A 72,089-nucleotide genomic window follows, 5' to 3' on the forward strand; every position below is an offset into this window, starting at 1 on the left:
TTCAGTTGCCTCCCCCATCCTCAATTCGGCAACTTCAAAGTCTTCAAGGGAAGGCTAATTTCCTAAGATGGTTTATAGCGAATTATGCCGAGATCACTAAAGGGTTTATGCGTTTGCTACACAAAGGAGTTCCATTCGTGTGGGATGACTTTGCGCAACGGTCGTTCGATGCTTTGAAAAAGGCATTAGTCTCTGCCCCGCTTTTGAGTCCACCGGATTATGGTAGGGACTTCCTTTCATATCTCGCTACAGCAAAATCAACCATTGGTATGGTTCTCGTTCAGGAAGACGATGCTCTCACTGAGCATGTGATTTATTATTTGAGCCGAGGCTTGATAGGTCCTGAACTTTGCTATTCTCTGGTTGAGAAGTTAGCTTTGGCAGCTATCCATGCTATCCAGTGGCTCCGTAATTATATCTTGCTACGCAAAAATTTTGTCTTAGCGGCGGTCAATCCATTTAAATTTGTCCTCAGTAGGTGAGTGATTGGGGGCAAATATAATCGATGGATAGTCATTTTACAAGAATTTGATCTCGAGTTCTTGTCCGCCAAGTCTAAGAAATCCATGGTTTTTGCCGAGCTAATTTCTGAGCTGCCTTGTGGAGAAGATACTATTTATGAGGAAAGTTTTCCCAATGAACATTTATTCCTCATCTCTTCACTCGACCCTTGGTATGGAGATATCATTGTCTATCTCCAGACTTCGAAGTTTCCCTCTACTTTCTCTAAGGATGAATGCCGAAAGTTACGTCACCTGGCTAAAAATTATGTTATCATTGGTGATACATTATATCGTCGAGGGGTTGATTCAATCCTTCGACACTGTTTAACCTTTGAGGAAGCAGAGTTAGTGCTCAATGACTGCCACAGTGGAGCTTGTGGTGGTCATCTATCAGGGCTTGCTACAACCCAGCGTATCTTGCGTGCCAGCTATTTTTGGCCTTCACTCTTCAAAGACTGTGTTGAAGCAGTCAAATGCTTTCACCTTTGTACAATCTATACTCGAAATATGTGCGCACATCCAGCTCCTCTTTTTCCCGTTGTCACTGTTGGTCCTTTTACTAAGTGGGGTATTGATTTTACAACTTGTAATTCGCCTTCAGTGGCGAATCACAAGTACATTATCGTGGCTGTAGACTACTTTACGAAGTGGGCCGAGGCCATGCCCACTTATAAAAATGATAGTGAAACGGCAACATTGTTCCTTTTTAATCAGATTATCTCAAGATTCGGTATCCCGAGAGAGATTGTCACTGACCATGGTAGTCATTTCTAGAATCAACTAATGTCTGAATTGGCTCTCAAATTGGGCTTCCGCCAGGAACATTCATCTCCTTATTATCCTCAGGCCAATGGACAGGTCGAGGCAGTAAAAAAAACTCTTAAGACGATCCTGCAATGGATAATCGACAAAAATCGGTCCAATTGGCATCTTATGTTGTATCCGGCTCTTTGGGCATATCGAACCTCCGTGAAGACTGCTACTGGTTTTACACCTTTTCAGTTAGTTTATGGGATGGAATCTATCTTTCCTATCGAATGTGAAATCCCATCTCTTAAGTTAGTTGTTGAGCTCCTTCCAAATACTTCTAGTCTCGAAGAGCGCCTCCTTCATTTGGAACATCTCGATGAGCAGCGTCGAGATGCCGCCACAATCAATGAGGCTCATAAGAAAAGGGTTAAAATGCAGTATGATAAAGCTGTCTGTCCTCGAGTCTTTTCTGAAGGTGACCTCGTCTTGGTCTACGACCAAGACAAGGACACCTTGGGGGTAGGCAAGTTCAAGCCTATGTGGTATGGTCCCTTCATAATTAAACGAGTTTTAGAAAAAGGGTCGTATGAGTTAATCGATTTTGAAGGAAACAAGTTGGCGGAGCCCCGAAACGGGCTCTACCTCAAGAAGTACTTTGCTTAAGTAGCAGCTAGGCAATGGCTTCTTTGTACATTGTGTATATTTGTACATATCTCATCGAGAGTTTTTGATATCAACACTTTTTGGTCTGCTGTGGTAGGTGTTGATGGATGACTTGGTCTATTTTGGATTCGCCGATGGTGCTAGTCGGCACACTTGGAACCTCGCTTCCGCAGCTTGGGTACTCTACTATCCAACTGGTCAGTTGATGGTATCAAGGGGAGTATGCATTGGCCCTGCTTCAAATAATATGGCTGATTTTACTGCCGTCATTAATTTACTATCCGAGGCAATTTCTCACGAAATCGACTCGTTGGTAGTTTATCTTGATTCACAATTGATAGTGTCACAATTGAATAACATTTATCGGGTAAGGGATCCATGTTTATATCGCCAGTATTTAAGGGTGAGGTTGTTGCAAATATCATTTACTTATATTAATTATTTTCACATTCCAAGATCTCATAATTGGTTAGCTGATTCTATTGCTAATCAAGCATTAGACTGGCACATCAATCATTCATCACAATAAAATCAAGCATCAAAAAGTTGAACTGTATATATATATCATAAAACATCTCGAGTGTACATAAGTCTGTCCAAAAATAATATACAAAATTGGGACTCAAATGCCCATAATCATGTCTAGTACATCTAATGCCCCAGCTCAGGATGAGCGACTAAGTAGGCAACTACTGCATTGCCCACACGCCTAAGAGTGCGGACCCAGTCTCGTGGCATGCCAACCACATGACGCTGCATATCTACTGGAAGATCCTCTACGACTGCCATCGGTACTCCGTGAGTCAGTCTCACCAAGTGCCGCTGAACTGTGTGAAGTAGTCGCTCTGTGTCTGCAGCTGCCTCTTCGGCCCCTCGGCCGTGACGTTTGTGCCGTGGGAACTCATCTGGTCGTACCGGCCCAATATCTGGAACATGATCATCATATTAGTCATTTGAATCCTATCAAAAACATTTTTCAAAATTCATTATTATATTTGAAAAATCACAAAAAATCATAAAATCAAAAAACACTTACCAATGTCGCCCCATGCTGTGGTCGGTGGTAATACTAGATCGGGATCTCCTCGGAAATCCAACCCAGCATAAGGGTAGTCATCTATGGCGATGATCTGCTGATCCCACTAGGAAAAGAAGTCATCATCAAATGCAGTCCGTGGGATGTCCCCACCTCCTAGACGTTTCATCAGGTCATCCCACTTGCCCATTCGTGGATCTTGTGGGGTGCTGATTGAAACCGATACTCTAGGACGAAGTGCAGGGACCCTCTCAAAAAAGAAAGAACACAAAATAGTCTCGTATTCAAAGTTTTTGGTATGCCCTCTCTTGATGGAAGTGAGCTGGCTTTTCAGGCTGGCCAAAAGAGGAGTACACCAGTCGAATACAGTGGTGAGACAGTCTACCGCCAAGCTCATGGCTAGCCGTGATGCCTGGTGCAGAGAAGCTGATCCGTTCACTCTAGCTATGGTGAACAGGATTATCCTCAGCGATAAACTCTCCACATGTGCGATTGAAATTTGACTTCCAACCTTTTTTGGATGTCTCAGGCAATATATATGTACGTAGTCCTCGATCGAGAGACTTCCTTGTGTCCTGCCCCTGGAATGTACTACCTCTCCCCTTTGGGAAAGGCTTGTGATGAAATAAATATCTTCCACTTCTATCCTGAGTGGCATCTGGTCAATCATAAATGCATCGTCCTCAATACTCCAGTAATCAATGAGCATCTCAAGCAGACGTGTGTTTGCTTTCAAATTTGGAAATTTGAAGAATTTTAGTAAACCACATCCCCGTAAGGCATCCAAAGCATTAGGATCGTTCATGACCTCGTCATCCACTGAGGTATGCTCTCTTTCTCACCAAGTGACTGGCATCCTGAAGAGAAAATGATTTTAGACCGTTAGTTTTTTTGTTTGAAATGTTCGCGGGTCCATTTACACACAGTCACGTGTAGGGCCCGCGTGTACGCAAGTTTCATATTTCCAACCCGCGTATACGCTGTGGTGAAATTTTTGACAAAAAATTCAACGGTAAAACATAAATTAAAAATTCTAAAACTAGTCACAATTGATTACAAGACAAGTATAAGAGTTACCTGGGGATTTTGGAAGAATTTGAATGGTTGAATTTGGCGTATGGAAAAGTTTGCTCCTTTTGCTCCACTTCTCTGCTCTCAAACTCAAATGGTGAAAATGGTGAGTCCGAAAACTCTTTTATAGGCTTTGAAAGTGCAAATTTTTTTCAAAACTTAATTTTGTTTGGTCTCATGTAACTTTTAACTTGGGAGCTTGGTATGTCGAGAATGGTTTGAATTTCAGGAAATTTTGGACGTTTTTTCGACAATTTCGAGACGGTTCCACGACTGTGTTGGAAAGACTGAGGGGGGGGGGTGAATCAGTTTTTCTTACAATTTATTTTTTAATTGTTCTAGTGATTGCCAACAACCTATATAGATATGTATATGTATACATAGAACACATAAATCAACAACTGAATTTAATGCTTTTATTAAAACTCAAGACACTGCAAAGAAATAAATACAATATAAGTATAAATCTGATTGTGAATAGTTGCCAAGCTCCAACTTGGACTTCAGTGAGGCTCCAACCTTCAGAGCACCAACTCTGTTTTGTAGTGGTTCTGCACTTAGGAGCACCTACCCCAATGAATTCAATCCTATTCAGTTCTGAGGCTCCAACCTCTTGGGCTCCAACCAAACCTTGGTATAAACAGGTATGCTGTTGCACTCTATTCAGCTGAGGTTGTCTCAATCCTGCTCTCCTACCTCTGCTGCTTCTGCTACCTCTACAACCTCTGCTGCTTTTTTTTTGCCTCTTTTTCCTTTTTTGCTTCTACTATCTCACCCTTGGGTTCTTCACCACCATCACCACCCCAATAGTTCTCTGTTTCTACTATTTTATACATTCCCATGCCTTTGTCCATTCGTTTCTGCTTACACCGTCTCTTAGGCTTCCTCTTCAGTCATTGTCATTTCCTCTGACTCGCTTAATCTTTTAGCTTCCCTCCTCGATTGCCATGACCTCCTTTGATTACCAGAACCCCACCTTGGACCACATTCGCTTTTCACACGGAAACAAAGATTCATTTCTACTAGATATTGAAGTCGAACAGGTAGAAGAAGTTGTAGGCATGTACATATTAAACAGAGTGCAAGCCATTTTCCACAGAACCAAGCCGGACCTTTAAATTGTACAAGTCTAAAGAAACCAGAAAAACCCGTCGCAAACGTTTACCTCTAAGATGTAAGTATTACCTCACAATCAAATGTAATGAGCTACAATTTCCTTTTGTTTCTGTTTTATTCCAAAAAAAACACGTAATCACACCCATATTAGCCTTTGCCGCATTCGCAATCGCAGCCATTGATCACCCTCATCCAACGGTTCCCTTGTCGCTACGGCCTTTTGCTTGCACATTAAACCTCATGCAACTCCTCACCGTTGATTACACTCAGCGCTTGATCTAACGGTGATCGCACCTCCTGCCTTCATTAAGTGCTCACATGTTAACGCGCGATCGCGGCAGTTTCATGCCCGTCACTTTAGCCACGTGTCGCGCATTAACTGGATCGCGCGGCGATATACGGAAACCACCTTGGGCCCAAAGGCGGTGCGGGGAATACCGCCCCCCCATGAAACTGCCTGTCCCCCGGCCGTTAACCTCTGCGCGACTTTCATGCGCGATAGCCATTGGATTTGCCACGTGGAGATCTAACGGCTCACAACCTCTGCACATCTTTATCACCCGGTAGCCATCGGATCCACCCATTGTGTTGTATCTACCGTCCATCTCTACGTCCTCAAATGTCCAGCGATTGATAATCTTCACTTCGGGTTGTGGTAAAATGACCACCATGGTTTCTCCTCCTCCTTTGCACACCATAGCTTCTGCGAGAGTAAAAAACCATGCAACACAACCTTACCACGATAACAAAACCTCTGCAATAATAAAACCTCTATGACAGATGCTCTCGATTTGCTCCGATGGCTCTGTTCTGCTGTTCCTCTTGACTCCGTCTGCTCCTCGAATATTGCCCTATTGACATCAATGACAATCTGTGTCCAACAGACTGTTGACCCGTCATGGCAGGTATCGTTTTCTCACAGGCATATAGGTTAGGGAATCCATTTTTCCATTGCATTATGCATACTAGCCTCCATTTGTCGATACATTTTCCATAGGGTCAATCCCATCGTGTTATGGTTCGTAAACCATTTTCACTCACCGATTTTTTAAATCATGACATGATGGTAGAAGCCATCCTTGTCATGGGCATCGTAGTTAGCACCTCACTGACATTTGTTGCCCATGCTGCTCCGATCTGAGTAGGATCGGGAGTCCTCTGTAGTCCCGCCATGACTTATGTGATGAAGACTCATTCCCCTTTGCTTCTCCACTTCATTTTGGCCTTATACCCTAGAGGCTCCTTTGTGTTGAGTTGTACTACTGCATTGCATTTTGACCATTTTCACCTTTTGGGCTTGAGCCGGCTTCACTTGGACTCATGTTTAAGCCAAATTTTGACCATGACGACTGCAAAATCAAACTTGCATACCTTTCACTTCTGCAACTTGACACACCTTGACCCGTGGAAGGAACACACCTTTGAGTGTCATTAACCAATTTTCACCTCCCTGCATTGAGCATAGGAACGTTCCAATCCCAGGAACTAGATCATTTGTTTCACCGACACTCATTCTTTCCACTGTATTATAGCATTCTTTTATTCTTTTTCTAGCTTAAAAGAAAAAGGCAAAAAATTATATATTCCAAAAAAGAATGGGAACGGGACAATATTTCCATTTATTGTTGGCAGCTAGAGTCAGTCGTGTCCCCCTTGAACAAAGCACTCAGAAAGCAAAGTCTCCTCCATTTGGGCGGGATTTAGTTTGACTTAGGTACGCCTTAACCTTGTTATTGAGTTAGTTCTCCCCCGATTGGTTATCTCTTCCAATCATATGGAGGGTTCGTTCGTGCCTCCTACATGACGAACTTATACAGAGTCATCATATGCTGCCACATAGTCACATTGAGTCGTGCTTTTGTTCAAGGGAAGTTAGCTTGAGTCGGCCTCTCTGCGGTGTCTCTTGACTCATTTTTCAGTTGGCCATCCCTGGTTGTCAGTATGATGTCTATCATCACATCAGCTATATTGGTCCTTTACTCGTGTCGGTTTGAGAAGGTATCCATTGACTTCTTGTTGGTGGGTCTTGTCCTTATCGACGATGACATCTTGCTTTGAGGACAGGCCTAGAGCTGCACCCTTGTCATCACAAACATTGATCGTGATCACACATGTTTTCTCTAAGTATTCTTGTTCCTTTGGGATAAAAGCAAAGTGTCGTCTCCTAACATGGGAAAGGGTTGCACAATGCGTAAATGCAGTTTTGGGTTGTTTCAAGGGATGGTATTCATGTTAATGGGTTGTTTGTACCATGTAAACATGTATCAAACTCATTCTCAAAGTTTTAAGTATTGTTGCACAAGTGTTGTCACTATCGTCGCAAAGTGTATCTTTGGTGTCGCACTTAGTTTAGGCAGTTGCAAAGTTGTTGCATTGAGGAAAAGTATGTTGTTCATGTGTTCTAAGTGTTGCTTAATTGTATCATCAAGTAATCTAAGTGTGTGAACATGTTCAAGCCTTGCTTTTGTTCAACCCCATCTCACTGATATAACACTGAGTCAAAATTGGGGAAAGTCCTCGACCGGGCCACTCAACCTCTTTCAACCATCATGAGATGCACAATACGCAATCCTAGTCCTCAAGCAACAACCTTGCCTCTTGACATTACACAATGCATAGTTTTTTCCTCCAAGAACCATGCATTGCACAATCTCATTGCTTAATCCTAGCCCCTGAACTCTAGAACTGCACAATCTTTATCTCCAACCTAGCTTGACTATGCATTGCACAATCTTAGTCCTCAAGCCTCGGTCTTGAGCTCTTGAACTATGAAAATTCATATTCACTTGGACTGATCTCCTTCTAGAACTGTGCAGTGGGAAAAATCAGTGCTTAATCCCTCAACCTGCCTCCTTGAGTCCGTCAAATGTGTAGATGACATGATCAACCCAACCTAAATTGCACAGAGTGTAGTCTCAAGGCTTAGTTCTTGACCTTGACATCTTGAGCTATGCAATTGTGCAATCCTTGAGCCTGAACCCTAGCCTATCTCCTAGTTCCAGCTCAACTAATGGTTTGTTATACATCATGTTATTCTAAGGGTTTTCCAGACTGATGTCATCTTATCATGAGTGTATTTTAGTTGTAGGTGTTCAATCATGCTACGACAAGATGATGATAAAGAGGATAAAGAAGGAGACCTTGCTAGAAGACACTTTCAAATCTACAAGAATAAGTTAAACAAACAAGAGAAGACAAAGGAACATAAGTTGCGACAATAGTTGGAGATCAAATATCACATTGAAGACTCCTTATCCTAAAGCCATACAGAGGAAGAGGAAGACCATGTTCCATCTATCATGAAGAGACAAAGAAAGAAACAACAAAGAGTTGCTTGACATTTCCATGCCATCTTGTAGTCCATGTCAATAGTGTCATGTTTTGTCATGTCATGAGTCACTATGTGCCACATCATTTTGTGGACTATGTAAATTCTATATTGAAAAATATAATTGTAAAGTGGAAGTCAATGGTCCATCTATGTAATATGAAAAGTCATGTAATAAGTCAAAAGGTCATAAGAAGTCAAATAGTCATGAGGGTAGTCCAAGAGTCACATGAGAGGTGATGCATTGCCATTTGTTATTTATACACCCTCATTTTTCATTTAAAGTACTTTTCACCTTGGCTCCTCATACCAGACATTAGAGAGGAAGATAGTTCTTTTTGAGGAGCAAGTGGTTGCTCTAATGCTCCACTACTGGGGCTAGTGGTGTTCACTCTCTTGATGTATCAACTTTGAACTTATATTTAATTCAGAAGCTCATTGAGCCAACACACTTTTAATGCATATGTTGTAAATATTGTAAGACTAATGTTGAGAACATCACTAGTGCTTTATGAAATACAATGGTCTAACCTCTAACCTCCAACCTTGGAAAGGGGTGGCCAGTTGGCTAGTCGAAAGTAGGGAAATTCTTTATACAATGTATATTGTAGCGGATAATGGGAGCCCAATGTGGAGCATAGTCGGATTAAGAGGGAGGTTGGGAGGTCAAGAAAATAGGCAAGTTGGGAGGTCGAGACATACCATTGTTGTTTCATTCTGTTGCGGTATGTGGCTCGACCCTGGTTAAGATGGGAGTCGAAAGGTTGGGAACATATGTACTATTGTATGAAATAGAAAGGTCCACCCTTTGACCTTTGATATTTGATCTTTGACTTACATGTATTTTTTAATAATAATAATAATAATAATAATAATAATAAAAGTAATATTTTAATTTATGTTTTAAATTATTGTTTTATATGTTGCATTTTTTCTCTTATTTATGTTGCAATTTTTTTTTTCAAGTTTAGAGGATTTACTTTTTATTTGGGAAAAAAATTATATTTTTTTAGAAGTTCAAAGGATTTATTTTTTATTTTGGGAATTTCTTATATTTTTAGAAGTTGAGAATTTAAAAAACAACTTCTTGCGGTTTTGAATAATAATGATAATAATCATGACTATTATAATAAATATATTTGTATAAATAATGATGAAAATAATAATGATAAATATAAAAATAAATTGGTTACAAATGCATTTCAAATGTAAATTTTATTATTAAATTTAAATTTATTTATTACTATTATTATTAAAGTTAAATTTAATTAAAATATTGATAATAAATCTAATTTTCACTAAATAATAATAAAAATATTTATCATTTTAGTATTAATTAAATTTATAATAATAAAATGTATATTTAATAATAATAATAATAATAATAATAATAATAATAATAAAATGTAAATCTCGATGTTAAGTAAATAATAATAATAAAATTTAAATCTTGATTTTAAGTAAATAATAATAATAATAATAATAATAATAGTAATAGTAATAATAATAATAATAATAATAATAATAATAATAATAATAATAATAATAATAATAATAATAATAATAATAATAATATGTAGTAATGCCCATTGCTAAATTTCAACCACATTTACGAATGTGGTTGTGGATGTGATTGATTGATATATGCCTATCGACGTATATCAACTACTTTTACTAAATAAATGTGGTTGTGCTAGTTTAAGACTATTCTTTGAATGTTTGTAATGTATGTTGTTTCATATGTACTAAGGATATTGAACTATTTTGGTAGCTTTGGTACTTATCTTGTTGAAGGTGTGTTGTATGTGTTAACAATCATTGCTGCTAAGTGAACTATTTCACTGGTTGTCCAATGATTCATTCATATGTTATGCTCATGTCTCTTTCCTAGATTAGTACCATTACTTGTCTTTGAAAGGCTCACTTTTATTCCCCCCTTTGGTAGAGGAATCTTGATACGTTCCAAAACTGAACAACCAGAAGGCATACTCACTCACTAATATGAAATTACCTATGCATTACTCTCTCATGCTGAACTTTGAAGCCAAGGCAGATCTTTAAGAATATGACAACCAAGCCTTTATTCTGGAAGGGCTTCCACGCTAATTGGTGTGGAGTATAATTGGGAATTTTCATCAGGGAGACCCCCTTGCATGTTAGTGGTATCCAACACTGCCAATATTCTTGCTCTAGAAGGAGGGAAACCAACTTTTTATGACTGAAAATTCTCCGCATCTTAATAAACAAAAATTTGCTCAAGGCAACAACATTATAATTTCCACTCCTATTTGTATTCTTGAAAACAAAGAAATTATCCATTCTAGCCTTGGACAAGCTTTTGAGGTTATTTATGACCAACTACAGACTATATGACCCTTCACTTGTCAGTTTGTGAAAGCTCTTGGTTTTCTCCCTGTCACTACGATTCGGCCTCATAAGCTTGTAAGAAAATAAGTAACTACCAGTGGTGATATTGTCTCTTCAGTGGAATATTTAGTTATCACAACCCTCAACGAGTTGGTTGGGCATATGAATAAAGAAGTAGAGCTTCCACCAATTGAGGAGAATCTAGACAGTGAAGGAGAATATTTTTCAGTTTTCTGACGAGGAACACCCCGATCACAATGCAGATACTAACGATAAGGGAGAAGAATCTTTGGATTCATAAGAAGAGGAGGAGGAAAAAGACATAGACATGGTTGATGCAGATTTGGATTGGATAGCGCAAGGGCCACTTGGTCTTCCGACTACTCTACACAAGATGCCCAGACATTCGGAAAAGTTTTTGACAAAGTTCGATCCAAAAAAGAAGACTAAAGCTGAAGATCATATATACGAGTTCTACATGTATCTACGGATGCTAAAGGTACGTTTGGAAGATGTCGCTTGCAGAATTTTTCAATATACCTTAAAAGGTACAATGTTTGTATGGTATAATAGTCTTCTTGCCAATTCAATCCAAAACTAGAGGGAGTTTAAAAAAATGTTTCTTGAGAAATTTATTGACAACAAGACTCCTAGCATGCTATTGAAAGAACCATTAGGGAAATTTTGAGGTCTAAAATGGGTCTCCTAACAAAAATTTACAACCAAAATAAACTTTATAAGAACCAATAGGATTCAAGATGATGATGTCAACCATGGGGGATGATTCACCATTTTTGGGGTAAAAAAGTAAAAAGATTAAAAAATAATAAACTAATAAAACTACTTTTTCAACTTGTATTTTCAACTTATCTCCCTAAGGTTTTACTCAAAGTTCAAGCAAGTGTAATCGTTGGATGAAAAATTTAAATCCTCATCCAAGGAGTACCCATGCTGCATACTTTCGATGGACCCTACTAAATGAAAAATGAGAAATACATGAAAAACCGTAATTACAATCATGTTTTTCATGTATTTCTCATTTTTAATGTAGAAGGGTCTATCGAAAGTATGCAACATGGGTACTCCTTGGATGAGGAATCAAATTATGTATCCGACAATTGTTCCCGCTCGAAATTTGAGTAAACCAATAGGGAGATAAGTTGAAAATACGAGTTGAAAAAATAGTTGTTTCTTTATTCCCTCTAAAATTTGATGATGTAATGTAATCTTATTTTATTATTTCCACTACTATTTTATAATTTCCTTAGGAGGCCCATTTTATACCTCAAAATTCCTCTAATGTTGGGAATATGAAAGTTAGGGAAAATGAACGAATCAAATATTTTAATCAAATATTTGTGCGATTACTAAACAAGTTCCCAAAGGATGTGAAACCCCATGATGATATCACTAGAGATTATTACACATCTACCTTGCCAACTAAATTTTATGTTTTCATAAAGAGAGTTGCGAAAGAAACATTAGCCTTGAACTTTGAAGAAGCTCTCAATGTAGAAAAATATTTGGGATCCATTGGAGTTATCATAGATGATGGTGATTCCAAAGACTCCAAGGAAGCTGGTAAGAAGAACTAGACCTCTTCTAGCAGCACAAAGGACAAAGATTCTTTTGATATGGAGAGATTTACCAAGTCTCTGAATTTATCACAAACAAAGTTTCAGAATTGAAGAGGCGGTCAAGCTAGGCATGAACAACCATAAGCAAATCTTCTAGGCCACTTTTCTTTAAGAGAAACAACAACTCACAACATGTCAAATTTGTTCAGAGTTCCTACATAGTTTTCAACATTGAAAGTTTGGGCATGGATAAATTTTTCACTTTCCATCAAGAGAAACATTATGAGAAGACATGCCCGTAGTGGAATCACAATATCACTACTATGGAAAACCTTATTGATACTCTTTTGACAGAGGAACAATATGAGAAGAATGAAGAGACAAGCGAGCCTACTACAACTGAAGACAACACACATGCTAGAAATTCAGTTAACATGTTCAGTGTTATATATAACACTAACAAACAAAGTATTGATCAATCGACAATGAGTGAAGCTATACCCAAGAAATCAATTGAACCATATAATTTAAGGAGAAAGGGACTTGTTTCTGAGGAGGAGATTAAGAAACAATTGTTACGCAAAATTTTGTCTCCTTCAAATCCCACTCAGAATTCACAAATTTTTTTTGGAGGTGCTCTTGCTTCAAAGAACACTTCCCATGACAATAAAAACAAGTCCAATACTCTTTCCACTACGGAAAAATCTCCACCCCCTGACTGATTAGCATAACCCGTTGTGATGGTTAGCACAAATTATAACATTGTGGAAGACAAGGAAAGATCTCATGCAAACATTTCACTTTTTGAGCTCATAAGAATAACAGGCGAGTGTGACCTAATCCTCCAAGTGCTCTCATCGCACACTCTAGTAGGTAAAGAGGGCTATGCATCACAGGTCATTTTTGGTAACTCTCGTGATATCCTTGAATCTATTGCAAATGCTGTAAATTTAAATTCTAACACACTCTGCCCAAATTTCTTGTCAAATTTTGAAAAATTCAATTATAACATTCACAATTGTTTAGCCGATTCCGGTGCATCTACGAAAGTGATGCCACTGTCAGTTGCTAAGAAAATAAATGCACAATGGGATAAGACCGATGCATAGATTATACAATTGGGTAGGTCATTTGTCCAGGCAATAGGTGAACTTAGGAATGTTCTCATCTGCATTTCATCTAATCACCAAGTTCATCAGTGTATCAATATTATAGGTGTGGACATTCCATACGCATATGGTTTGTTGTTAAGAAGAGATTGGTCCAACAAACTTCAAGGATACTTTGCGACGAAATGGTCTCACTTATGGCCTCCTTACAAGGGAAAAAATAATTATATTCGAGTTGATAGTGATACATACATGAAGCACATCATGACACAACTTGAAGAGATAAATGAATCAATGGGCTTCGCATAATTAATTTTCGGAAAATAAATAAATTTGGAGGTCGATCATGGATGTTATCTATCTTAGCCTTCACCAGTCACACCAAATGAAAAATTGGAACTCCTTACTAGAAATCCAGTTGGTGATAATTATTTTTGTACAATAGATGTAGGTAATACTAGTGTAGGACATAACTCTATTTTTTTTCTAATTTTTGGATTTTATATTTAGACGGTTAGAAAAAACAGGGGGGCTCTAAAGTTGGTTGTGTTTTAGTAGACATGCAATAGAGAAAGCATCTGATCTCTTTCCACTTAGAATTTGAGAGCACCAACAACGTTGTAGAATATGAAGCATTAATTTTGGGCCTAAATAAAGCCATCGACCTCAACGTTGAGGTACTTAAAGTGGTAGGTGACTCTGATATTGTCTTACAATAGGTACAAAATACAATACACTATGTGTCATCTAATCTTATAGGTTATCAACAAGAGGTATGCGAGTTACTTTCACAATTACAAGCTTTTAATATTATTTTTGTTCCTATGATTCATAATGCCACTTTCTGCTTCTAGGTTGTCAACACTAAGGGATGGATTTTTCTATGATTCATAATATTATTGGGAAATTCTACTTCCAGGTTGTCAATAATGAGGGATGTATTTTCTATTGAAACTATCTATAATCCATCCATTCCAGATAATATAACTGACTTTCGCATTTTCAATGATGATCAACAAATATTGGACTTTATGGCGAATGTTTATGTATTTAAATATGCATCCATTGATGAGGACGAGCACAATAGAGAATTGCAGGATGCAGCGCAACCAAGCAAAGAAAACCCCATGCCTAAGGGTGTGGTGTCACTTGAAAAGTTATATGACTTGTAAAATCACTTCAAGGGACTGGTCAACGTGAAAACTCAAATTTCAACTCTATTTCATGAGAAAATGAATCTTGGTACAAAGCAAGATCCGAAGTATTTCAATCTCGATACTTGTTGTTCACCCCATAAGCGGAAATCTTTCATTCTACTTTTTAAGCATTACCAAGACATTTTTATGTGGACATACTGTTATGCAAGATTTATGTCTGTGGACAAAAATATCTCCCCTAGGTCTGGCAGCTAACCTAGAACAACATAATGACAAAGGACCAAATGCTTTCCTTAAAGTAAGTAGATGAGGGGAAGAAACCTACTTGGAATCTATTTTATGTTTCACTCCTTCTTTGGCTTGAATGCTCCAATCCTAGCTCTAACTACCAAAATTAGAACTTTCACAAATAGACAACACAATCCATGAAACTACGAGATCTATGTAGCATAATCTATCTACTTTATTCAACATATCAACATGGTATTGAAATATATGAAATAATATCACATGAAAACAAGATAACTCTTTGTATTGATATAAATGTAGTGAGTTAAAACCATATATAGGTGTTGCTATTGTAGAAGAGTTCCTCCAAGTTGTTGACTTGTCCTTCCTTTGTCACAAAGTGTACCTCCAATCAACCCAAATGCATCAAAACCTATCTCTCTTCACAACAACATAAGGGCAAAATCACTCTCCAAAAGCCAACCTCTTGCATATGGAAGGATGTAAATATATAGAGGAGTGGGGTAAGTTGTGAGTTCTTATCCTTTTACCAATCTTGGGATTAAGATCCACCCTTGATGGGAGGATGATATCTAAGGTTAAGGGATGGAAACTCCAAGGTAGGATAATATAGGATTCGAGAGTTTAATCTGAGGTAAATGGTTACAAAATATCTTGGAAGCTTCTAGAGATTGAGGCTTTAGGATTTTGTCTCTTTTTCTTGAATTTATAGAATAAACATAGGTGCAAGGAAGGAAAAATTTAGGTGATTAATGCAAGTCATAGTGGAGAAACCTGCAGGTGAACACTATCCAACAAGAAGCTAGGGTGCATTGGTCCTAAAAATGGCTCAGATGATGCAATTCAGGGCAGAAAATGTGGTGAGTGAGAGAGTCATGCATAGGGATTTTTGCAATGATAATGTAAAGGGAGAATAGGATGTGACTGATCCCATTAGGAGGCTGATGAGACAAAATAGCCTATGAAAAAGTGCCCCCTAAAGCAAAAAGTCAAAGATGATGGATGATGACTAAGGTGCTTTACCTTGTGACAAGTCAGGATAAAGAACAACCAACGAGCTTCATATTCTGTTACAATACATTTACATCATGACAACTTTTTGCTGAGGGAGGCATACCCATACTTAGCACACAAGCTAACATTACATGTATAATGATCAAAAGACATGTCCACTGATGAATAATGGTGAACCCATGACTAGATAAATTTCAGTATGATCATAGCCATCATACATAGTGATGTCTATATACTAAAATCATAGCTTGGATTGAAGAAACTAGATTCAGGGTCTTCTATCTCTTTCACACGACCAACCAATGTACAGGTCTGACCATGTGAATCAATGAGATGGAGTCAAACATGGTGGAAACCATCTTGTTATTGACCAATGATGTAAGCCATTAACGAATACGAGAGAAACCACTGATGCTGTTAATGACTCTCAAGGTACTATAGTACAATCCATATGGTGTGAATAAATGAGTTGATGTTGAACACCACACACAATATTTCAGTCGAAGGCCAATGATGTATACCTGTTGTTGAGAGCGAGGAAAATTTCCCTTGATGTATGCAAGCACCAAGGTACCAATGGATGTTTCTATGTCAAATTCTTGGATAATGTGCTGATGTCGACAGGAAGTGAACCGTCGCAGGAGGGTTTGATGCATCCCCCATTGACGACATGAAACAAGTATGATGATTAAGACATAATGATTAGAATGATTGATCCGAATGGAAAATGGCATCAACCCATGGTACTCATCCACCCATATTATTTGTCGACCCATGGAATTTACCCATGGTATTGTAAGTGGCATCCACCCATGGTATTGTAAGTGACATCCACCCATGGTGATGAGCCCCAAAAATGGACAATTATTTGGGCTCATTCAACCTCCTAATTTGACTTAATCCACCATTCTCATTAGTTTATTGCATGTTTTTGATTATATTTATGGTAATAGAGTGAATTTGGTTAGTCATTATGCCAACAAGTCTAATGGGTGCTTTGTGTAGCCTTTTTGGTCAACTTGGAGACAAAATTGAAGGTCTTAATGAGCACTTGGCAACCAAATTCGTGGGAGAACAAGCTAGAGGATTTGTAGGAAGGTGTCCCCTCATTTATGGGCCCTTACCTCGAATTCTCCACCATCAGCTCGGAGTTCAAAGGCCACCAAATCAATGAGCACAAGGGAAGCCAAGCAAGTCAAGTAGGACTGCTGTTAACTGCAAGTCTTGGGCAGCCAAGTCCCTAAATTTTAGGAGGACTGTTGGGTCCTCAAATTGTATAAATAAGAGGGCTTAAGACCTCATTTCAGTTAGTCAATTTGGTTAGCTAGTTAGCCAGTAGATAGTAGCTAGTAATTAGTCATTTCATAGCTTTGTTGTAGTCATTTTGTAATTCGATTTGTGTGCAATAGACTAGCTTTGCTTTCAGCTCATTCTCAAGCTCTCCTTGTGGACAGTTTTGATGTAACTCTTCATTCTTGATTAATAAAGATGAATCTAGCTTTGCACCAGCTCTAAATCTCTCTTGGGAGGCTATAGCTCTTGGGGTTGGGCCCATCTCAAGCGCTCAGTACCTCCCTTGTTTATCTTTATGTGTTTGCTGCGTTCTTAAAATGAAATCTGCTCTTAGATCTTGCTTTGTTATTTTGGTTGTTTGTGATGGTTAAAGTAGCTTTTTATGGTTAGAATCGATTGGTAGGAGTTTTTCATGCATTTAGATCTTTTTGAATGTTCTTACTCACGTGATGTACATGGTTCTCTTTCCAAACAATGCTGCTGTTTATTCATTTCATTGACAGTTGGATTAAGTTAGCTAGGACTTGGTTTGTTTGCAAGGATTCATTGATTCGTTTGAATGAACATTGTGCAGGGCATCCCTATGACCTTCATCACCTCCTCGTTCATCTGAGCCTCGTCCAGATCAGCTCCTCCATCACCAAGTTTGTTTCCTCATCTCCCATCTGCTCTTTTGCCACGTAACCCTACCTTCTTGCTTTGCCATTGCCTACACCTTCGTTGATGCAAGTCAGCCTTCCACATCATCTCACCACTCCATCCATCAGTTCCTGGGTCACTTCAGACCCCCATCCTACCTCCATAACCATCCATGCATCTTCCATCAACCATCCATCCTCAACCATCCCATTTCGAAACATCCTGTAGAAGAATTGCAGAACATCCTGTAGAAACCCCTGCAGACTTCCTGTAGAAGTTCATAAACACGGTTTCATGTCATCCAGACTTTGTGAAACTCTCAGAAAGAATGTTAGGGATCCCTTAGACCCTCTCTGTACCATCCCAACCTTTCCCAAAGCATTTCATCCCTTGATCCATCCCTGCACAGTGGAAAACTAGTTAGAAGCACATGCATGATAATTTCAACAACTTAAGCAAAAATCCAAAAATATGTTTTCTTCAGATAGTAATAACTTAGACACATGCATTTTACCTTCTTAGAAGTAATGGCATCTCTTTTAGTAGTTTGCATGCTCTCCTTTGCATCAGTAGGACTAGCTGGTAGAATTAGGGTTTGCTAGGGTTTGTGTTTCTTTTTGGCTTTCAGTTTCTTTCCGCAAGTAGATTAGCTTCCTTTGAGTTAGCTTTCATCCATCAGTTAAAAAGCTTCTTCTAAGAGCTCATAGAAGTTGGCTTGAGGCCCTAGCGGACTTGTGCCAGCTGACCAAGTGACAGCTGCGGCAAGAGCTAGTACTTGTGCATACAACACCGTCGCTTCCAAGTTTGTTACGAACTACCGGGTTGATAAAATTAAAGAAGGGAGTTCCCAGGAGTTGTAGCATTATTGCTATAATACTGGAGCCCACCACATGGTATTCATTCACCCATGGTAATTGCTCATGGTATTGTGACATCCACCCATGGTATTCATTCACCCATGGAATTGACCCGTGGTATTGTGACAGACCCATGGTATTCATTCACCCATGAAATTGACCCGTGGTATTGTAACTGGAAAAATACTATAAGTAACAAGTCACATTTTGTAAAAGGACAGATTGTTCGACACAATGTAACTTTTACAGTTATTATCAGTTTTAATAAAAAGTTTCTTTGTGGTTTTGTTTATTGGGCATTCTCCTCTTTTTCTTCTAGCAATTCAAATTTTCAGATCTAGGTAGGAGCTAAAACCTTTTTCTTTCTTTTAGTGGTTCCATTCTATGATTTCAGGATTTTTTTTTGAACTTTTGACGGCCTTGGGGTTACAAACTTTTGCCCTAGGACCAACGTAGGCCCAAAGTGTCGAAAAGTGCATTGCACCCAGGCAGTCATGTATTGCAGGCATAGGTGCAATGCTCTAGTTTAATCTCCTAGGGTACGATTGGCGCAAACAAAAAACTTGTTTATCAGTTTTCCCTCAAAATTTGACAATTTTTTTGCATGAAAAGGATCCTAATGATTCTCTTGTTGATGTTTCAGGGGTTCATCAACACAAAATGGATTTCATATGAAGAGAAAGAGAATGTGAGGAATAAGATTTAAATGCAGAAAATGATCTTGCTACCCTCTAGTCATTAAAGAACAATGGATTGCTAAAATTCTTCTGGCTTGATGGTATGAGGCAACAGATGGAGCTGTTGAAATACCTTTTTTGTTCATGGGATGTTCAGGCACAAGCGTTCAATTTTTGGGAACATCTATTTGAGATAAAGGTAGAGGATATACTTTATGATAGGACTGTCCATGAGGGGTGCGCCCATATCTCTCCTAGGTGGGAGAAGTGGTGGGGAGACAGTGGAAGATTATATTTCCACCTATTATAGACCCGAGCCCAAATAAAAAAGGATGGAAAGATCAGTATAAAAGATGTGATCGGTTACCTTTGAGAATAATCCTATTCATTATTTTATGATTGGAAGGTAGCTCCACATTGCATGTGGCAAGCAAATCATATATGCAATATGGATAGGAGTGTCTGGAGCCAACACTCTTTAACTGGAGCGAGGGAGTTTTGGTCAACATGAAAGAACAATTGACTAAGGAAAAATAAGGAAAACTAAAGAACTTCAGATATGGTGTGATCTTAGTTTATTTTTCATTAGAATAGGTTCAATTACATCAGCCACAACATATCATACTCGAGCCTATCGATCCAAGGGTGCCACATATGAGGATGTGGATAGATCACATGTCCCGATATGAAGGGCTGTCGGTGATCAGCTTCTCACCAGCCTTCTGTAGATGGCTACGCTAAAATTTATCATAATCACGCATGCATGTATTTCCATGATGAATCTAAGCTCGTGCTTCTAGAGGGCGAGGAATGGGGTGCTTTAGGTAAGAAGTTTCCACCTTTTAAGTTTTGAAAGTTTTACAATTTTTTTTTTGTTGTGTTTTTTGTGTTTTTTGATGTTTCCAAGACTAAAATATTGATGTTTCACACAGATGTGGGACTAGTTGAACCTATTAGTGCTTCAAATCTCCATCATGTAGAGGAACGAAAACATGAGGTGGTAGTAGAACTAGCATATGTCGTTGCGGTAGGATGGTATATGCTATGAGATATAGATGTAGTAGAGGTTCTATTAGAGGCAGAGTGCCACATGGAAGGGTCGACTCATGGAATTGATGATACTGCGGTCAACCAACTTCCATTGCGATTTCAGCGATACACCATAGGGGTGTTTAGTTGTATCGGTCGACTACTGCGCAAGATGGCTCATTCAATGTCATTTTATCATGAGAACCATTGATTACTTATACTTAGATCTTGCATGTAGTTTTTTATATGGGCGATGTATGCCATATGTGTCTCGAACACAAATTTTGTAAAACCCAACTTATATATATATATCTATATATATATATAGATATATATATATGTATGTATGTATATATTCAGTGTTTTTGGGTTTCTTTTGTATTTTCAATATGATGTGATGTGAATTGAAAATAAATTACATTCGTTGAAAATGTCTATCTAAAACATGATTAGCTAGGGCAACAATCAATTTATTTATATTTCTAGAAATGTGTTCATATTGTATGAAATCAATTTTTTTTTCTAGAAGGTGTACTCTTAAAACCATGCATAAGATTGTGGGACTTCTAACTGAATAGACATTGGCAAGTTGTAGTACTATGAGTTGTGAGTCAAGTCGGACGAATAAACGACAGATACAACTCTGTCAAGATCTACTAACTTATAGGCCCCTTTTGCAAGGACTTGCTTGACAATGTATGGACCTAACCACATGGGTTGAAACTTCCCTGGACCTAATTTATTAACCTCCTGGTTATGTATTAGGACAAGGTCTCCTTTCAATAAGGCACGAGGCTTAACACTCTTATCATACTGCACCTTGATGCATCTTTTATGATCTTTGTTAGCTATAACAACATCGTGTTTGGTTTCATCTAAATGAGTCAGATGTAAAAGACGCTCCTCCTCTATGGAAGTGGCAGAAATAAGTTCGATAACTAGTTTCAATGATGGAATTTCACATTTAATGGAGAGGAACCATACACTAATTGAAAAGGTGTGAATCTATTAACTATCCTGACTGAGGTTTGGTATGCCCACAAAGTAGCTTAAATAAGCAAATACCAGTCCAATTTATGGACCCCTACCATGCATTGAAGGATCATCTTAGGAACTTTGTTGATGGCCTCAACCTATCAATTAGCCTGCGGATAGTAGAGAGTGAAAATTTCATGGGAAAATCCCAACTTAGTTGTTAGTTTGGTCATCACATGATTCTGGAAATGTTTTCCATGATCCATAACTATTTCTTGGGGAACACCAAACCCTGTGATGATGTGGTTGAAAAATAAGTATGCAATCGTTTTGCTGGTGTTGTTAAATGCAGGCATCACCTCAGCCCACTTAGTAAAGTAGTCAACAAAAACAATAATATAACCCTGCCCCCGACCAAGTGAGGGTTACATGTCATGAAGTCGATACCCCATTTCGCAAAGGGACCAACAACGATCACAAGATGCAATGGAGTAGGCTGAGCATGGGTCTTACAATCATATATCTGGCACGCATGACACTTTTGGACTATGCGGATACATCACTGAGGCCAGAAGTAACCAACATGTAAAAGTTTCTGGGTGGTAGAATAACCAAATAAATGTCTGCCACATGCCCCTAAGTGGTGTTCGTTTAAGAATTTCTCAACTTCCTCCAGTGTGAGACACCTTTGTAAGATCATATCAATACTGCGACGATAAAGGGTGTCTCAGATAATAACATAATTTTGGGATTGGTAACGAATACGTCATTGCTCCGAGCAAGAGGTATTAGACTAGAAATTCTGGGCCTAGAGATAAATCAGGAAAGATCCATACCATGGGTCAGATGAGGAGATCAGAAACAATGACTCGTTGAGAATAAACTCTTCAGATGTAGATTATGAATTAGTGGAAGGGAGATGGCAAATTAGTTCCGTGAAATCTAGGGATTTCTTTGACTTGGATTTGATGAACTCTAGGCTGAATTCTTGTAAGATGAAAATCCATTTCGAGTACTTTCCCCCCAACAATTGATGTGACGAAATGTATGTCGTAGGGTTGCAACCTGAAAAGACCATAGTTTTCCTGAAGCAATATGTAATGGAGAAATATTTGGACTGCTTGAACGACCGCCAAAGTAATCTTTTCTACATGGGAATATCGGATCTCAATATCATTGAGATTCTAAATCATATAGTAAATGGGATGTTCATTCCATAAATCATCTTGTTGGATCAATACCATTTCTATAGTAGAAATGGCAGCAACAAGATAGAGGAAGTAATCACGTTGATAGTCAAGGGTATAGAGAAGAGATGCTCGGACCAGTACATCTTTCAAGGCATCAAATGCTTTTTGAGTTGCGTCATCCCAATGGAAGGGAACCCATTTTTTTAGTAAGTCAGTGAATCCTTTGGTCAATTCAGTGTAGTTAGGGATGAACCTTCGTAAGAAGTTAGCTTTCCCTTGAAGTCGTTGAAGTTGAACTAATGAAGAAGGTGCAGGAAAATCAACAATTGCTTGTACTTTCAATGGATCTATACGAATTCTTTGTTTCGAAATAATGAAACCTAATAGTTGACCATAACTGACACAAAGCACACATTTGTGTGGGTTAAGGTGAATATTATAATTTCTACAACGGAGGAAAATGGCCCGAAGATGAATCGGGTGATCAATCTGATGTTTTGGGTGAGCAGGGAGGTCATCCAAATATTCTTGAATAATGTGTTTGATATCATAAAAGGAGTAATCCATGGCACGTTGAAATGTGACCCAAACATTATTCAAACCAAATGGGAGTTTTCTATAAGCGAAAGTTCCCCAGTGACAAATAAAAATAGTTTTAGGTTGGCCTACCGGGAGAATGTTGATTTGATTATAACACGAAAATCCATCCATAAATGAATAAATTTTGTAGCCAGCACAGTCATAAAAAATTTGGTCAATAAACGAGGTGGGATAATTTTCCTTCGGACATGCATAATTCACATCTTGTTAATCGATGCATACTCGAATGGTGCCCTGTTTCTTCATGACAGGTATGAAATTCGACACCCAATCAGTTAAAGGAACGGGGTATATCAAACCATATCAAAGAATATTTTCAACTTCAACCTTAATACCAACAACCTTCTTGGGATGGACAAGACGAAGGTGCTTCCAGACTGGTTTGACATTAGGATACATCTTAATTTCATGTACAACTATATTTGGGCCGATTCCTAGCATCTCCTTGTATGTCCAGGAAAAGATATCTTGAAACTCACAAAAAAGTGCTTGAGAAGTCTCCATTTCATATAGAGAACAAGATGCCCCAATGTGTAGATTTTAAACAACACCTAGCTTGATGGAGATGTCAATATGTATTGTTTCTTAGATATTCGAAAGGTTCTTTTCTGAATCAACCTCATGAATGGACACAAAATTCATAAAAAGTTCGATAGAATTGGGCGAGTATACATCACTGAGGCTATCCTCAATGGAATCAGGTAAGGAGGAACGATGATGATGCTCATCCCATGGCGCATCATCTTACATCATGATTTCCATGATGCTTTCATCAGTAGAGAACACACACGAGAAAGGATCGGAAGACATACCATAGTCCAGCAGTCTGTCTACCCAATTAAGCGAATCAAAAGAGGAAGCCACACAAGCCAAATAAATGTCTTCATAATCTAGCTCAATAGGACTTAGCGACATTCGATTGCCAAGAATTTAGATGTCAGTTTCATCTGGTAGAATCCATGGGTCGGATAGGGTAGTAGAATATGATATCATGTTGATATAGGCTACTGAAGATGAACTGTCGAGAAGGAGAGGAGGAGGGAGTAGAAAGGTCCCCATGAGTGAAGAATCCTTCAAAAATACGACATGCTTATATGAGTGTAGGGTTTCCACCAAAAGAGGGACACTTCCAGTAACATGTGAATCGAAGGTGAAAAGGGTGAGTTGGTCTATGACTACAATCTCACCTTTATGATAGCAACCATGGCATAAACCCACATACGTCCTAATAGAAGATTGTAATAGAGAGGTCCGTCAATAGCTTTTACTTCTATGGACACAGTTTTTCCCCCTAATTCAACTTGCAGGGAGTTCAAAATCCCACAAGGTTTATATGTTCTCCCGTCAAAGGCCTTCAATGTATTAGGTGACTGACTCAGTTGAGGAGAACCAATCACCTTCCAACAAGACATGGAAATAATGCAAGTCAAGGCTCCCTCATCTACGATAGAACGATGAATGTTCTTACCACAAACAATGACTTGAATTATAAAAGCTAACTGAGCTGGAAGCGGAGGGGTGTATTTTTCATGAGATATAACGACAAGGTTGGCATTTGATGGATACACACATCCGATAGTTGAAAGTAAGCCCTCTTTGGGGAGGTGAAGTTTTGTAACACCTCAAGAGTCGACATAGCCGATGGATACTAAACCAAGTCATCAACTACATTATAATTCTAAGAAGCTCTTGCACGAGGTTTGAAAGCTGACATGAATAACACCCTTTGGAGGTTTTCTAGTAAATTATGTGGGAATTGATGACGAAATGGGATCTAACGAGGATGGAGTTGAAATGGTAGGTTTATCAGTAGCCTGACCATTCGGTAGATTCACATTCCCATAATAATTGTTCTGAGTAGCTACCAAAACATCAGATCTTAGCTTTGAAGAGGAAAGCATCAAAACCATGTTGGAGGAAGATGGTTCCTGCACAACCATATGAGTCTCTTGATTATGAAACGGGTCGGTCAAAACTACAGGAGAAGTGGTGGACTTAAAAAATTAATTCACTTCAGCACAGTGAGGACAATCATGTGTAATGTTTTCCTCGCTACAAATCAGGCAAGGATATCGAGGCTTCCATTTCTCATCCAAAGACTGATTTGTTTGTTTATCTTGCAAATAGGTATCTTTCTTCTTCTTACCTTTTCCTTTCTTCTTTCTTCTAGGTTGCTTTTTAGATTTTCCTTTATCATATGAAACAACATTTATCTTTGAAGTAAAAGCCACAGAAGGGTGCGATTGAGGGTTTTGAGCAGATGCGGGTGGAGCAATATCAAATGGTTTACTCGCCATCTCCATGCTAGTAGAACCAATAATTCCATCAACAACATGAGATTCTTTACTAGGCATAAGAGAAGGAACAATATTCGAAGGTCTTAGAGCATTTTGTATCTTATCATAGAGTGTGCCAGATTACGTATAAACCAAATCCAAATATTGCACACGAGAAATCACTCGCTCTTTAGCCATGACTCCACCTTTGCCCACATCTTGTGTTATAGGTCCCGATAGATATTTTGTGAACCATTATGTGAGAAATTGATCGGGAACATAGCTTTTGACCAACCGATGACGACGCCTCCACTCATGAATGTGATCTAAAATGTGAGTGTAATTTGATTGTTTGAAGTTGGTTAACAATTCCATTCTAGTTTCATATCTGAAAGGCAACTTGAAATGCGTGAGGAAGATTGTGGATAAGGTACTAAAATAATGGAATGAAGCTCTAGGTAACTCAACATACCATTTAGCAACGGTACTTGTAAGTGTTCTTTGGAAAATAATGTTGGCATTACGATGCATGTGTTGTCCTTGATGGAAAATCACTTGTAACATAACAAGTATATGGTAACTTGATCAATCTATAGGTCAGATTAGAGGTGACAGAATGATGGAAGAAAATGATGGGTCAAAGGTTTATGGATCAGAATCAAAAGCTTGATACGTGAAATTGTTGGTATTATGAATTAGGTGTTGTCCTTGATAGCAACCTACCTGATGAGTTGTCCTTGATGAAAACCTATTTGATGAATGCACTACTTGATAAAGGTATAAAAAGGATGTGACAGAATGCATGGCAGTTGTGTTTATAGATGTGACAAAATGCAAGGCAATTTAGAGGAATTAGTTCAGAAATGATAAAGTGATGGAAACTCACATTGTAACAAGTCAATTCAATGGTAACAGAGTAATGGCATAGAAGAACAGGATGATGGGACAAAGGATTGCAGATCAGAATCAATAATTGAAGATAAATAATGTCTTAAGTTGAATATGCTATTTAAACTAGTCCAAGTCACGTATACATGTAGGTACACAAAATAAAAGGTGCGTATACATATGCACACAGTTTCACAGAACAAAAAGCACGTATGGGATGGAAAATTAAGGTTAAAGAATACGAAGGGTCCATACAATGGTATTAGCCCACAATATTGAGCGGAATAATGGTTACTTGATCTCGTCTAAGAATACCATAAGTTCTAAGTGTTGTTTTGGTGCAAGGTATTGAAAAAGGCTCTAGTATATAAGGAGGAGAAGATCAAAGGGATAAAAGTGTAATTGAAAGGGTTCTTCATGAATACTTCTATCTAAATTATATTTTGTGTTGTATGGGCTATGGTTATGATATAGATCTGAAAAATCTTGTGCACCCATGGATACAATGTTGGATCAGGATCATGAGATTTGAAATGACTTATCATTATATGATATGATAATGGATAGGCTATATTTGAGTGCTAATGCATGTTTAATCATTTAAATTCTATGATCTAGGCATATTTGAATTCTTGAAAAGCTGCAAATTTATAAGTCACTATTTGAAGATCTATATGCAGGTTCGCCTCGGTGAAGGTGCATATACATGTAGATTCAACACTTCCAAGTAGCATATGCAGAGGAAGGGCTTGTTGTTCAGAAATGACTGATCTATCTGGTTAGTGTTGCTGTTTTACTACTGTTTGTCAATAATTTCTTCATTAGATCTAAAGTTAAATTGATTGTATAAGGAGATTGAGTCTGGCTGACTGATTGATTGAGTAAGAAGGGTGATCTTTGCTGCTATATATTAAGAAATATGTAATATGACAATAGATCCTCATAATGTCTTTAGGTAGTACATTTTTTGGTTCAAAAGTTTTATTATTCAGTATATTTAGAGGTATACGTAGGTTGTGTTATAGAAAGTAGCGTATATACGCATGTTGTCCTGATTGAAGTACCGTATACATTTTGACATATGATTTTTAAGGTTGCAGTTGGTTCTGGTTGTTGATGCAGTGTTCTGAGTTCAATTCTGTGTGTGGGTTATAGTGAGCTGACTGTTCCAGTTGATTGGTTGACTTTTGATTAAGTGTCTGTTGATTGGGTTTTGAGTGAATGATTGATTTAGCTGTGTCAAAAGTTTCAATGATTCGGTTTTAGTTATGTCAGAGATTGATGATTGGGTTTCAATGAGTGATTGATTCAGATGTATCAATGATGGATGAATGTGTTATAATGATGAGTTATAGTTTGATTTTTAATATTGAGCTTAAGTGTTGATAATGGGTCAAGTTTGAAAATTTTATGAAACATGGCCTACATATTGTGTTGATGAGTACCAGGAGTATCCAGTCTGAAAATTTATGAAAAATGGTACCTGGAGAAAGAATGTAGGTGGTAGCCTTCTGTAGGTTGACGCCTATGTACTGGTAAACATATCATGTAGTACATGTAGAAATTTTGAATAATTTAACACATATTCAACAGAGATTATCCTGATCATGTACTATTGCGGAATACATACACAATACATAAGCTCCTCTATGTTGATCATCAATATAGCAGCATCCATAACAATAAAACATCAAGAGCATTCACACATTAACACAGTATGTAACCCGGGGAAAGCATCTCGCAAAAAACCCCAACTATCTGTATATTAATGATTGAGACCATGTAACATTACAAAGTACAATGCTTATCACAAGCAATCCAGTACCATCTCCACCTGTTACACACAATACAGCTAAGATCTGATTTCCAAATCTATTCCACTGCTTGCCTGCCTCCACTGCTCAATACCTGCTCAAGAATTGAATGAGAATGGTTTACCAAACTCGTATTTCACCTCCAAAGAATCACTCAAACTGTGTTAGACGTGAGCAGAGGCTATAATACTTGGGATTGGCCAATTCATTGGCATACTCAATCCCTTTGATTGTGCAAATCCTCATGCACAACATAGTCACAACTGATAACAATCTGATTCTCTAACACCTGTCCCTGTTGAACTGAACATGCACTGACATGCAACTGAGTTAACTGATGCATTCTATAGTTGTATTATGAGTTAATAATTAGTTTAACAACTCATCATTAGTCTATTTGCAGTTAGACTAACTACAACTAGTTTAACCAAGTCAAACTGAACACAACTCCATCAACTCCACAATCAACTCCACCAAACTCAACTGATTGAGTTCTAACTGAAGTCATGCATGCAACAACTCAACTGACTCATAAGAAAAGCATACTTCCTTCTAGAAACTACATGGGCCACATCTGTAGCTCAAACTGAAGTGCTCCAAGAGAATAAGATCAAGTTTATAGTCCAAATATTATTATGAGACAATAATATCTGACTTTTCTATTTTGGACAGCCAGTCTAAAAATAGACTTTGATCACTCCTGCTGTGATCACTCCTGTTGTGGTCACTCCTACTGTGATCACTCCTGCTGTGGTCACTCCTGCTGTGATCATCCCTGCTGTGGTCACTCCTGCTGTGATCATCCCTGCTGTGGTCACTCCTGCTGTGATCATCCCTGTTGGGATCCAAAAATAGAACTTGCGCCATAATTTGCCTGCGGGCCCACTTAGTGAAGGTGACTCTTTTCACTAAGCTCCATCATCTTGTTGCAATCTCAACACTCCCTCTCGACAAGATATGGATTATCATCAACTCCTATCCTGCCTCGGTGATATTCGAATTTGCTCCTGGTGAGAGCCTTCGTCAGAATATCAGCATCCTGATCCTCCGTTGGAATGTATGAAAGCAACATGATCCTCCGCTGCACAAAATCTCTGATATGATGGTACCTGATGTCAATATGCTTAGATATATCATGAAATACAGGATTAGCCGAGAGTTTAATGCAACTCTGGTTATCACAGTAAATCACAGTAGGATCCAAATGAGAACCAAACAAACCAACCAGGATCTTCCTCATCCATATAGCCTCGCATGCAGCCAAACTTGCTGCCATATACTCGGCCTCCGCTGAACTGAGTGCCACGGATCTCTGCTTCCTGCTGTACCAAGAAACTGCTATCGGTCCAATACTGAAGACCCCTCCTGATGTGCTATTTCTGTCCGTTGGGCTCCCTGCCCAATCTGCATCCGTGAAGCCACATAGCTTCACCTCATCCTCTTGTCTGTACCACAAACCATCTCCCGATGTGCCTCTCAAGTAGCGCAATACATGCTTGCCCGCCTTCCAGAAGAGCTTGGTAGGCTTAACCATAGCTTGTGAAAGCTGGTTAACTGCATAGCATATATCGAGTCGTGTATTGACCAAATACATCAGCGACCCCACCAACTGTCGATAAACAGTGGCATCCACTTCTTCTCCCGAAGTGGCATCCTCCTTTCTCCAACCTCCACGAAGAGGAGTATCAACAGGCTTGCAGCCATGCATGTTGAACTTCTCCATTATCTCCCGAGCATACTTGCCCTGAGAAACAAACAGTCCACCACTGCGCTGCCATATTTCCAATCCTAGGAAATAGTGAAGGAGGCCCAAGTCCTTCATCTCAAACTCTGTAGCAAGATCCTTCTTGCATGACGTATCAACATCTCATCACCCGTTAGAATCAAATCATCAACATACAGTACAATGATAAGCAACTTACCCTCCACCACAATCTAGTATAGGTTAGGATCCGCCTCGCTCTTGGAGAATCCAAGTCTTGTGAAATAGATGTCTATCCGTGTGTACCAAGCACGTGGTGCTTGCTTCAACCCATACAGCGTTTTCTTGAGCCTGCACACATGCGACTCGCTGCTGAAGACCTCAAGGTTTCGGGTTGCTCAATGTACACCTCCACGCAGTCTTCACATCCATCTGATGAATGTGCCATACCATCTGTGCTGAGAGAGCAAGAATCATCCGTATGGAAGAATACCTTGCGACAGGTGCAAAGGTCTCCTCATAATCGATCCCCTCTATCTATGAAAAGCCTCGGGCAAAAAATCTTGCCTTGTACTTCTCCACACTCCCGTCAGATGCCTGCTTAACTTTGTAGATCCATCTCGAACCCACCACTGATTTCCCTTCTGGTCTAGGAACAATCTCCCATGCACTGTTTTTGATAATAGAATCATACTCTTCCACCATGGCGTCTACCCATGCGGGATCCTCCACAGCTTCCTCGAAAGAGGATGGCTCAGTCACAACACACTTGCTCATAAGAGCCATGTATCCAGTGTACCGATCAGGTGACTGTCTCAGCCTGCGTTGGGCTGTAGGTGGTCCTACAACTTTCTCTACATCTTGAGCCAGTCGCTCAGCTTCTGTCAAGCGCTTTCACCCTCTGATGGTTGGCGCTGCATGAGTGGTCTCTTCCACTCCATGAACCTCGTCCTGTGGCTGATCCACATCCTGAAGCTCATCCTTAGGAACTAATATCTCCTCATCTGCATGCAAGTGTAGCTACCTCTCAAGCGAACACTTCATGGCTTTCTCCTCCTGAAATTTTATATCCCGTCACACAACAGTTTTACCACTGTCTGGAAAATACACACGATAGTTGTGGGGCATATCAGTGTACCCCACAAATATCCCAACCTCTGCGGTTGACTCCAACTTCTTCCTGGAATCCTTCGTCACATGCATGTAAACGTTAGCACCAAAAATCCTCAAATGAGAAAGATCAGGCTTCTTACTAGAATAAGCCTCCTCAGGTGTACTCATGCCAAGTATCCTATGAGGACAACGGTTCTGCACATTAACTGCTGTATTGCATGCTTCCGCCCACAAGTGAAGGGGTAGGCCCTGATCATGCAACATTGCCCGTGCAGCACCCACAATTGTTCTGTTCTTCTGCTCAGCTACCCCGTTCTGCTGTGGGTTATGGGGAGCTATGAGCTCTCTACGAATCCCTTCTGCCTTGCAGAAATCCTTGAACTCGTCCGAGATGTACTCACCACCATTATCGCTCCTAAGAACCTTCACCTTCTTCCCTGACTCCTTCTCGACTAGTGCTTTGAATTCACAGAACTTTGAATATGTCTCGCTCTTCTTTTGCATGAAGAAGATCCAACACTTACGAGAGAAATCATCAACAAAAATCACATAATACCTATGTTTTGCTGTCGAAGCAACTGAGAAAGGTCCACACACGTCTGTGTGAATTCTCTCAAGGATCGTCGTGGCACGACTATCCTTCTCGTGAAAGGTGGCTTTCACAAACTTCCCCAAAGTACACCCCTTGCACTGATCTGACTGCGCAAGAGTGCCTTTAGGAAGCCCTGTAGTGATCTGCTGCAGTATCTTCAAGGCTCCATGGTGAAGGTGACCCAATCTCCTGTGCCACAACTTTCCATCATCCCAGCTCACCAATCCTTCTGCCTTGCCTTCCATTTCTGCGCATCCATCTACATGCAACTGATAAAGGTTCCTCACTCGAACCCCTATCTTTCGGGTCTCACCAGTTGTCTTGCTGCGCAGGAAAGCCTTTCCCTCACTGAAAACAACATCATACCCCTTGTCTTCTAACATCGCCACTGAGATGAGATTCTTCTTCAATCCTGGAACATGCATGACTTCCTTCAATACGAAGGGTTTACCAGACTCCATCTCAAAGGAAATGGTACCGATACCAGTCGCACTGTATCTACCATCATTGCCCATCTCGATGTGCACTCCAAGATCTTTGTCCTCCAGATCAGAGAACAAATCTCTATCTCCCGTCATGTGAAATGACGCACCACTATCCAAGAGCCATACCGATCCCATCACACTTGAAACCAAGCATGCGATCAATGAAAAATCAAGCTCAAACTGTGAGGCTAGAGCCTCTCCTGTTGAAAATCTAGCAGCCTTCTTGTTCTTCTTCTTCTGCGGACAATTAGTGGCATAGTGTCCGTGCTGGTGACAGTGAAAACACTTCACCTTGGACATATCCTGCTTCTTGCCTTTTGCACCAGACTGAGACGCTTTCTTGTTCTTCCCCTTCTTTTCTTTGACAGCCAAAGTGCAATTCTCTTCATCAGATACCTTTGATGAAGATCCATTCTCACCTTTATTGTTTCTGAGTTTATCCTTGAGCACCAGGTCGCTCTTGCTTTGGAATAACATTTGCAATCCGTTGAAAGACATTTCAACAACACTGCTGCAAATTCGAATTTCCACCAGCTCCATCTCAACCGCTTCCAATCTAAAATTCGTGAGAACAAAATATTTCTCGTACAGAGATCAACTGTATGGGAATTCACCGAATATCTCACCTTCCAAAGGAAGGATGAATCTAGAGGCTACCTGGCCTGATTACAGACTCTGCCTGAAGAAATAGAATGTAAACACTTCCTGAATAGTAGATCTGATGATCAACAACTCTGATATCATGTAGAAATTTTGAATAATTTAACACATATTCAACAGAGATTATCCTGATCATGTACTATTGCGGAATACATACACAATACATAAGCTCCTCTACGTTGATCATCAATATAGCAGCATCCATAACAATAAAACATCAAGAACATTCACACATTAACACAATATGTAACTCGGGTAAAGCATCTCGCTAAAAACCCCAACTATCTGTATATTAATGATTGAGACCATGTAACATTACAAAGTACAATTCTTATCACAAGCAATCCAGTACCAGCTCCACCTGTTACACACAATACAACTAAGATCTGATCTCCAAATCTATTCCACTGCTTGCTTGCCTCCACTGCTCAATACCTGCTCAAGAATTGAATGAGAATGGTTTACAAAACTCGTATTTCACCTCCAAAGAATCACTCACACTCTGTTAGATGTGAGCAGAGATATAATACTTGGTATTGGCCAATTCATTGACATACTCAATCCCTTTGATTGTGCAAATCCTCATGCACAACTATAGTCACAACTGATAGCAATCTGATTCTCTAACACCTGTCCCTGTTGAACTGAACATGCACTGACATGCAACTGAGTTAACTGATGTATTCTATAGTTGTATTATGAGTTAATAATTAGTTTAACAACTCATCATTAGTCTATTTGCAGTTAGACTAACTACAACTAGTTTAACCAAGTCAAACTGAACACAACTCCATCAACTCCACAATCAACTCCACCAAACTCAACTCATTGAGTTCTAACTGAAGTCATGCATGCAACAACTCAACTGACTCATAAGAAAAGCGTACTTCCTTCTGACAGCTACATGGGACACATCTGTAGCTCAAACTGAAGTGCTCCAAGAGAATAAGATCAAGTTTATAGTCCAAATATTATTATGAGACAATAATATTTGACTTTTCTATTTTGGACAGCCAGTCTAAAAATAGACTTTGATCACTCCTGCTGTGATCACTCTTACTATGGTCACTCCTACTGTGATCACTCCTACTGTGGTCACTCCTGCTGTGATCATCCCTGCTGTGGTCACTCCTGCTGTGATCATCCCTGCTGGGATCCAAAAATAGAACTTGCGCCATAATTTGCCTGCAGGCCCACTTAGTGAAGGCGACTCTTTTCACTAAGCTCCATCATCTTGTTGCAATCTCAACAGTACAAGAGCTAGGGCGTTGGAGCTCCCTTCTAGTAGCAGCTAGAGAATGAGTGAAGGTTGTAGCCTTCTGTAAGCTGACGTCTATGTACTGGTAAACATATTAGCTAATACAAGAGATAGGGGGTTGTAGCTCCTTTCTAGTAGAACCTGGAGAACGATAGAAGGTTGTAGCCTTCTGCAGGTGGATGCCTGCGTACTGGTATGAGTCTGCACCAATACAAGATTGTAAACAAATTTTTCTCTATATTAAAATGAAGACAAAGATGACAACATCAGGTGGTTTTCTTTCGCATTGGGTTTCCACCTTAAATCCTGGTATTCATGTGTGTTGCTTATGTGTGATGGTTTATTTTGTTATTACAACACATGGTTACTATTTATCTAATGTTTAATAAAGGACTAATTCATTAGTTGAAGACAAACATATGATGGATTAACTGAATCATAAGTTCACTGTATATACGCAAATTGTCTTAAGAATAGTTGCGTACACACGCAGGTTTCATTCAGTAAATTTGTGTATAGAAATATGAATATGAAATGTAAAAAGTAATTGATTTGTAAATACTAATTCACCCCCCCCCCCACCCAGTGTTTTTCCCAACAATTGTTATCAGAGCCGGTACTTTTCCAGAAGCTTGATCATTTGAAGGAGATCCGTTGTAACAATGGGAAAGAAGCAAAAGAAGAAAGCACCTCAGAAGAAGAATACATCTCAAAGGAATAATGAAAACATGAAAGACAATTTGCTACTAGGTGGAAGTAATTATTTAGATTCAGAATCACCTAAGGTTGAAGATGAACAAGAAAAAGAATTATCAGGTACTAAGTTTTGTTCTTTTGGTGATACATTTCTCTGTTCATGCAATATTGAAGATAATGAATGTGACAGTGAAATTGAATTTTCTCTTATGGGTGAAAGTGAAAGAAATCTAATAAAGGCAAAAGTTAAAAGGCTCACAGATAAAATTAGAGATCAACAAGATCTATTTGACAAAAGGGAGTGTACCTACAAAAAAGAGGTTACCAGGTTAAAAACTCAGTTGGAGGAAGGAAACAAAATAAGGAAGCAGTTCAAGAAAAAGGAAGATCAATGTCAAAGGCTGTAGGATGAAGTAACATCATTGAGAAATGAATTGTGAAGGTCTTGAAGCTGTGGTCATCACTCTAAAAGAAGATCTTGAAAATTCAAATAAGCAGAATGAAGAACTACTTCAAGCATTTGACAAACAAGAAAATCAGGTTCTCAAATTAAGGAAACTAGTGGAAGAAGGAAGAAATCATGAAGAAGCAGTATCTTGAAAAGGAAGAGAAATATCAGGTTGAGGTAAATATCCTAAAAGGTAAATTAGAAGAAAAGGATAAACTTTTATGATTTCAATATAGTACTAAGATTTTGGATAATATTCTTAGTAGTCAAAGGTCTCTTGCCATCAAATATGGTCTTGGTTTTCATGAAACTGTTAAAGGTGAATCTAGCTCACAAATTGAGGCAAGGAATTCTAATGCAAAACCTAAGATGCTCAACAAGGAGATAAGAGGTCAACCCCATCAACATCCAAGGAAAGAAAGTCTTCAAAGAATATCATTTAATCCTAACTATGGAAGTGTTAATTGATTCTTTCCTATGATGAATAATGTTGAATGTTCTATCTGTAATAATTTTGGACATGTTGTAGCCAAGTGCAGAAGTAGAATGTTTCAACCTATTAATCGTCTCATAGAAAGATCATCAGCTTTTAGGTACTTTAAGGGATATTGTTTTTCTTGCAATATGTTTTGTCACAAATCCATTAATTTCTATAGAAGGAATATGAAACATATAAGATGTTTATTTTTTATTTCTTAACAAATTCGGTTATTGGATTTCTATTCCAAAAAAAGGAAAAGTAGGGAGACATCAAGTCAACAAGGGAGAAGGCTTCCTGGAAGAGAAACATAGGACAAAAAATCCTTATCTTCCAAGCTCTTCCCCTTTGGTTTCTGAGGTTACAAATTGCATTATCCTTATAAATACTTACATACTGATTCAACAACAATTTACACCTACATAACATAAAAAAATAGTAGCGGAAATGCTTTTTAGAAAAGAGAAGAATGAGGCAATTATAATTAATTTTTTTTGACTGAGCGTTCCTTATGGGATTGAGGCCAATTCTTGCTGCTTTGAATGTTAGAGTTTTCTCTTGTTTGATTAATAAGTAAGCTCTTTAGATAATTGATTGTATCCTCCAAACACCTACACTTCTGTTTTAGCGTAGACATATCTTTCCTCTGCTCTTCCATTTGTCTCTTAACGAAGGAATTTTCAGATTTTGCTTCAAATTTGTAGTCTTTGACCATTTCTCCAACTTGCTCAATCATGAATGTGTTAGCTCGACAGACCATGCAATTTTCACACTTTGGAACATCTAGAAGCGGGCTCCATTCCATTTTCCTGAAGGAAGAAGGTGACTGATCCAGCAGAGATTAGAAGGGGAAATGAGAAATAGAGAGAAGAAACAAAAAAAACCTCTAGTTAATCCTGCAAAGACCCACAACTGGTAGAGAGAGGGAAATTGGACTCTGAAAGCACCAACCACAAGAGCTGCAAGAAATCTAAAGAATCTGGGAGGCGGGGGCCACCAGAGCTGCACAGAGGCGAGGACAACAAGAGCTGCCCGAAGGCAAAATGTTCGAAGCCACCTCCAGAGAATTGAAAATTTTAGGGGCTAATATTCGTAGGTGGGCTAATTTTCCATGTTTTTTCCAAAAAAAAGATTCGCCAATTTCTATTTTTTCTAAAAGTGATTAACCCAAATTTTATAATATAAAACTATTTTACTTTAAATATCGCCAAAATTTTATATAAAATAATATAAAAGAATTATAAATACAAATATTTTTATAAAAGTATGATCAAACATTTTACATTTTGCATGTTAGGGACTATGAGATTCACCAAGGTGTCTAAAATTTAGGTTAAACTCCAATCCTTAAAATTTTCCCTACTCTAGAGCTGCGCGAAAGCGAGGGTCACTAGAGATGCACGAAGGTAATAGGATCTGGAAGACAACCACCAGAGCTCCATGAAGGAGAGAGGTGAGGCTAAAACAAAGAAGATAAGCTCAATCCCCAAAGGGTTGCAACGATATGGACATGAAAAAAGATTACGACTTCTGAGACAAAGGGGAGAGAAAGGGAGGGCGACGATGGAAAAAATAAAATGAGACAAGCGAAGGGGGAGAATATATCGCTGCATAGCTTGCCACATCAGGGAAGATAACATTAGCATTTCATGGGAAGCTTGAGTAGCTGCAGTTCGCTTGATAGTCGTAGACTAACTTTCCTATCTATTCTTGGGGATATCCTTGGATTTCCTAATATTTTGTGATCTAACCATTCGAGCTGAAGTGACTATTGCCTACCTTGATTTTCTCTCTTTTATTGATATTCTCTGCACATTGAGGCGAGAGATCCTATGGAATTGGTTTTTGAGCAGTCACATTATCAATTCTAGGTTCTCCCATAGGATGATTGACAACCATATTCATCTACATGTCGGTGGTACAGTTATTTTCTCTAAGGATATGCTTGAATGTGACTTCACCTAGAAACTACAATTTTTTCCCACCCTTTTTGTTATTTGTCTCATGGCCTTGTTCTTAGGGCTTCTGATTTGCACCATCGATTAGATTATTATTGAAGAGTCCCCCATTATGACTGGATTCTTCATACTTCACTGCCTTGAGATTTCTGTTCCCAAGAGGAAGCCATATGCTTCTGCCCTGTTGTTGGATAGTTCTCCTAATCCTCATTCACAAGTAATAGGATTTTTCCCTCTTGGGTTGAAAAGTATACCTCCTGCTCCAACATTTCCTGGGTTGGACTTAGAAGCACCATCAAACAGTAAGCAGGGCCTATTTAAATTTTCTGTCGATGTTTTGAAATCCTCTTTTTTAATTATTATTTTCCAATTCTTCATGCTTTTAGGAGATTTGTCGATGTATATTTTTTGTTGCTTGCTCATTGTGAATTTAGCCCAGACTCTTTCCTTGTGATACATGTGTTTGAAATCTATTGCTTTAACTCCTTTAGAGTTGATGAATTCAGATGAATGCTCCAAGTTTTAGCCGGACTATTTTGGTATTTGGGGTGCGATCTTTAAAGATCCTTTGGTTTCTTGCTAACCAATTTTGCCAGCACATAAATGAGGGAAAACTCAACCAATATATTTTTATTATTTCTTTATTTTTGAAGGAATATGGATAATATTTTCCCCAGGTTGATAAAATTTCATGCAAAGGAAGTGATTGTTGAATACTAATCTCCAAGGGACTAACTAGCCCTTTCCAGCAGGCCCTGGCAAAGGGGCATCCCACACAGAGATTTTTAATATTTTCTTCACTTCCTTGACACATAGCACAATGTGATGGGCCTTCATATCCTTTCTTTTTAAGGTTATCAACAATCATTATTTTTCCTTTGAGCAACGCCCACGTGAAAACTTTGATTTTTGGCAATGTTTCAATTTTTCATGCCTCCCTCTAGTAATCCCAGTCTCGATTCCTTGCTGATGTAAGGCATCATATCCAGATTTGACTACGAAATTCCCTCCATCAGGATCCCAACAAAGGGTATCTTTGGAGTCTAGACTTAGTGGAGCAGCCCCCTTAAGATGTGAGATTAGTGACTTCCACTGAGGGACAAGGCTATGAGGGAGGTTGAGAATACTCCAATCTCCCCATTCTCCATCTCTCCAAAGAGATATGTCATCCAGAGTATTGATTCCTTTTGTTTCCATCCATCTTCTCACATCCTGAATATTTTCTTGGCAGGCTATAGGCTGTTTTCCCATTATTCTATCCTTCCATATTTTGATGAGTTTACCATTATTAGGGATCTTATAAGAGTTTTCTTTGATGAGGGAAACAATTTTTTTAATCAGATTATAGACTAGGGAGCAGGGCCTGATTAGATAACCTTTTCTCAATAAGAGATTTCTATTTTGGTTCATGTATTTTGCTTCAAGGATTTGCTTCCACTAGCTATTATATCATGTTATAAATCTCCATGTTAGTTTTGCTCCTAGAGCCAAGTTCATTATCCCTGGGAGTCTTATTGCCAACCCACCTTTCTCATATGGCAGAGTTAATTCATCCCATTTCACAAGGTTGTGCTTCTTTGTCTCCACTTTACCTCCTTGCCATAGGAACCCCCTGATTACTAGCTACATTTGTTTGTGTATACTTGCCGGGGCTAGTATTGATGCATACTGGTAAATTGGGAGAGCTGTGAGTAGGGCCTTAATTAGTACCACCCTTCCTGCCATATTGAGCCAGATCATACCCCAACTCTGAAATTTTTGTTTCATTTTCTCAATGTACTTGTTCCATATTTCGTTCTTTAAATTTTCTTTTGAGATCGAGAGTCCTAAATATTGGAAATGGTTCCATTTTTCTTGGAATGGGATTTCCAGTATTTCTGAGATTTTTTTGAGAGTATGAGGTGTGTTCCATCCAAATATTATGCATTTATGATTATTTAGTAGTCCTCCATAGGCTTCCAAAAAAATTTTTAGTACCTTTTTGATTCTTATTTCCATTATGCAAGAGGCCTCTCCCATGACCAAGGTGTCATCTGTAAATAGGGATTGGTTTATGCTTTTAACTTCAGGAGTGATTGATAATCCCATGATAGTCCTATCTTGTCTGCATTTCTCAAGACTTCTACTCAGTGATTATGCCATTATGATATATAAGAAAGGAGATAGAGGAAAACCTTGGTGAAGCCCCTCGAGCTCTGAAAATATTCACTTGGTCTTCCATTGACTAATGATGCAATCCAAGGACCCACAATACATGATTTTATTATATCTATTGCCTTTTTTGAGAAACCAAATATTTGTAGGAAAACAACAAGAAAACCCAGATTGAACCTATCAAATGCATTAGCCATGTCGAGCTTGACAATCATTCCTTTTTCTTTTTTCATAAGGCTAGAGTGCAAAGGTTCCTGCACTATTAGAATGTTGTCAAGGATTTGTCTTTTTGGGACAAATCCTCCTTGGTTTTCTAATATTATTTATGGATGCAATATTTTTATTCTATCTGCCATAATTTTTGTTATGATTTTGTAGGAGTTACACAAAGAAATGGGCCCGAATCTACTAAATGAGTTAGAATTTGACTCTTTTGGAACAAGGGCAAGGAAGGAAGAGTTTGTGTATCCTCCAACCTTGAATTTCCTAAAAATGTTTTTGATCATTCTTATCAAATATTTTTTAATAATGATTTAGTTGTTTTTATAGAGGGAAATAGGGAACCCATCTGGGCTTGGGGCCTTATTCAGATGCAAATCCCAAACAATAGCTGCAGCTTCCTTTTGTTCAACTACTCTTGTGAGTTCATTGTTTTCTGCTTCACTGATTTTCTTGGGAATATGTTGAAGATAATATTCATGCTCGTTATTTGATGCTGGGGATGATAATAGTTTTTTATAGTATCTGTAAGCCTCCTTATTTATTTCCTCTTGACCTCTGACTTCTTTGCCTTCGTTATCTTTTATAATGTCTATTTGGTTTTGATTTCTTCTTATCCTGACCGCATTATGGAAGAACACTATGTTCTTGTCTCCTTCTTTGAGCCATAGACTTAATGATTTTATCTACCACTCTTCTTCTTCCTTTCTGTTTTGTTTAGACATCTCCCAGTATGCCTATTTTTCTGCCATATGCTCTCCTGCGTTTCCTCTTACTGTTCTTTTTCCACTTGGATTCTATCATTTTTATTTTATTTATTTTATTTTTATTTTTATATTATTATTATTATTATTGTTATTATTATTTTTTTTTTTTTTCTAGATTTCTTTTTTGTGTTTCTATTTGGTTAATCCTTGCCCACTGTTTTAACTCTCTCCTCAGGGATTTTAATTTAGTTTCCCAAACATAGCTAGGAGAGCTAGTAATTGATTTTGTCCATTCTTCAACAATGATTTTTTTAACTTCTTCATTGTCGTTCCAAGTGGAGTTGAATCTGAAAAGGATTGGGCCAAGATTTTCTAACTTCCCAAGGGTGAGAGCCACCAGTTTGTGATCTGATGCTATATTGTGGATGGTTTTGGATTTAATCTCGTTGAAGGCATTGACAACTTTGTCTTGTATTAGAAATCTATCCAAACTTTCCTTTATGCCATTTTTCCCAATTCTTTTATTGCTCCATGTATACTTTCCATTTCCAGGAGGCATGTCCATTAATTTGCATGCTTCCATAATAGATTCTAACATTTCCCTATATGGATCAGCGTTGTATATTCCCCCGAATTTCTCCTATGTGCTCAATACCAGACTGAGATCTCCTCCTACTATTAAGCCTTTGATTTGGTCATTGTAATGGTTTGGGGCATAAATATTTATAATACAATATTTCTCTTTTGTTTTTCATGTTTGTTTTTATTTAGTGCAACTCTTTTTTTTGCTGAATGATCTCCCAATTTTTGGTTTTCCATAGAGTGCATATTCCTCCTGAGGCTCCGGTCTCTGGAATTGAGGTTCCTTGATAATTTAAGTTTTTCGTATCATTGTTTCCATTTCATTTTCATCTGTCTTTGTCCCTTGAATCATAAAGATATCTTATTTCTCTGAATTTATTAAATATTTCATTGCCTTAAGTTTTGGCATATTTCCCATTCCTCTGCAATTCCTTTGCCACATCTTCATCTCTAATTTCTCTGTTGGTTTTTCTACCTACCCTTTTAGGGTGGTCAAGAGAGGAGAGGATATATTTGGAGAGGGTATGAGTGATTATTCGGTTGAAGGAGGAGAGGTGAGGGATTTGAGAGGGGATAAGTGAGGAAGGGGAGGGTTTAGAGGGGAAGGTAGAATAGGGGGACATGAAGGGGGAAGGGAGGGGAGATCATGGTCTGTAAGAGAGACAAAGAGATTGGAGACCAAATGATCCGAAAAGGGGGGAGGGATTGAGGATGGGGGGAGGGGGGCAGAGGGGGGGGGGGTCATTAGATGAAATAATCCTGGAAGGGGGAGGGGAGCAAGGGGGGGGGGGGGGTCATTAGATGAAATAGGCCTAGAAGGGGGAGGGCAGGGGAGATCATGGTCTGCAAGAGAGATAAAAAGATTAGAGACCAAAAGCTCTAAAAATGGGGGAGGGATTGAAGACGGTGGGAGGGGGGCAAAGGGAGGGGGGGTCATTAGATGAAATAGGCCTTGAAGGAGAGGATGAGGGGGAAAGGCGGGGGAGGGTCGAGGGAGGAAGAATGGAAACTGAAGAGGGTTTGGGTTTGGTTGCTGACTTTTTCTTCTTGACCTGCTCCCATTTTGGTTCTTGGTTTCTATTTCTTCTGTTTCCTGATTTTTAGTACATCTATTTTCAAAATGACCATATTCATGACATACCTTACATTTGAATGCAATTTGTTCGTAGTATAGCTTTTGAATGTGAACCCAACTATCCACTTTGATCTTGACTACTTCTGGAAGTCCTTTCCCCAGATCTACTTCTACACATATTCTTGCACAGGCATGCATGTTTTCCTTTGGCTCACTTCTGTCGATATATTTCCCCATTGCATTTCCTATTGCTTTAACAGATTCATCTCCCCAACAATGTAGAGGAAGATGGGGAAGCCTCACCCATACTGGCACTACATTTGGCATGTCCAACTTTCCTCTTGAATCCATGAAATATGGCCCGTTTATGAAGATTAAATCTATGTCCTCTTTCGTTTCAAAGTGGAAGGTAAAATATCCTCTTCCACAAAATCTGATGGAGATTTTCCCCATGATAGATGAGGCCCAGTTTCTTTCTACCCATTTGAGGACCAAATGGGGAGAGGGCTAGAGACCAGTAAACTAACCCACTAAACCTCGTTCAGAGAGGGACAGAGCTGCGCAGTGAGGAAGAGAGGGAGGGAGAATTATTTCAGGTATTTCATCAGTTTTCTTAAAAAACTTTGATATGGACGATCTAGGATGAGACAGTCCCAAGGAGGAGAGCAGAGGGGCTTCCGTATTTTCTCCCAGCTGAGCTGAAGCTATGGTAGATGAGGAGGAGGCTTCGCATGTTCCATCACGTACCAGTTGAGGGCAGCAAGCCTCGGGAGCCGAAGGGAAGAGTCACACTCAGAGGTTGAATTTGTCAAGGCAGGAGTAGAACAAACATGTGGGTATGACTTGAAATATATAATATGTTATGATTGTAAGAAGTTTGGGCATATAAAAAAAGAATGCAGGAACAAGGCTATGGATTGCTGTAAACAATATGGTAAGAAATCAAATAAGCACATTTATATCAGAAAATTTGAAAAAGATGATTCCACCCAGAATCAAGAAAAGGAAGATTAGATAAGGTGTGATATTGCTCTCTTCTCAATGCTCATTTGAGGACGAAGATGATAATGGATGTAGTCATCACATGACTAGAGAAAAGAGAAAAATCGAGTCTCCAATGAAGAACCATTGATCTAATAATGAGATCTAAGATAATTAATAAGGTATTACAGACTCATGTGCTTAGATGTGCCTATGTTATTTTATGCAATGGATCGATAAGATTGTGAAATACATAGACAATGAAGTAGTAAACAAAAACATAATAGAAAACACATAACACAACAAATTTAATGAGGAGTTCACCCAATACTCCTGGGCTACATATCCTGGTCTAGCCTTTAGTGGTGACCTCTCTATTGTGTCTTCAAAAAAGAGTTTAACAACAGTGAGCTCAATTTGAGCCTCACACAACAGATACAAAACAATAAGGCTTTACTTGGATCCCCCAAGTCTCTTCTGAGTACACAGACTCCCCTCATTGGCTCTCTGTCTCTGTTTCTCTATCTCAGCACTGCCTTCAATACTTCTTGCCTCTGCTTGCTCTCTGTTTGTCACTTTAAAGCCAATTTGCATTGCATGTTCGTTTCTCCTTCTCGTCTTTCTGTCTCCTAGCCTCTGTCTGCTCGAATCCCTCTTCTAGCGTTACACAATCATTGCATAACACATTAAGGGGAGGTGGCCACCTATTCTGTAATGTAAGAGTGCCTCAGGCCTTTGGAACCCCTGAAACATCCACTCTTTTTTAACACAGAGAAATATATTCGAAACTGAGAAAATCCGCCAACGCACTATGTATTGGACTTCAAAAGTCCTCAAATCCAGTCTATACTCTTATCGGGTCCGCCCACAAGTCGCTGTCGCATATCGCAATGGCTTGTTCCTTTCTATTTAAAAAAATACATTAAATATGTGAAAATAATGTGAAAAATGGCTTCCTTTGGACTTGAAACAATATAGATTTTCATTCCTGAACCCTTTTGGATCTGGTTTATCGCATCAACGCTTTATCCCTCGCATTTTGTTTAATAAACGAAACTGTGAAAGTACATTAAAAATGGCCTTTCTACGGATCTGAAACTTTATCGCATCCCGTTTGTAATTCTATCGGGTCCAGCTGTCGCGTATATATATATATATATATATATATGTGTGTGTGTGTTCGCCCTTCTGCATGGCTCTGATGCAACTTTGCGATGCGACTTGTTGTAGTCGCAAGTCGCATGGGCCCCGGGTCGTGGTGAGTGTTGCTATTTTAATCCGTCGATGTGATATGGCGGTGCAACTGGGCCATCGATTTGCATGCTTGATCGATGGTCCTCGTTGACCTCGTCGATGGCTATCGCAACACACATATGATCTCCACTGATATCCGCCAATTGCTGCTGTCGATTGCAATTCTCTGATCAGATCTAGATCATTGATCGGCCAGATCTAACGGCTACTGTGAAAAGTTTCCGATAACCCATTTTTCCACTGTTTCTTCATAATTTTGGCTGCCGATAGTGTTTTCCCTGTTTTTGAAGGTACCGCTCATGCGATTGTTTTGGTTTTTTAAACGCTTTTTAAGAAGATTTTAAGGCTTAGAGAGTATTCTAGGATCCATTTGGATCAACCATCATGGTAATGATGTTCCTGGAACTGATGTTTCAAAAAGCGTTCTAGGATCGGGTACAGTCAGAACAGACTCAAGAGGAACTGAAATTATGAAATTTCAGTGTTCCAATTTTCATACACAGATATTATGAAGAAAATCCATGTATATACATGAGTGAGAAACTGCACAGTCACGTATATGTGGGTTTGATGAAGAAGCAGTGGGACAGACTCAGAAACAGGGTCTGATATGGTTCAGAGAATTATCAATTTTCTTTTCTATATTGATGGTTGATGATTACAATTTGTGGATATTATTTAGAAGTGCTTTTGACCCTCATAATTTGTTTTTGAATTGATGTATAACTGGTTGATGATAATGCCTTGATGATTCTTACATATATATGCAATGATCAAATCTGACAGTGAATAGTTGGCACAGGTTCAAGGGGAGAATATGCTATGCTTCTAATAATGCATTGTTGGCATTATGTTTAGAAGTCTTTGGTACATAATTATTCTTATCAATGGTGAGGATGCTTATGTTGTTGAAATGTTTAAATGATGCATCATGCTATGCTGTAGTCATGAATTTCCTATGATGAAATCTCAGATGATACTTTGCTTGAGCCACTTAGTTGTTTTGATGCTTCTGATCAGATTTGTGGATGAATCTTTTGATGATGCATATAGTTATGTTGCTTACATGGTGATCTTCATAAGTTCAAGGAGAAGAACAAATATTGAGTACACATCTTCATTATTTGATGATGAGTAAGTGTCACTCATTTCTATTATGTTGCTGCCATCATGCCTTCAAAACATGCATAGATTTCATATGGTGCAGTTATGAATGAGGATTCCTATAATTGTTGGATCTCACATGGTATATTATGTTGACACCTAATCCTCACGATTGGGTGAATTTATGTAAATAGTTAAATTAGGAATGTGAACAGTCATGAGGAGATGAACTGAGCAGTCACACCCTTTTGTATATAACAATAACATACCTAATGAAATAAATCGAATCAGTTTTACTGCCTATTGGAGTTACTGCCTGGCCTGACATGGTATCAGAGCCAGTTCTCAAAATAGTTGTAACTCCCTTCATTTTTGCTGCTGTGGGCTGTACGCTGGTCTGTCATATGCATTCCTATTCCTAAACGCTGTCCTGACAGAGTCTGAATGCTGTCCTATTCCTAAACGTTCACCTGAGCACTGCCCTGTCTGAGTGCTATCATAAAACGTTCACCTGAACGCTGTCTTGACCTGAGCACTGTCCTGACCTGAGCACTCTCCTGTCTGACTGTTCAGTTCATTGACTGTTCAACGTTTAAAAAAAAAGAGGGCGTTATTGCACCTGCGCCTCCATTGCATGAATTGTATTCACATGATTATTCTGTCCTGTCTGTGTGGATCCCCAGCATCTCCCGCTCGCTGTAGGTTCTATTGAACAGAACCAAGGACTCCCACCTCACTACATCCTGTAAAGTCTGCGTTTTTAACGCTGCTGGATTTGTTTGTCTCAAATTCATTGCATGTCTTGGGCGACTGAAAGCTGTCATGCAATCTGAGGGATTCGATCACTTGAAATGTTCTATTTGAGCTTTTGGAAAGCATTGCGAGAGTCAAGAAAATTTTTGACATGGTATAGTAACGCTGCTGAAGAACGCGTTAAACGGTGTATTTGTGTTGAGTTTGATTCGCTGGATTCAAAGTCCAGTGTGCGTAGCGGAATGGTGTGTGTGCCCAGGTCTCAGCGAAATGGTTATGAACGCTGCTTACGCTAAGTCTTGAGCTGGTGCGGTGAGCGTGGACACTTCTCTGGCGAACCGAGACCTCGCTCTATTCCAAAGATCTTGTGAGGTTCTGCACACATTTCGAATTTATTCTTTTCCTTTTGCCGTTGCTCGAGGTCTGAATAATAGAGTAATATTAAAAATTGTTTGAATGGGATGCATTACTCCACGATTAAATTGAAGTTCATGGCTGTGTGTTGAACGTTTTGGAGGATTGAACATTGTTAAACGCTGCATGTTGATGTGAATTGTGGGTCTTGGCTCCTTTTGAGACACGGTGAACACTACACTAATTTTGAAACACGGTGAACGCTACCTGAAGCGGAATTCTATTCACATTATATGAATAGTGTTTGGATGGTCTTAATGCACTTTGTATATAATGTTTGGTGAAGATCTTTAGCGCAGCGGAATTCTGTTCATGCCTTCCAATGATCAATAGTATATCAATAGCGTTTGGATGGTTTTAATACACTTTGTATATAGTGTTTGTTGTGGTTGCTGGGATATATATATACCACGCTGTTGGGCTACCATAGTGTTGTTTTTTTTATAAAACTGTTTTCAAAGTGACTAACATAGTTAACGCTCTTGCGTTTGACTGTGTTTAATATATTATTTGAGGCTAGAATACATTTTGATATCAGAATCAATTTTCTTTTAGCAGTAGAAGTATTTTTTACAGCTCTTGGATTTTACAATGCATTCAATCATATCTATGGTGGGAATAGTTCTCACTGGCAAGGAGAACTATCCTGAATGGTCCCGGATGATAAAACACACCCTCATTTTCAATGAGTTGTGGAAAGGAGTGTGTGTCGGAGAAGGAGACAATGACCCAGTACAACCTACCTCAGACAAAGAGCTCGTCATTTGGGAAAACAAGAACAACAAGGCTTATGCATTAATTGTAGCATCTGTAAATGAAGAGGTGAGTCACCATATTTCGTCATATTCAACTGCCTTTGAAGCTTTACAAAAGCTGAATAACTCTATGACTCACATTATGCACTTGAAGTCATTCAACTCATGATTAAACTCTTCACTCTTGAACTGCAAAATAATGATCCTCTTGCTCTTGCATCTAAAGTAAAGTCTATAATGCATGATATCAAATATACTAAGGTTGAATTGGATATTCCTCTTATTGCTTTTCTCAAGGCACTTTATCCTACTTACTCCAATTATATTGAGTCATTGCAAGCAAATGGAAATCTCAACGATATAACCTTTGCCTCTCTTGTGAAAACGTTTGCTGAAAGAGAGAAAGCTTTTGGAAAGAAGACAGTCCCTGAATCTTCTAAAGAGACTGTGTGCCTTGCCCATAAATAAAAGCATCCTGCTCAAGATTCTACAAGAGGAAGAGGTGGACGAAGAGGAAGAGGAAGATATTTTAGAGGCAGGGGGGGCAGACATTCTCAAGGAGAAAAGGCAGATCTGCACTGCATTCGCTGCAAAAGAAATGGATCACATGATGCCTCTACATGCAAGCTACCATGGGACAAAATTGAGCAGAAAAGAAACCAATAGAAAGGTAAAACTAATGATACAGACAAAGGTAAAGCACCTGAATCCGCTCACTATATTGAGGCACAATGTAACATTGGAGTAAATGAAGATTTGTTTAATGCTTCACTTACTTCCTGGAAAAATGATTGGTTGCTTGATTCAGGATCAACCTGTCACATGACTCATAGAAAAGATTTTTTTGAAGATTTCACTGACAATGTTGATGGAGCAGTATACTTTGCAGATCAATAAAAAATCAAGCCATCAGGGCTTGGCACAATCAGGCTTAAACTGCCTGGTCTTCCAGACTTTCTTCTGGATCATGTTCTATATCTCCCACAGCTCAAGAGAAACTTGCTGTCCTTGGTCCACATCCGCCAGCAAGGTCACTCCATTCATATGTTTGATGGCAAGCTTGAGGTAAGAAAAGCATCTGACCACTCACTTGTCATGAGGGGAATAGAAGAAGAAAGGCTTCTTAAGCTGCAAGGAACATCTGCTCATGCACAACATTTCTCATACAACTTTCATCATGAAGAAGGTACACTTCCATCAAGTTTATTATGGCATGCTAGATTTGGACATTTAAACTATGACAGTCTCCGCTTATTGAAGAAAAATATGTTGCTCGTTTGCCTACAATTCCTAGGAAACTTAAGCAATGTGATGCTTGCATTCTAGGAAAGCATAGCAAACAGTATTTTCATGATTCACATTCAAGAGCACATAGGAAGCTTGAACTCATTCATTCAGATTTATGTGGTCTAATGCCTGTTCCTTCTGCAAATGGAAATAAATATATCATGACATTTATTGATGACTACACCAAAATGTGTTGGGTTTATTTATTGAAGAACAAATTTGATGTTTTTCAAACATTCAAGAATTTTCATAAATGGATTGAAAATGATGCACAATCTCATATTGGGTCTATTCGCACTGATAATGGAAAAGAATAAAAATCAAATGAATTTGAAAACTATCTTCGCCAACATGGGATCAAACATCAAACAACTGTGCCTTATAATCCCCAACAGAATGGTGTAGTTGAAAGAATGAATAGAAAAATCTTGAATATGGTACGATCCATGCTTTTCTTCAAAAATGTAAAGATAATGTTTTGGGCTGATGCTGTTCTATGTGTTGCATATATAAAGAATAGATGTCCATCTAATGCTATAAGAAACAAAACTCCTTATGAAATGTGGTATGGACATGTTCCTTCGGTAAAACATCTGAGGGTCTTTGGTTCCACCTGTTATGCTTTGATACCAAAGGTACATAGAAACAAACTTGGTGCTAGAAGTCGTAAGTGTATTTTCCTGGGGTATTCAAACACCTCCAAAGCATACCGCCTCTATGATGAAGTAAATAAAAAGTTTGTTGTATCTAGAGATGTAATTTTTCTTGAATCATCCAAATCTGACAATGTTGTTGAGCGGCAACTTGATCGCTTGGATAGATTCGCAAAAAAAAAATCATTTCAAGAATTTGATAATCAGATTCCACATCTTGAAGGGGGGATTCCTATTCTAGATCAACATGTGGAATCTTCTTCTGAAGAACACTCTCCCCCGAATGAAACTCCAACAACGGATGATGCTTTAAGTGATGTAATTGATAGAATTGGGAGACTCAATCTTGATTTAGTCCCAACTCAATCAACAGAGTAGCCTGGACCATCTCAGAAATGTCCCCCAAAGTGGCTGACAAAGACACTTGAAAGTGTTCATCCTGATGAAATTGGAAAAACAGGAACCAGAAATTCAAACCGGCAAAATGGAGGTGATGTAGATGACTCTAATTCACCTGTTGATATGGATGTTTCTTATGATTGTGAATTGAAATTGTCTACAGATTTTGAACCAACTTCCTTTAAAGAAGTTGCTTCTCATGATGAATGGAAAGAAGCAATGCAAAAGGAGTATGATGCCCTCATAAAGAACGACACTTGGAAGCTGGTTGATCCTCCATTTGGAACCAAACCAATTGGCTGCAAGTGGGTCTACAAGAACAAGTACAAAGCTGATGGCTCACTTGACAAGCACAAAGCTAGGCTTGTGGCAAAAGGTTTTGCACAGAAGGAAGGGGTCGATTATGAGGAAACTTTTCCCCCACAGCAAAATGGGCCACCATCCGGACACTCTTTGCACTAGCAGCTCAGAACGGTTGGAAAGTCCATCAAATGGATGTAAAAACTTCCTTCTTGAATGAAGATCTAAAAGAGAATGTTTTTATGTCCCAGCCTGAAGGATTTGCTGTGAAAGGACATGAACATAAAGTATGCAAACTTGTGAAGTCCTTGTATGGCCTCAAACAAGCACCGCGAGCTTGGTATGAAAAATTAACTGAGCATATTCTGAAACTCAACTTCAATCATTTTGATCTTGATGATGCAGCTTTATTTGTCAAGAAAGTTGGCAAAATAGTTGTATATCTTGTGGTATATGTAGATGATCTTTTAATGACAGGGAACAATGAAAGCTACATTGCATCCATAAAGAAGGAATTGGGGAAAAGTTTTGAAATGACTGATTTGGGCTATGTTCATTACTATCTTGGAATTGAAGTAACCCAACATCCAAACTCCATATTTCTTTCTCAAAAGAAATACATTGGAGATTTGTTAAACAGATTTGGCATGACAGAGTGCAATCCTCTTACTACTCCAATGGAACAAAACTTAAAGCTCACATCTATTGAAGGAAAGGAATTTGAGGATGCAACAAAGTATAGACAGCTTGTAGGAAGTCTCAACTACCTTACTACTACCAGACCAGACATTTCATTTGTTGTTGGAATCCTCTCCAGGTTTATGCAAAAGCCTTGCGAGGGACATTGGTCTGCTGCAAAAAGAGTTCTAAAGTACTTGAAGGGAACTCAAGACTTTGGAATCAAGTACACATAGGTGGATGACTTCAGATTGATCAGATACTATGATCCAGACTTCGATGGAGACAAAGAAACTGGGGTATCTACTTCAGGATATGCTATGAGTCTTGGATCAGGAGCTATTTCCTGGAGATCACGCAAACAATCAGTTCCAGCAGATTCCACAACAGAAGCAGAATACGTGGCAACAACTGAAGCAACAAAAGAAATTGTGTGGCTCAGGAAAATTCTTGAAGATTTGCAGGTAAAACAAGTACAATCAACTCCACTCATGATTGACAACACCTCTGCAATAAAGTTGGCCAAGAACCCAAAGTTCCATGATTGAACAAAGCACATCAATACTAAATATCATCTGATCCGACATCATGTTGAGGCCAAAACAATCCATCTCCGTCATTGTTCCACAAATGAGCAAATTGCAGACATCTTCACCAAAGCGCTTGGAAGAGAAAAGCTTGAAAGATTCAGAATGATGCTTGGACTCACCAACATCCCTTCAGATTAAGGGGGGGGGGGGATGTTGACACCTAATCCTCACGATTGGGTGAATTTATGTAAAAAGTTAAATTAGGAATGTGAACAGTCATCAGGAGATGAACTGAGCAGTCACACCCTTTTGTATATAACAATAGCATACCTAATGAAATAAATCGAAGCAGTTTTACTGCATATTGGAGTTACTGCCTGGCCTGACATATTAATTGAGAATTGTTGATCTTGATGGCATCAAGAAAGTTTGACAAATGACCGTGAGCTCATGGTTTTCTTTTCTCATCGATGAGAAGCTAGATATATATTTCTATCTCTATGTTGGATACATAGATGATTACTTAAGTTGTAATGTTGGTATAAAATATCCTCTTGTATGAAGAAAATTGGCCAAGAGAATGGAGTTATTGCAGGTTTCATGAAGACATAGCTATTTGGAGACATGGCTTAATTAGTCACATAATGATGATGACTTCTTACTTTATGATGATAGGTTTGATACTCACATATGTTGATTATCATGGTTGATGCTTATTAGATGTGGGATGTTAGAAAACTCCCTTGTGATGATACATAGTTGATATATTGCGGTTTCTTGTGGAAAGATCATGGATTTCTTGCTACGATGATGATGTTATGGTCATAGATGATGACTATGTTGGTTTCACACATATATGATATGATGTGAATGGTTTTGTATTATTGCTTGAAGATATGGCATATGCTTAGTTGATTCATGGAAGACCACATTAAGGCTTTTCTGATAAGGAAACAAAGAAAGTTGATCTTGATAAATATCAAGAGGATGAGTTGATATCTATATACGACATACTTTGTCATAGGTTGATGATATTAAAGTCACATTGTCTTATCTTACGAATTGATGATGGACATATAAAGGTTGTTACTCTTGATGCTGCTGACAATGGTGTAGATCATATATCGTGTATGGTAGATGCTGATAATTATCATGATCTTGTTTAGGTCTTTGGTCTTTGTTATAAATGTCATGTATATCATTTGATGTAAAGGTTATGTAAAGACCTAAGATGTAATAATTGTCATATTTAGTCATGTATGGACTTTTGAGATCATCTCAAATATGTAATCCCACTTGGTTGGGTGGATGAGTCAAATATGTATCCCCACTTGGTTGGGAGATTGATGTATGTATGAGTCATTGGTGATAGGAATGTCATACTCACATAGTTGAGTTATAGAGTCATGTTATTCTTTTGAAGAATATTTCTGTAGACTCTGCATGTGCTAAGGGGGGAGCATGGACAATATAGTGCATCTTAGCATGTTCTCAGGGGGAGTTTGATCAGAGTTTTCAGCATGTGCCTAGGGGGAGCATGATCAATGTTCATTTTCAGAATTTCAGATATGGAATTCTTCATTTAACATTGGTCAACCCTTTTCCCTTGATGTCAAAGGGGGAGAGTAGCTTGGTGTTTGGAGAGTATCTTGATGTTATAAAAAGCTTGGTGCTTGTCTTGATGTTATTTACAGGTTGTGGTGACCAAACACCAAAATTGTTGCCATCAATTCCAAAGGGGGAGATTGTTGGCATTACGATGCATGTGTTGTCCTTGATGGCAACTCACTTGTAACAAAATAAGTATATGGTAACTAGATGAATCTACAGGTAAGATTAGAGGTGACAGAATGATGGAACAATAATGGGTCAAAGGTTTACGAATCAGAATCAAAACCTTGATACAAGAAATTGTTGGTATTATGAATTTGGTGTTGTCCTTGATAGAAACCTACCTGATGAGTTGTCCTTGATGACAACCTATTTGATGAATGGAATACTTGATAATGTATAAACAAGATGTAACATAATGCATGGAATTTTTGTTTACAAATGTGACAAAATGCAGGGTAGTTAATAGGAATCAATTCAGAAATGATAAAGTGATGGAAACTCACATTGTAACAAGTCAATTCAAAGGTAATAGAGTAATTGTTGGCTGCATGAGGCCTAACCCAGGTTCAACGTTAATTAGCCAAACAAATCCCTACACTATTGGCCCTTTCGGCATCAGTGTGTGGAGCGCGAACCGATGTCTCACCTGAGGCAGTATGGGGGGATGCTAGAACCAAGTTTCCACACCCTAAGATGGTCGTGATGCTAGTTTATACCTTCTTTTCCTGATTTCACACAGATCATTAAGTTCTAGGGCTCGGTCAGTCTAGCCCTTTATTCCGCCCTTGAGTACATTCGCAAAGGAGGGAAATTGACCTTTGCTCAACCCTAACTTGCGGTCTAGGTACTTTCATGTTGCTACGAATCGTATTGTACAATTTCCCATGTTATCTTAAGTGTTTTACTTATCTTACTAAACAATCACAGTTAGCACTGTGTAATATGATATTCTTACTTGTTTTTGATTAACTAATATAGTCACATACATTCACGCATCACATAAACATTGTAAATTAAACCCAAAACGTAGTATAACCAGATGCATTAACAGGAAATAAAGACACAAAAATTGTAGAATACTTCTCTTTATTGATACCTTCAGATCATTATAGAATCTACCTGCCCTATGCACATAGCTGCAAGGGTCCACGCACTCAGCTGTGGACTTCTACCCTAGGCCTTTACGCACTCAGCTGCATAGCCTCTACCTATGCTAAGACCCAAAACTTAGACTTCTATACCAAGACTCTAAGCCTTGTCTTCCAATTCCCAAAAACTTATCACTACTTAGAGCTTACTTACTTCGATCTTTTTATACAATCCCATGGTCTATGGACCATGGGTAGATATTTATAGATGACTTTACACTTTACAAAATAAGGGCGGACAACCCTTTATGACTCATGACACCTTTGCGCTCCGCGACCACAAAATGCGGAGACTTTACAACTTTATTACAAAATTTGACCCAAAACATGGGCTTTTAGCCCAAAACTATCCTTGGGGGATCCCGTTCCCAACAGGCCCCCAACACAGACATTGTGACTTCCCCTCGAGTCACTCTGTGGGCATGGAGATCTTTGCACGAAGACCTCCCAGCTCAACCTGTATGACCGCAACCTCGGCAGTGCACTATGTGGTCGCCTGCTTTGCTTCTTCAACCATCTGCTCGGTCACTGATCTTGAATTGTCGGCCTAAAGCTTTTGCTGAGTTGCTTGCAGAGTCGCAAGCTTCCCTTCAATAGAGGCTGTGACCATGTAAGCCTCATCCAACCAGGGCTTCAGTTGCGCCTTCAGCACTACCTCCTTGTGTTGCACTGTATCTACTTGTTCTTTCAATTGCTTGGCCTCATGCAACTTTTCTAGTCTATGCGTGAACGTGATGGTCCATGCTGTGCCTTTTACCTCGTCATAGCACTGCTGCAGTTCTCACGTGTTTGTCTCCAGCCACTGAACATTAGGGTCCCCCTGCAGGCTCATCAGGACCTAGAACGACAGTTCAAAAAGTTGTGTGCAGTCTGCTATTGCACTGGCGACCACTGCTATAGCCTCTGTGAAAACGGTTGCACAATGCTCCTTTACTTCTGGTGGAGTTGAAGGTTGGGCCTTCAACTATAATTTAGTAATATGTAGGTTCAAATCCAGCTGAACTTGAGCCATCTCTATGCGAGCATCGCGCACCCCTGTAGCTAGCTTGTGGACATGCACCTCGACCAGTTCTTCCTTAGGAATGGCCAACTCCGGGACCATTCGGCATGCCTCCTCCATGACCTGAATTATACACTTGTTGTGGTCGGTTACTTCGGTCATGATGACAATGGTAGAGTCTCGCTATAGGTCCATCTTCTGATTGTTAAGCCTCTGCTTGCTGATCACCTGTAGAGCACAGTGTTCATGGGCCCTCAGCTTTCCAATCACTCCATCCTGCAATAGGTGGAGCGCCTCGCCAGGGAGCACTGCCAAGTTCAACCCTGCTCCCTTGAGGGCGCTAACAGTGGGCCTGTCAGCTTCATTCTCCATGGTCAGTGCTCCATCGGGCAACACTATTGCATTGGATACCTTCGTGCGCAGCATCTTGATAGCTTCTAAAGTGACGATAGTGAGGCTGGTGAACACCGTGCTAGCCTGTGACGCGTGGGTTTTCAGCTCCTACAGACCTGTCTGGATGGTCCCCAATATTAGTTGATGTTGCTGCTCAAACTGTTGTAGGGCCTCTGTGGTGACATCTCACACTGTGTCTCCAATGTCGTGCAAATCACCCTCTATGAGGGTGATTGGGTCCAACGATGTCTTAGTGGCCTTGGACTTCTTCCTCGACCCTCCTTTCTCTTATTCCCTTATATGGTTGATGTAGGCAGACATTTCCTATGGGTCAATGTTGTGCTACTTTGTCTGCTCGTCCGTCTCTTCCTCTATCCCGAGCGAACGCCACCTCGTGCATTTGTCAGAGCCCCGCTCTGTTCCACTTGTTTGCTTCTTCGTCTGTTGAGTAGCATCGCGCTTCACTTGGGCCTTGTTAGTGACCTCCTTCTTCCTCTTCTTAGTCAGCTGTGCCTTCTTGAGCTTGGCCTCCTCCTTCTTGCTCTGCATGACAGACTTGCTCTCCCCCACCACCAAGTCTGATGTAGTGCACCACTCTACCAGCCAGCGATCAAGTATTGCATCAATGGCATCATCTGTTGCCAAGTAAGGCAAGTCATACCATGTCTACGTAGGGTCCTTCCGTGCCCTGATTGACACGTGGTGAAACTCTTCCTTGAACTCCGCGTAGCACTGTAGATTGGAAAACACAGTTGGCGACAACCACGGTTTGCGATTGATGGCCATGCAGATGTTCATCTCCATCAAGATCCAGAATATCTTGCTGTCCTTGATGTGTTGCGCATCCTTGGTCGCCCACAGCGAAGCGTACTTCACTACTTCTGGTAGGTCTGACATGACTGAGGGGAATTGACTGTACTTTGGAGACTCCCATGTTCCCAGCACAATAGATAGCAAGAGCCATGCGTAGTGGAAAGTCTTGCTGAGCTCCTATGCCTCGCAACACTTCGCAAGGAACTCACCACAAAGATAGTGCGCCTAATTGAGTTGGACTCCTTCGGCACACTGAGCTGCTAGCACGACGACAGGTGCAGGAACCTCATCTGCGTGAAATTTCTTCATCACCTTCCAGGCCAAAATCTGCATGGCCTCCTTTACGGTAGGGTCACTAATACTTGATATGGCATATCCACACGGCTTCACAAGCTTAAGTTTCTCCTTCACGGCCTCCGCGAGGGCCTACTCGCCACTTTTTCCACCAAACATCATGGCCAGATTTTATCCTATGTAGGGCAGCAGCATGATCTTGTGGATCAATCTGTCGATGATGGGTATTGGCTCCTCCAACCACAGACACCCATCATGCACCAAGCATAGCAGCTTCTTGATGACCAATACTATAATCGGGGTGCGGTTGTAGTGCGACACCCATAACAGGTTGAGCAGACCTACCTTGTTTACTCCCTTGAGCCAGTTACATGGCTCCAATGCAGTCATCTCGGTGGTTGTGTCAATAATGTTGCGCATTAGCTGCTCGGTCACCAAGTGTGGGAAATTCTCATGGTCAGCTAAGTCTCAATCTTCGAGCTTTAAAAGAGGAACCTACCCTAAGTGCGGTCCTTCAAAAACAATCTCATCAGAAAACAGAGGGGTTTGCAAGGGGACCTTGCTCTCGTCGATATATTTTGTCACCTTGGTCTTGCCCTTGCATGGAGGGACATACTCAGGCAACTGAATGATAGGGTCAGCACCATGGACTTCAACTTCCTCCACGTCTATCCCCACATCCTTGTCATCCATTGGGATGTCTTTGATTTATTCCTCCTCCAGCTCCAGATTGATGGCTTTGCCCTTTTCCTGTGCGGTGGGCTTGTCCTTTGGTGGGTTTCTTCTCGGCGATGCACACACCAGTATTGCAGGTTGCTTGCCTTTCTTATCCTTCACGCTCTCCTTGGTTGGGGTCAGCTTTAGTCTAGGTGTCCGTGGTGATTTGGGAACTTCAGCTAAGACTTCAACAACCTCTGGAGCAACTTCCTCTGCCTCCATAACAACTTCGGGCACAACCTCCTCGGCTGTCATTGCTTAGGTATCCATAGCTTCTGTGGGTGCCAACATGATGTTCTACAATAACTCTTATGTCGCCTTTGGCAAAGTCTCAAATAGTGAACTGGCTATCAGAGCTTCGAAGTTCTCGTGGTTCATGTGCGCCTGAGAGCTCAACAACTCAATTCTCAAAATTCCAAGTATTTTTTGCTAGGTAGCCACCTATAATTTATAGGGAATTTTGAATTCAAATCGACCATTCCCCCCACATTTGGTTGATTAATGCTGGATTGGCAGCAGATTTTCAAGGATCTGACCCATAAATTTTGTCTTAAATATCATCCTTCCACTCCATTTGGCCGCATTTCTACCGTCAAATCATGAACAATGACTTTAATGGTCACTTTCTGGCCGACTTGCATGATTTCTCCCTAGGTAGCACAGTCCCTTTCGCATTGCCGCGAACCCTGTGACACTTCCTTGCTTTTCACAATCCTCCAATCGCATAGCTCCCCAACCCGGGCAGTGTAGTTTATAGTCCTGTGCCTCCTTTCAGCTGCCTGAAGCGCTAAGACTGTGCTACCTTCATATAGTCACATGGTCAGACCATCGGTGTATGGCTTCAATCTGCTTCCATTGATCTTTCCTCGGAAGGGATCTCCATTCAATTTAACCAACTGAACTGCTCCACCATTGGTAATATCCTTAATGACATAGGGCCCTAACCAGTGCATTTTGAATTTCCCTGGAAATTTATCAAACTTGTTGTCATATAACAAAACCAGGTCATTTACCTTAAAGGTGCGGATCTTAATGTGCCGATCATGCCATGCTATTTTGCGCTGATTTTGGACCTGTTGCTGAAATCTAGCTAGAAATATCTCTTCCTCAAGCTCAACCAGTTGCGCGAGCCTCTCTTCCAGGGCTCCATGATCCGTCATACCCATGAGTGCCACTATGCGTAGACTAGGCACAATGTATTCCATGGTCATCACTACTTCAACGCCATAGACAAGCCTAAAGGGCGTCTGTCCAGTCAACTTCTTGCATGTCGTCTGATAGGCCCATAGTACTGCGGGTATGCGCAGGTCCCAATCAATTCGTTGAGCATTGCAAACCTTGGTCAACACATTTTCCAAGACCTTATTGAATGCTTCCATCATCTCATTAGCATGCAGGTGATAAGGCGTGCTCTTTTGGTGATATAACTGAAATTCCTCTATTAGCGCACTGATTGTTTCATTTAGAAAGTGTGTACTGGGATCACTCATCAAAATCTTTCTACACCCAAATCGCGTTAGTACATACTCAAAGAGGAACTTCGCAGCAGTCGCACCTGTGCAATCCCTCACAGGCCGTGCCTCTGCCCATCAAGTCAAATACTCCATCGCGGTGATAATGTACCGCGCTCTCGTCTTCTTACCTTGGGGATGAATGGGTCCCACAAAATATATCGCCCATTTTTCAAAGGGTTGTAACATCACCTATGGATTCAGAGGTAGATCATCTCTCTGCGATGGCCTGCCCATCCTTTGACACACATCGCATGCCTTGTAGTAAACTTTTGAATCCTAATGGAGGGTTGGCCACCACAACCCTGTGCGTATAATCTTCTGCGCAGTCGCTCTCCCTACATAATGACCTCTCGCGGTGCCCCCATGAGCATCCATGAGGGTACTGCTCTTTTCAAACTCCAGTACATATCGTTGCAATATTTCATTAGACCCCATTTTGTACAGATGCCCAACAATGACAGAAAAGTCTACCACGCACACCACTAACTCCTTCTTCTATTGGATGGTGTAACCTTTCGGGGCAGTTCTTGTCATTAGGAATTGTATGATATCTTCAAAATGACTATCTGTGATGCACACAGCAAATAGCTATGCGTCAGGTAATCCCTCCTCCAAATTAGTGGGCTCTTCCCCTGTTTCGATGCACGACAGATGGTCTGGTCTCACGTTTAGTTATCCAGGCTTCACAATAACTTCAAAATCATACTCTTGGAACAATAACAACCACCTATAGATTCTCTCCCCCAACACAGGCTTATTGACCAGGTATTTCAATGCAGAATGATACGTATACATCTTAAAATGTCCACCCAACAAATAGTGTCTAAACTTCTAGAGCATGTATACCATGGCTAACCCCTCGCGCTCAGTGGTGGAATAGTTCTTCTCAGCCTTGGATAACCTTCTGCTCGTGAGCGCTATAAGATGGTCCAATTCTCCTCTACCAGCCTATGTTAGTACTTCTCCCAATGCTATATATGATGCGTCGACATGTACATGAAACTCCTTCCAATCCGGGAAGACTAAAATCGGCGCGGTGACCATATTTTCTTTCAATACATCTAAGATTTTCTTACAGTCCTCGTTCCAGCAGAATGTGACATCCCTTTTCAAGAAATTCTCCATAGGCACGGTGATCTAGGCATAGCCCTTGATAAACTTCCTATAATACCTAATATGTCCTAAGGTTGCATGCAACTGTTTCACACTCCTCGGCACTTCCAAGTTAAGTATCACCACGATCTTCACAGGATCTACCATCAGTCATTGTCTACAAACTACATGACCCAACAGAGTCCATTGAGCACGATATGGTACCTTCGACAGGTATCTAGCATTAGTCGCAAACTTGCCACATGGCATTTCACTAGCCCAAACACAATCCAGTCATCAAAGTACACTTCCAGGAATTTATGAATAAATTCCTTGAACGCAACAATGATTACGTGGGAAAAAATCGCAGGTGCATTCTTCAATCTGAAAGGCATTACAGTGTATTGAAAACATCCCCACTCCGTCGTGAAGGTTGTCTTGCTTCTATCCTCTGACGTGATTTTGATTTGATGGTACCCCTAGAAACCATCAGTAAAGGAGTACACTTCCTGACCACCTACATTATCTAATACCTCATCAATAAACGGAGTTAGGAAAGGATCATGTACGCAAGCGTCATTCAACTTCTGGAGATCTACGCATATCCTTATTTCATCTTTCTGCTTCTTTTCCTGTACCACTATTGGGCTTACCCAATCAAATTCTTATATGGGCTCAATGATGCCTGCCTCGAGCATCTTGTCTAGCTCTAAGTGGACCTTCTCCTTATACTTCGGGTTGAGATGGTAAGATCTTCACTTAACTAGTTTTGTACCGGGTTTTAACGTGATATTCATAATGCCTAGGTCTCCTACTATCCCTTTTAGATCCGTAAACTTGGTAGGGAAAAAATCCTGGTATTCATAGAGCAATTTAGCAACCTTATCCACCATTGCATCATCCCAGTAATCTCCAATCTTCGCGAATTTGGGCTCCGCCTCCAGACCAATATTTACCTGTTTGGTTTTCAGTGGCATGGTTATATTAGGATTCTCAATCTGCCGTCCCTCAACCTTACAGTGACCCTATGTTTCAGGGATGTTAATCTTTCGTGGATCTGCATATTCTTCGTCAGAAGTCGCGTTATAACATTCCAGTGCGTGGCTCAGCTGAGTAGTCCAATCGGGTTGAATTGGGTCCAAAGGATCCTATGGTATCCTAAAGATTGTTGACTTCACTTCTTGTAGCGCTTCGTCTGTACAGTTAAACCCATCTTCAAAGATGAATGTCATTATGAATCCTTCGTGCAGAATATCCCATTCACATGTACCATTGTTAATCTCTATTTCCAAGTACCAGTTCATCGGGATGACATCCAAGGTATGACAGAACAAGTGCACCCATTCTTGTTTGGGCTTCGCTCCATAAGCCTGAGCCCATTTGGCTAAGTGTGCATGCAGATCGTCCTTCCCATCATATTTTCTTGTCATTTGTACCTTCAGCTTTCCAAAGCATGTTCTCATCATCCTCCTACATTCACGCCAATCATCAAAGCTACCCTTGTGCGTACTCCACCATCTTGTGGGCGTAGTGCGCAGGGACGAGTCCAAAGCCTGGAAGCGCTACTTTTCAGGTACCTCCCTCTCAAATTCATCCAAAAATACATCTATATCATTCAAGCCATCATAATTGGGCAAGCTTCTTACCTCTGATGACACACAACACAATGACCGGGTCATCATGTTACAGCTTAGTGTGGTTACTTCATGTAACCGATTCTTCCAACGCTCTAATTCTTTATTAGATTTCGAGGTGCAGGAACTCTTGCGAACCCATGCAATTTGTCCATCTGCTATTGGATTCACCCAATCTTGGTCTCACGATGTTATCTTATATATATAATCCAAATCATCATCGCTCTCATAATCATGGACTGGTTCATTATAGCGCGATCCTTCAGCAGGATCTAGGGGTACTATTACGCGGAGCGATTTCTTCTCAAAAATCATCTTTCACTTCTTTAGGTTGATTAATCCATTCATATCAGTAGCCCAATCAATGCCAAGGAGCGTAGGGTAGGGGTTGCTGTCATCCACAATTTCTATCACTTCAAAGTCAGCCAACACACTCGCACCTTCAATATCTACAGTCACTCCTTACAGCTGCCCCATGGGGATGATCTTCTACTGATTTTCCATCCTTAACTGAATCAGAGACCACTACAGCACAGGTCTTCCCATCTGCTCCCAAGTCTACTTTGCTAGAACGTTCATGTCTGACCCTAGATCCAAAAAAACCTGATCCATTTCATACTCTCCTATCTACGCGGTCAATCTCATCTCTCGTCCTGTCCTTGTTTTAATGCTTACCAATACTTCATACCATGCGCGGTTCACCCGGAGTGTTTCTAGTGCATCTTTTTATAAGCTCCTGTAATCCCTTCACAACCTTGCTATCATGCAACAGCTTCATGTAGGTTTCTAGAAAGGTCGTAAGCATAGAAGGGTCTATCTCCTGATCAGGCTTATCCTTGCTCCATGAGGTGGAGGCCTCAATGAAGCTCTTCTTTGCTTCCATGAACGTTTCACATGCGCACTCCAAATCAAATTCAACCTCCTTCCTTGGCACTTTGCGAACCCATGCGCTATCTTGGGGCTGTTTCCCCTTATCATCACCCATTGCAATTCCACTTCGGAGCACCTCTTTGCAAGGCTAAGACCTCATAATCTATAGGTTCTCAGTCGGCTGAGGTGGTAGCGCCCCTTTGTCATGTATCCTTGCTATCAGCGTCGGTTAGTCCTCTGTTTCATGATCAAACAGAGTGCAATATTTGCACGACGGATGCATTGGGTTAGTGAAATAATGGGCATAGTGTCCTGGTCCTCCACAGTTGTAGAAGATTAGCTGTCCTCGACCTCTACCAGGTCCTCCTTTTCCTCGACCTCATTTGCGCCCCTAAAAGCTTGTTTGCACCAACCCTACGCTCTAGTCAGGGGGCTGTGTTTTTTCCTGAACCCTATAGGCGGGTGTTCTGTCCATCATCAATTCATAACTTCTGTAGTTGTGCTCATCATGCCCTACTGATCTGTAGAAGTTGCAGAATAGTTTTTGCAGTGTTTGTACAAACTTCTGCAACAAATGGCAGTTATTTGTCATATGTTTCCTTGCTACCTGACATATAGCGCGCCACAACGCACGCCCCACGCTTGGTCCTGCTTGAGCTTCTGACCTCAAAGGCATCGGTCCTCCTCTTGCAATATAGTTCACAAAGACTGGGCAATGGTATTTTTCATGCCCATGACCTTTACATTTCAGGCATCGTACCTCTTTGCGCACCTCTAGTTGAACTATTTTGTCCTGCTCCAAAATTTTCATTTCAAGGCAAAGATTTTGCAATTGTGCATGGATCTTCTGAACCCCCATATTCGGATCTTGCATCGGTGTTTCATGCAGTCTCATTGCAATCTCCAAGGCCTCTTCCTGAGTCGTAATCTTCTGTTGTGAAAGCGCAACCCTTAGGTGTGGCAGGAGTGGAGCCACAAACCACTCGCAGTGCTGTCCATCTGTTAAGTTCATATTAGCTTCACAGATTTTACACTTCAACCTCTGATCCAATTCCCAAGGTGTCTCGCCTAGTTTCATCGTGATTTCCTTAAACCCAACAATCGATTGTGTCTCGGATTTGGGCCTACTAAACTCTTTATTCAGCGCGGTCTAGATGTCTGCCACCCCAGTGTTTGGGTTATTATTAGAGTACTTGATGTACCGGATTAGCACTTGATCCTGCAAAGCACTAACCAATGTTTCCTTCTTCATGTGATCATCTGTAACGCCCTGAGCTTCCCATACAACTTTCACAACGAACCAAAACTGGTATGGGTCCTCATTTCCCAAGCCTTTAAAAAAAGGCAGCTTCACTAAAGTTGCCATGATGAACTGCGGTGGAAGGGGTAATGGTGTGGGTGAGGTAGCAGGTGATGGTGTTGAAGTTGGAGGTGGTGTGGGTGGAGGTGGAACTTCATGGAGAAGCCTCCACTACTCCCTCTTCATCACCCAATAGAGGTGAGATCAATGGACTATTTTCAGGACCATTTCTTCCTTCGTTCCTGTAAGTCTTTTCGCTTCGCGTAGCTCCGAACATCAAGGTAGTTGCATAACCTTTTTTTCTCACAATAACATCTTAATCCAAGTATTCAAAGACTTCAAGTACTTACCTCGCGGACCTTTGAAAAAGCGTCGCTCCGCCTCGCTGTAGCTAACTAAAGTATCAATCGCATGTTACACAACATTTTGTCACTGTCCCTGTACTCCCTGTTCCTTGATCCTGTAGGACTCTATAGTGAATCCCACATGCTTTTCCTTCATGAAGAAACTCCCATTGTGTCCCTCTTCATGAGCAAATCAACTCCCTTTTGCACCATTTCCCCTGAAACTTTTGTTTTGCCCAATTTACAAGACCGGCGCTAATGGCCTTTGTCTCCCCCACGCCAATGTGCAGAGATTAGCACTATCCCTAGCACGACCGAAGTGACTGAGTTGTGTTCCAGTCATGCTGGTCCTGTTATGGAAAGTTTTTTAAATTAGGAGCCAAAGCTTCCAGCTCTAGAAGCTTCGTAACGGAAGTATGGTAAATGGTTTGGCCGGATGGGGTCGAGGATGTTAGTTTGGGCTCCTTTCCCCTATAATGATGGACCTACCTCAAGAGATAAGACCTTCTCCCATGAGAAGATGATCCATCTCCCATCCATTCATCCTATATAAACCACCCTTCTTCCCAAGCACAAGCTAGTGTTGAAGTGTTAATGTTGGTGTGCTAGTGTTATTTTGGTTTGGAGTAAACAACAAGTTATTCCTAGTTGTAGCTATCTAGTTGTGTGAGGGAGAAGTGTGATTTGGTTTGGAGTGAAGCCTAAAGGGAAGAGACTTAAAACTATTATGGATTGAGGCCATCATGTAATGCTAGTAGAAGTGTGTGGGAACTTGGTCTTGTCAGAGGAGGAATGCAACGTTAAGGAAATGGTTGTAATCCCTCTTTGATATTAATATATGCAACTATCGATTGATTTCCTACATGATTTGTCATGTTACATATTCATGGCTTAATGTTTCTTGACTTGTTAATTAGGTTGAATTACAATTTGTCTATTATCACGGTTGTTGTTTTATGTTGTTTACTTGTTTCAAGTGCTTGAATAAGGAAGCGAGAGATAGCTGGAGTGAGCAAGCAAGTACATCATCAAACGAGATAAGCGTACTAAGAGGTAGGCACTCTTAATTGGTTCTAACCTATGGAAATATTCCATAGAATGTACCTATTGTGGCTAGACCCATTATCAGGCTAGAGGAGTTTGTTTGTGTTCGCACTTATAATTTTACTTCACCACAAATTGGTGACTCCGCTGGGGATTCCAATCCTTTTCTTTGTCTTGGATTTCATGATTTCGTGAGAACTTTTCTAGTTCCACTTTTTCCCTTTGATTTTGTTTCTTTTCCCTTGCTTATTGGCCTAAGTCTAAAAGTCATAGTAGTAGATCTGGCCCCTATTTCAATTTTTTATTTTATTTTTTCTCTTAGCTCCCTCGATCAGCATGCTTAATTCGCTGGCAGTAGCACCGATCAGTGCAAGTTACTGGGAAACAGTCGCGCTGACCAGCCTTTGGTGCTTTTTGTCAGTTAGGCAGTCGTGCTGATGCCTATAAGTGAATATTAGGACCTGACCCCAATCTTGGCCAGTGTGTTCTGTTCTTGTGATTTTGACCCCGTAAGCCTTTTGGACCATTTTCTCCCTGACTAGAAAGCTACTTTTCATTTGGTTTTGTTTGCTTGTTGGCTTATCATCTTTCTTCTTGATTTATTGAGTCATTGAGTGGTCAGCGACACTAGGGCATCTAGTTTGTCATCCATTCAGCTGTTTGTGAACTCAGTAAGTCGGGTTGTAGGTGTACTTACTCCTTGCATTTCGTTTTTGGTCCTTTTACGACTTTGACCTCTATTACACAAGTTTGAAAAGTTTTCATTTGCTTGTCTAAACATTTCTTTTCCGGCATGGATCACATTGCTTGTCTTGTGGTTGGTAAAGTTGGTGTTTCATTAGTCTGAATGAGTTTCTCTTTTCATGTTTTCATCTGCTTGAAGAGCTTATTGTCTCGAGAAATTTTTCACTGAAGAATTATATGCGAAAAGTTTATTTCGTTGTTTCATGAAAAAGTATGAAATTCTAGTTTGTTGCATCATTGTGCTACGATAGCTTGCATCATTAAAATATTAGAATTGCATCGACATTTGGAAAAGGAAAATAACTTTTTTCTTTTGAAAGGACTAATAAATAAGTGCTTGTCAGGAAATTAGGAATTGGAATGCATTTTTCATTAGTTTATTTTTTCGAAAAAGTAAGGTAGTGAAAGATCTTTTCGTTTTTAGTTGCTTGATTGTTTGCATTTCTTTGTGTAGTTTCTACCCTCTCTAGTGTAGGCATTTCATCGAATTGAAAGGGTCTTGTCTCATTTAGTTTCATTTAAGGTTTTTCGAGTCGCATCTCTACGACCTAAAAACTGAAACATAAATCAAGATAAAATTTAAAATGAATTCAATTAACCTAAGGCGCATTTGACATTAACAATCATATCTAAAAGGTCTATGCTAGAGACGTGTTCCAACGTCTTTAAACCTAGCAGCTGTCGTTAGCTTCATAATTAGATAGTGCTAGTATGAATTTGTGCTCCCTGTACTGTTGAGTATATAATAGGAGTGTTATAGACATATTTGGGCACTTCAACCCCAATCTTATATGTCGATAAAATAGGGCTCTTTAACCCCTAAAAGAGTTGTTTCATACCCTAAAAGAACATGGTCATCTGATTACATCATTCCCCAAAAGTTCCACCTAAAAAACCATCTAGAATTAGCCTATACTAGACCATACTGACTGCTCCAATGTCAAGGTGTGATGCATATTGATTTATACACTAGCTAGGTGCGATGCATACTGTTTGGGCCTTCTATAGGGCGCGATGAGCGAGGATGACAAATGTCCAGGACAATTTGCGAAGTGGATGCTCATAGAACATTCTTCTAGAAACTTTCCCTCTGACACTTGCCTCTCTGCATTAGCCCCAAAGATGAGTAAGAGATCTAAACTTCAGTTATCTCCCCTCTTGTGGAACCAAATGTAACAAGTGGAATGACACTAATCAAATCCCAGAGATGACTCACACCCTTGCACACATCTATAAATGGATCCCTCATCTAAGAGATCCAGAGGCTGGAATATTGTGAATTGCAAGTAAGTGTTGATAGTTTGAGGAAAGAGCATTGTATTGTTGGTATGATCTTGCTATTTCATGAGGTGAAGAGGGCTTGATGCTGGGAGGATGATGCTGGATCTGAAAACTGGGTTGTAATTCTCCCTTCTATATAATAAAGTTCTTCGAGTTTTCTTCCATATAACTGTGCAATTATGAATGCTATTATTTGTGAATACCATTGTATGTTCATTATAATTTTGATTCCGTAATGATTATGATATAATAGATCAAGATGCTTTGACAGTTATTTGTTACTGTGTTTCTATAGGTACTCTCCAAGCGGGATAAGTACGGAGAGGAGTTGCGAGCTTTGTTAAGGGGGAAAGAGATCAAGCAAGGAGTTAAGCGGAAGATCTAGGTTGGTTCCTTTTTTATTTCTCTTATCTATTATACATAGAAGAAATCACGAATTGCTTTAAGCTGTTGTTTCTAGGGTAGCTGCCAAACCTAGAGGGCTAGTCGCTCGAAAAGACACTAGTTTTCCCAGAAACAAATTGGCGACTCCGCTGGGGATCGAATAGATGTTTGTTTTTTATTGTTGTTTGTTTTATAAACTATAGAAAGAGCCTGAAGTCAGCCAGATAGCCTTCGAACTGCTCTTTCTTTGCAATTGCATAGTGGATGAATGCTACTTCAGTCAATATCCGATTTAGTTTATGAATTGAACATTTGACTTACAAGCATTCTAGATGCCCTTTTGGTAGCTCAGTAACCTCTCAATATCATACCTCTGTACTTTGCTCTTTACTGTCTATCATAGCTTAGCTTAACTCACTGAAATCAACTGCAAATTTGAGCCAAAACCCATCTCAGTTGCGCTCCCTGGCCCATCGCACTGTCTGTCACTGTCAACCAGTATGCATTGCACCTCCCGAGCCTGAAAAGTGTAATGCATCCCTGTTTTTGAGAAGTCCAGGTGCGATGACTGATTGAGCCTATTTCCCTTCTTGAAATTTGGGGGTTTTGTCCTTGTTTTCAGTTCTGTTTAGTTGATTCGCTGCTTATGAATAATGCCTCCTTACTAAAGCCCGCTTGCATCACATAGGTCAGCCTCCATTGATTTGGATTAGTAAATGTTTTTATGTATCTTTCCATCATTTACAATCCTTTTTCGAAAAGTTTCTTAAATCAATCTGTTGTTTTGGTACAAAAAGTGTTTTAACTGTCGTTTTGTGTCAAAAAGAGAAGTGTCATTGAGTCTTCCTTCCCTGGATAGTTGATTGAAATTTTTGTCATGTACTTGATTTGATTTGTTGATATTTGAAATTTCGAAAGCATTTTCTATTCGAAATTGAAAAGTGTCATTTAGTCTTCCTTTCTATTTTGAAAAAGAAATTGTCGAAAATGTCGCTTTGAAAGAAATATTTTAGATCTTTGCTGCATTTTTCACATTAAAGAGAATGAAAACAAATACATGCATTTGCATTTGCATTTAGACTATGTGCAAAAAATGATTTAGGAAAAGTGCATTTAGTGTGTGCTCTTTGCTCTTTGTTTGAAGGAATTGTAATTTTCTTTTCTTAGTAGCTAGGATTTTCATTGCTCAAAATAAACAACGATTGTTTATCATTGTAGACTGCATATTTAGGAATTTTAAATCTACATCACGCGGTGAACCATTGAAAGGAAAAATTTTAAACAAGATCAACTCTAAAATAAATTTCAATGAACTTAACAATGCTTTGGAACCTAACGCAACACATCTAGAGGTCTAGGCTAGAGACGTGTTCCGGCGTTGTAAAAACTAGTAAATATTGCTTTCATCGAAGGTTGGGTGATTCCTTCTCTTTGATACGACAAGTGCTAGCATGGACTTGTGCTCCCCGTACCATCGAGTATATATTGGGAGACCAAAATAGGCTTATATCCTTTATCCATAGGAAGCTAAGTCTGCCACCCTATCGATCGTAATGCACTAAACACAACATTCAGGAAGATTGACTACCGTACATAAGTCCTTGGTAATTTCTCTTTAATTTATCACCAAGGTGTATTTTGCAGTTTTGCGATTGGTTTGGTAATCCCTCTGTCTAGATTTCCAGAGTAGTCACTTTCATTCCTTTTCGACTCTTTAAAAGAAAAGGTCCATCTGAGCATTTGTCACTTCAAGCTCATTAAAAATCGAAGGGGACTAGAGTCATATTTAGCTTTTTCTCCACTCTTAAAAATTGAAAAAGCAAAGTTGTGTCAAAGCATCATTAAAGTTTATTAAATTCGGAATAACATTATTTTCCCCTTAATTTTGAGTTGATAAAGTAATCCGCAATCGTGGAAGAAATTCAATCAAAACCCCGTCATTCGTGGAGACTAGCGAGTCAACCATCTTTGACTACAGAAACAAAGCCGTTCCGGGCAAAACGGTCTCGTTTAACTGAGTCCAATTCATCTGGTTTATTTGAAACTTTTGTTTCAACATCGTCAGAGACTACAGTTACTTCTATTATTTCTGGTACATCTGCCTTTAGAGAAGAAGTTCGACAGTTACAAGAGGACACTAGAACTGATCCTAGTGTAATGGTAGACACTTATATACCTGAAAGAGCTCCATCTAGAGTTGATCCAGAGACTGAACTTTGCGTACCTAAACATCTAGAAGTTGAGTTCTAGAATTCAAAAGGTGTCACCCCTCCGGTATCTGTCACTGCAGAAGCTATACCTTATTTGGCTCCAGAAATATTTTACAGACCTGACGGTCTACCTCTTCCACCTAGACTGATTGCTATAGAGGAGATAGTAGAAGATTGTCCATCCAGTACCCCGTTACATTTTGGAACTGGGATTCATCTGTATCCTTCTACCCCTGAAGTTGGTCCTTTTAATAATCCTTCATCGCAAGTTCCTGTCGAATCGCTAGGAAATCTTTTGGATAGACTAAACATGTTTGAGCAACCATTGACATCTAGGACTGTGTCATCTGATACAGCTACATTAGAACTTCCTACTACCATTCCGACAATGTTTTGTGGTATACCATCTGTCTCGGCTAGTTATCAATCACTAGCTGGAGTCCACTCAAAGGCTGTTTCGACGACATGGTCTATTCCTATTTGTTCATCTAGAGTCCCATCTAGTATTTCTTATGTTGAAACTCAGAAAATTGATCCTACCTATCAGTATCAATTTGGATAGACCAATCTTCAAAGACCGATATATCCTTTGAACACTGGACTGCCGCCATATGGAGGGCAGTATACTTTTTCATTGTTCCCTCCTGGAGAACAACCATATGAGAGTTTACAAAAAAATTCAGGTCAAACTAGAATTACATCTAGCGGTTGGGTACCAATAATGCCTCAAGAACCAAGGGTTGTATATTCAATGCAACCGATCCAACCTGTGTCGAATATTCCCACTACATCTGCTATTGTGACTATGTCGCAAGTACAAGCACTACCTGTTGTGTGTCAACCTCAAGTATCTCAGGTTGCAATACAACAACCTCTTATCTCTACGGCTCAATCACAACTTCAGGTTAGTGCTTCCTTACCTGGAATGACTCAGACCCAAACAGGTATAATCACTCCGCATCTTGGTCAATCTTCCAGTATTGGGCTACAAAAAATGGTCCAACAACCATGGCTGGTACAATAACAACAACCGCAATTCCAGCAAACCTACTGAGGACCTGAGCAACAAGGCTTTATAGGTAATGGACAACCTTATTTTCAAAATGGTTATCAACAACCATACTATAATGGTTATGTCCAACAACCTTATCAAAGTTACCAGCATCAGATACATTATGCTGGTATGAAAATACCTACTACTTAGGTGATTCCATCTTATCCTGGGTATGCTTCTCCTAACTTGAATTAGTAGTTGCCTTTTGTTGCAACTCTAGAATTACTAGATTTGAAACGACTGATGAATGATCCAATTGCATACGCCCCTTGGTGGCTGGCGATTCCTCATAAACTTCCCTCCGATATTCATAAATTCAATGGAAATCCAGGTGAAGATCCATTGAATCATGTGATGCTTTTCATTTGTGGTGCTCATCTAACACCCTGAATGATGATTCGATTAGGCTTCACCTTTTTCAAAGAACACTCACTGGTCCAACAGCGAAATGGTATATTGAATTGCCTAGAGCTTCGTTCGATAAGTTCGACGTCCTTGCCACTACTTTTCTAACCCACTTTCAATTACCCATAAGGTATGAAACAGGAACAAAAGTCCTTACCAACTTTAAACAGACCACGACCACTCACATATCCAATCATATTCATGAGTGGCGACATCGTCGCCGAATGGTAAAAATGTATGTTCCTGATTAGCTTTTAGCTAAGTGGTTTATTAAGTCCTTATTTCCATATACAACTGAGGACGTGGCAAAAGGAGGAGTTGTCACTGAAGAGCAAGTTATTGATTGTGCCCAATATTTAGAATTGATCTATACTTAGTCTGGCACACTCTACGACAAAATTCATGACGCTCCTAGACTAGAATTTTCCATTCCACCCCCTCCTAAATCAAACAGGGACTCTCACGCCGGTGATGGTGTGATAGGTGCCACAAGCACACAAACTGCAAAGGCTCCATCTAAAAAAGCCCTTGTAGTTTCTAGTCAAAAAGAAAATGACAAACCTCTTGCCTCGGAGATTAATGCCATGTCATTTGACAAGGGCAAGAATCCAAAGCAACCAGGGGGCAAGAAGAAAGGGAAAAATGATAAGAAGAAACAAGAGAATTCAACTCCTGAAAAATCTTCCAAAAACCCTACTAAGCAAAAGAAACCTCATTATCCATGTTTCATATGCGACGATGAGCATTGGACGAAAGATTGTCCACATCGAGCTGAGGTTGCGAATTTTTTAAAGACTTCAAATACCTCAGCGGTGTTGACT

This window comes from Pinus tabuliformis, chromosome 3_2 (assembly GCF_031772625.1).
Source record: "Pinus tabuliformis cultivar Carrire ecotype Pingquan chromosome 3_2, CPIR1, whole genome shotgun sequence".
NCBI classification, from domain to species: domain Eukaryota; kingdom Viridiplantae; phylum Streptophyta; class Pinopsida; order Pinales; family Pinaceae; genus Pinus; species Pinus tabuliformis.